We start from the raw sequence: 66,868 nt of genomic DNA, 5'->3' as shown, positions 1-66,868 counted from the left end.
GGTGCATCCTCAAGTGAAGTAACTCATGATTAAATGAAAATCCTTTAAAAATGGGGTTGGACTAGATCATCTCCAGAGGTCCTTCCAACATTAATTATTTTCTGATTCTATGGGATATACTTCTGAATCTTTCTACAAGGATGACATTTTAGGTATGACAGTAATATATAAAAAATGGATAGGGACAGTCTAATTCTGTTTTCTGTAATGTTCAGTACCTGATTAGGTAGCTCAATGCAATTCTTTGCCACGATAGTGCCAGAGGATTGTTGTCCTTCTCATGGAGGTCGTGCAAGGTACACCAGTGACATTTTCCCTCACTGGATGCACTGAGGTAGTTCTCAACAACTTGATAACAAATGCCCATTATATAGTAGATTACAAAAGGAATTAATGTTAGGATTGCTTGTCTTTTTGAAGGTTTCAAAGGTTTTAAAAGAAACAGCAGAACCCTGTCGTGAGGCAGATAAGGGAAGAGAATTCTTTTGTGCTGCCTCTTCATAAGTCCTCCAGAGACTTCCTAAGCATCTCACAGGAAAAAGTTGCACAAATTCAAATAATAATTCACAAATAACATTAGTGAATTGAACTCATAAAATTAAACCCATCTTCTACAGCTTTGAGACAAGTCTTACAACACAGGCCAAAACCTTAACTTCCATTAAGTAGTGCTTCTCTTTACAAACTTGCTGCAATAATAATTATACTGTAAATGTGCTCAGAACAAAACTGATACAGTGATAACACCCTGATACCCCAGAGACTTTGATTTTGATAAACAATAACTTCATCATCCTAGAGTTGTCACAAATTAAATTTGGACTATAGTAATACATTGTCTGCAGCACTGACATCTTAGTCCCTTTTATCCTATCCAAAACCAGGATAACAGCCTGGTTGAAGTGTGCTATCTAATGAACAGAGTGCATGACATCCTCTGGAGAATTTCTCATAAAGGTTCTCAAAAAGAACCAGGCTCCATTCCCACCTGACCTTCCCCAGCAGTTTTATACAACCTCCACTCAACTCTTCAAGCTTTTCTGGTGTCCCCAAGACAAATTCCTGCACAGCAGACCTTTTCTGGCTGTGTGGTATTTCTATTAGAGCATATGAAGTCTGTTCCCAAACATAAACTGCAATCTTCTTCCAAAAGTTAAATACAAAATCCTCCTTTCAAGGGAATGGGAGAGGATTAATTTATTCTACCTGCACATTAAAGAATGGGTTATTAAAATAAATCCTTTCTCAGGACAAAGCCTTAATTTTTCATTGGCCAAATGATTATGTCAGTACATTACTAGAGCAGTTACTTCCCCTGTGCTGGAAAGAATCAAAGACAGAAACATCAATTTGTATTAATAAGGATTTCTAAAATTACATTAAAAATGTGCAGATGCTCAAGCTACCCATCTCTTTGGAAGTCTCTCTCTTTTGTAAGTTACGAAAAGAACCACAATAGCCCCCAAACAAACAAACAACAAAACTGTGTAAGAGGTAAATATTACTCTATCCTTACAACAGATTTCTGAAACAGATGATTTAAGGAGAGAGAAAAATCAAATTATTCCATGAGAAGATTCAATGAAAGTTCACCTTGGGGTTTTTTTGTGTTGATTTACACAACTCACATGTCCCAGATAGGACTAGTAAATGATGACTAAGGAGATGATGATAAAGGTAGCATCAATGCTTATTCCAAATTCTTTTTCTCTCTCACTTCTGAGTCAGTCCTAGGGCTATTCAATCATCCCCCTGGGTAACCCAGAGTGGGAGGTTTGGTTCTCTCACTGCTAATGAGACCACAGCACTGGAGCAAACAGCTGTGAACCTCAAAACACTACACACGCCCATCTTCCTGCACAACCTCTCATAACACATCAGAAAAAAATGCTGTAGTTACTCAGTGACTGATGTTAGACAGTGCAAAAGCTCTGCCCAGAACCCAAACAATCTTAGAGCTTGCTGAGAGACACCAAGATCTCTAATAGCCTCCACAGTCACTGCCAACTTGCTTTCTACCAGGAGGTGTTTCTGTAACTCTGTTTTGTGAGTTGTGCTGAACAAAGGAATGAGATTACAGAGTGCACTGGGCATGGTGTGATCTTCAGATACTACTACACAAAGCATTTCACTTTTTTGCTTCTGAAGGCTTAGTGATGGTCCTGCCTGGCCCTCTTATCACACTGTGTAGGCAACAGCAAAGCCAAGAAAAATTCAGCTGCACATGCCTGATTCTGTGGTTAAGTACATTTCCTTTCCCAGAGTATTTCATCAACTTTTTAACAAAACCAAAAGGACAGCCTTGGATGTACCTACTCGTGCAGAAGCTCACAGGGAATGAAATCACCAATAAAGGTAACTACACAAGTGGGAAACCTGCAAAAAGGGGCCACAGCATTTTCAGTGCATCTAAGAAAGGGGAAGGATGAGCAGTAACTGAAGACTAAAAAGGTACCTATGTAGGCCTGACAAATATAAGCACTTCTCCATAGTTCCCTGTTCTACAATAGCTTTACTAGTGGGCAGTTCAGGGCATATGGCATCTTGCTCATTTCAGCACAGGTTCTGGCCTTATTTCCTCCCTCCAGGTAACAGTGACTCTGTGTGATAGAGAGAAAGGAAGGGAACAAGCAGGCATGCATGACAGTTCTGCCCCAGAACAATTTACCTAATACAGCTAAAAAAAGGCCTTACTATTCTTTGGGAAGAAGCTAAGGAGCTGGTTCCTATTCCAATGGAGGGTAGAGGAAAGCAGAGAACAGCCATAAAACCCACCACTATTTACCCTAGAGGCAGGGAAAACATGAACTCTTCATCCATGTTAGACTATTTTGACACTTTCCTTTTCTACTCCACAAAGCACTCCCCAAGACCAGTCCCTATCTCTGCCTGGTACCACAGGACCAGGAGGAAACAGACTGGAAAGATGAAAGGAAGGCAGGAGTAGCAATAACCAGGGTACAAACAGCATTTTCGTACAGCCACAAGTCAGAAAAAATTGTCTCAGGTTGGATTATGGCAGGTTGTCCTCAAAGATTGGCTCACCCTGTATCTGTCATCAGGTATCAACAGCCACACTTACCCTGCACACTAACACCTACAAGGCCTGTGCCACCCAAAAGTGATCATTTCTGGTGCTCACTGTGTGCAATGCATAGGAACTGTGACTTAAGGATGCCAGAGAAACCCCACTCTTTGTTCTCTCTCCTTACAACTTCATGGAGCTCGGTTTAACCTTGTGTTCGTTTCCCTAAGAGTTTAGCTTGATAACACTGGGGCATTCATCTTCCTCACACAACACAACTTCCAAGCCCAGATTATCAAAGTCAATATGGTGTCACACTGGCATTCATCACAGAGGATTTTAATTGGGTTGCATTTGTTTGTTTGAGGGTTTACTGGGGAGGAGGGTGAGGGTTAATTTAGGCAATGGTGTTCTCCACTAGTACCTAAACCTAATGCTGTTTTGTGTTTATGTGTTTACAAAATGTAGTATGAATTAGTTTTCTCAAGAAATGTGTTCTTGAGAACCCACCTGTGTTTTCTTTTTCTTCAGAGGCCTTGAAAGAGTAAAGTACAGAGCAATAAAAATTAAATTCTCTGCAGACTCCACACATCACTTGGATTTAAAGCATAAGTTACTTGGATTTAAAGTTATGCAGACTTTTTTTGCTTTGTATAATTTCCCTTGCATTGAAGTCATCTCATATGGCTCAGCTCAGTTACATTGATATTCTGCATATCAGAATTAAACTGTTCCACAGAAACTGAAGGCACACCTTTGCAAACACTAATAGATAAATTCATCCCAAGGACAACTCTGTTTAAATCAAGGGGAGTTACCTGCATAATGCATTTCATCCAGCGAAATTAATTTGACAGTGTTACTGTGAAAACATTGTTCTTGCTAGAGATTATGTGTTATAATACTCTTAATTTTTCATTGAATATTTGCTAAGGAGTTGATTTTGTACATAGTTTTTCAGGCTTGTTTGCAATTGCCAAGAACTATTTCCTGAAGAAAGAAAACATTTTTACTTAATATGTCGTATTGGATCAAATTATTTTAAGGTCAAGAGTAAACAATACAGCTCTTTGTGCAAGCATACTGCTGTGCTGCTACCAACCCTCAGGCAATGATGATTTGACATCTTCACTTCATATGGTGCCTGCATGATCTGTGCTGTACCTGCTCAGGACAGAGAATGAATTCTGGTATCCCTGAGGCACTATCCACAATCTGGCCCAAAATGAGCAATAAGTCTACAATAAGCTCTCAGAAGTGCCAGGCACCTACTTCTTGCTTACACATAAAATTGTTCCAGGATAACACTGTGATATTTCTTGAATAGCTCCTTTCAACATGTCGGTTTAGAATTTGCCACCCACAAACAGTGGTAGCATACCTGTAAGCACCAACTGAGATTTGTGCTGAACATCCTGGTTTTGAATGAGTGCTGGACACTGAGAACAGCTCAGGATTTAGCTTTTTATATGGTGTTCAGATATTGCAGAGTGAACAAGTTCATTTCCCATTATGAAACATCAAATAAATATTTTTACCCACGATATCTTTTCTTTGTGTTCTTCCATCACCCAGTTTGAAGGGGAAAAGGAAAAGGAGGCACAACATTTATTTGAATATTTGCTATCCATGGACCACTCCTTGTTGAACTCTCATTCAGAAGAGCTCTTCAACACTGGCAGATTTTTCCTTCTCTTAGTCTGATTCTTCTTTATTCCTCCAGTTTCATTTCTCCTAGTACTAACTTCTTAGATTCTTATAGACACTCATATGACTGTGTCTCAGCAAATGAACAACCACAGTTTTAAAAAGCAGTGAGCTGAATGCCAGACAGGGAGTTGTGCTCTGTGCAATCACACAAACTCAGAGTATCACCACAGCTGGAGGGACTGAACAAGCCCCCTCTGTTCAGGGTCTCCCCTATTATCTTCACCAAATCCACCCTGCCTTCAGCAAGACTTGCTTGCTGATTGCTTCTTATGAGCCAAATCTGTGTCTGCTAGATAATTTTCCCAAATTATAAGCAAACTTATACACTATTATATGACACTATGCAGTAAATGCTGTCTTACCTGCAGGAGGCCTGAGAGAACATGAGTCAAAGCAATAGTAACACCTGCCAACCCAAAAGAGCCCCACACAGAAAAAGAAGAAAATGCTTACAGAACAATCCTTCCCAAAGTATTTCCATTCTGGTTTCAAAATGGCACTCACATACTTCACTGTAGTTCACTGGACATTCCCTTATCTCTTGAACATTGTTTCCTGTGTGCTCTGTAGAAAACTTAAAGACATGCCTGTTTATTCTAAAGCTAATGCTTGAAATAACCAAACAGGGTAGGTTTTCATTTTTTAATCTTTTTTTAAAGCTCAAATTTAGCTGAAGCAATCCAGAACCGGTGTCAGGGTAGGCTACTGAACCTGTGTTTTGGACTATCTGTCTACAATAGGATACTTCTGAGCTAACTGGTGGTTAGTCTGTGTTGTAAAAGAGCAAACCAGCTTGTTTTCTTTGAGTTCTCTGTCCATTTTTCTGTTTTTCCCAAGTAGGTATCTTCTGTGATATTAACTTCTGTATTCTTTACTTCTAGCCTTGTATCCTGCTTCTCACCTAGGATGCCAGATTCATTGTCACACACTATTAGCTGTGGTCTGCAAGTCCTCCCAGTGTTTTATTATCTGTCAGATTACGGTGCTTATATCCAAGAGTATTTGTGTTCATTTTTCCAATAAAACACAGGATGACTTTATACCAAATATTTTCTAACATCTCAGCTATGTTTATTTTTTGGATGGAAATGTAGTCCCACAGCTGATTGTAGTTATTATTATGGTACAGAAGCACAAAAATGCCTCTGAGCAAGGTATTTATAAACATAAACTACAAATATTTACCTAGAAGGCTGGTCTGCTTACAGTGACGCTGTCGGTCGTCTTCTGATAGCCCATCTCTTACCCTTCTTCATATTTTGACATGATTTTTCTCTCTGGGGCTGTCCAAATGGGTTAGATAGATATTTCCAAAGATAAACATGTGGCAGGCATTACTTCTTCCTCAGTGGCTTGTCAAGAAACTACTGTTATACAGCTAAAAGAGTCTAGAAGATTTCTATAATCTAAACTCATAATAACCATCTTTGAATCTGAAACAGTTAGGAAACCAAACTGATCCCATAGATTTACCTTGCACATCAGGGTTTATGTCACATAAAACTCCCTTAGTTTCCATGCCTCTAAGCCATTCAATTTATATGTTTCACACACACACTGTAAGCTATCTTAAAATGTGGCAAGTTCATAATGTTGATACTCAGAAAAAAAAAAAAACCAGTCTGTCTAAAGATACACTGGCTGTCTTTGTTTATTCTCACACTATAAAAACAAAAAAAAATATTTAGCACAGGGAGTAAATTCAAAGCTTCTTTAAAGCAAAAGAGTCATCAAAACTAGAAGGAAACATTGAAAAATAATTGACTATAAGGGCAGAAAAATTTTTCTGAGAAGTTTTTGTAGCATAAAACAACTTCTGTAATGTGGAAAGTCCCTTGAAGCTACATCCTAGGCCATACATCTTTAAAATACATTTTTAAAGTATTTTCCCACAATAACTTTCTATTCAATCTTGTGAAAGTCCACGTACCTTGGTTATTTGCTCCTTTAGTAGAAGTGCTAAAAAATCTGATATTACCATCCATTTTCCCAGACTGACATAAAATGGGTCAGCGCTTAAAAAAAACCCAACAAAACCAAAGGTAAGAAATAAAAACAGAGTTGGGGTAACAGAAGTAAAAAATCTGTGAGAAAAAATTTTGGTAGAGACTCAAAAAAATACTCCAGTGATTTACAGACAGGTAAAAGAAAAGACAGCACTGAGAAATCAAACACTCTGAAATAATTTTTTTTTGTTATTTTGGTTTTATAGCTTATTTCTCTTTCTCTGTAGAATATTTTGTAATAAACACTTAAAGACTTTTAGCACAAATTGGCTATTTTAACTGTGTCAGAAAAGCTCAAGAAACATTTTGTGAGGCCCTATAAACACATACAACCTTTTTACTGCACACAACACAATGAAAGAGCCAAAAATAGCCAAAAGAAGATGGTGGAAGGGGAGTAGGGAAAGCTGGTAATCTATCATGTTGAAACAGTCCCTGCTATGGTATTCCCAAGACACCTGGAATTCTCAGAGTATGTAAAAAATTGAATCACTACAGCTTTAGAACTGTATCATATTCCTTTAGTTCAAGAAAAAAACCCTTTCATGTGTTTCATAAAACAGGTCTCAAAGAAATACCACAATTTCACAGCAACTATTTTTATAATATATGCTCATGTGTACACTGCCAAAAATCTAGTCTTTGTCATTAAAAAAAAAAAAAACAAAAAAACCCAAAAAAACCCAAACAAACAAAAAACAAACAAACAAACAAAAAAAACAAACAAACAAAAAAAAAGGCCTGGTATTGCTATTGTTTCTTCATTTCTTTTCTAAAAAGTGATAAAATGTTAACAGTATAAATTCTGCTATAGCAAGAACAGCTCATTTTTCCCATACCAAGCTCAAGCTAACATACTAAGTAAGTAATGTTCTTTCCCTCCCAATATCAGCATAAAATATTTGCACATCCTCTTTCTGCCCTTTAGCAAGTGTTACTTCCTATACTTTGTAAGTTAGGAAATATCACAGAAGATGAAACTTCATGCAACAATTATTTAGCAAGAGGCTCTGTCTGTTTTTGTCTTCTTCTAGTAAGATCCTCTTTAGAGTTTATGAAATTCTGTGTTAAAATACAGAGGTGTTATTTAAAACTGATTTTGATGCAAAACAAGAAAAAATTGTCGGCTTAACATTGCCAGTTCCTAGAGCAAAGTCAGTCTGTGAAGGCTGTAAACTGGTAAACAAAAATTAAGGTTTTTTTCCTTCAGACAAAGGTATACTGAGAAATATCAATGTCATTTCAGTTTAACATCCCAGCTTTATTTTCAGTTTACTGATGTTCATAAAGTTGGCCAACACTTATCAATGGAGACACATTCTGGAGAGGTGAAGTTTCTGAGGGACTTTACCCCTTCCACCAGCACACTGTCATTTTAGGTGGAAGAGACCAACCACCATGTAAAAATATAGATTCACAAAGAAGATTTTCTAAGAAAAGCCAATAACTTGCTCATTTTCCTTTCCTTCTTCTACTGTAAACAGGAACATAATTTAGAGACAGAAGATAGTAAACAAAACGAGGCCAACCTGCCCTCACAGTCTCTGACCTGAAAAATCCTTTGTGCTATTCCTTACTCTCAGAGTAATCCTTTCTCCAAATTTCCCACATTAGCCTGAAAAAAATATCTGAACTACCTCACTACTCTTCACAGATAGCTCACCTTCTTGAATCATAAGCCTGTCAGGTCAGACTTACGTACACTCCATTCTAGCTGGAAATAATACCCGTCACATACTACTGCAATATCCGTGCAGTGAGAGCACCAAATACCAGTCCTGAGGAAAACAAGCTCCAATCAAACCTTTGAACTCTGGGGAGTTTGGGGTGAGGTGGGGTGTTCAGTCTTCATTCACTTTTGTTTGTGTGAAGAACACAAGGAGGGTGAGAAAAGAGAAGTCTGAAAAGGAGGTGGGAAGAGCTTTTCTCTGCTGTTTCCACAGTGGCCTCTGCTCTACTTCAAGGGGTAACGGGAAGTTTAAAAAGTGTTTTTGAGACAGTCTGGTTTTTATACGTGTCTTTGCTCAGTATTAGAAAGATGACCAGGCTGAAAATGTACATATTTGTTGTACAACCATACAACCATGTGAACTCCCTGAACATCATGCATCTTTACTTATTTACCTATTTTAATGAGTGTTATACTTTCATTAACATTGAGATTAATTATGAGGGAAAATAGTTTGGTTTGCATGATCTAATTACGTGAAACCAGTTTTATAAAGTATATACATCAATTTTCAAAACCTCCCAAAATTGTTTATTGAACAAGTAAAAGCTCAAAAGGAAAAACAAAACCCCAAAATCCTGTCAAACAGATTATTTATCTTGAATCCAATAAATACCCACTTAAACTACTTTGCTACTGACACTATTTTTTATGCTATAATTATCAATAGTTTATATATTGGAAGCAAGTTTTGTTTAACAGCAACATTAGATACATATAATGCCTTTACTGTCTAATACATCATGAAAGATCATCAGCAGTGTTTTTCAGGACTGTCAGATGAAGACTATTAGGCTAAATACAGCTAAAACTGAAAAGAAATAAAACCACCTGACTGCTGCTTTCTTCTCTTGCCTCAGCTTGGCCTGCAAAGCAATGCTGCTCTCAGCTTTCCAAGCTGGTTTTACATTCTGGTGCCTGTATGATAATTACCAAGGCCCTGCAATGGTGTAGAGCTGCCAAATTAATAACTGACAGCCCAAATATAACCTCCTTTCTAGGTAAGTGAAATGCAAGCTGCACCAGTGAAGCCACAATTTCACTTATGTTGTCTCCGGTAGAAGTCTCTAAAGATGGACTTCCTGGAGACCAGCAGCCCACTGCTGGTCCCTGAAGTAAGAGATACTCTGGGAGATGAAAACAGCAGAGCTGATATCCTGGCCCTTGATCCCCAATCTCAGTTTAACATATTGAAACACTTTAGGTCAGTGCATGCCTTCTTACCTTTGGAATGAAAAGACTGGTCCTTTGGGGACAACCTAATTAATATCTCAGATTTCATTCTGTACATCAGAGGTACCAAGCTCCTTTTCACCAGCCTGGCTTTGTATCTGAATTCCCACAGGTGCTAGCACTTCCTTACTGAAAGCAGAGAAGTACAGAGACAGATAAATACCATCCATATTTTCATCTAAGAACTACACTAAAGATTCAGCAAAACTTTTTCAGTCAGATGCCTCAGGTATTTCTAAATTGATAAGCTGGTTTCTTAGCTCTTGTCATGATACATTGGATGATTTGAAGCTTGCACTGAACTAAAGCACACACGACACTGACTCCCAGGTCCCGCAGGACCATCAAACCCTGCCCTGGGGCAGTGGAGAGGTTGCAGAAGTGTGCAGACATTTGAAGTTCTGTCCAGTCCAAGTGCTGAGCACACATCTCTCACTCTCCCTGGCCCCTGGCTGCCTTCAGCCTGTCGATGGCTCCCATTTGACAAGATAGGACTTGAACACATTGTACAGAATGAAATGATCCATTATATAGCCCTCCCAATAACACTTTTGGGCAGTACATTCGATGGGATGCATTTGTATCTCAGTGTGTCTTGGCTTGTAGTTTAACCATGTATTTTAAGCTACCTATGGTATACACAGTTACTAGAATCTCCTCCTCTTACCTGCTGATGAAGCCTGAAGTTGGTTATTCTACATTTAAAAAGACAAAGCTGTTGCTTTATGGTTGCTTCTGAACGATTATTTGGAATAATTCAAACATTTTCATTTTTGGAAGACATACATTACTACTGCAGAGATCGATGTTGTCCTCCTCCTAAGAAAGGGACCAGCACTGACAGTGTCTATCTTTTTTCACCAGATGTTCCCTGACCACACCACTGTTCAGGAAAATGCATGCTTTGATTCATCAGCTCTGTGCAGCACAAGTGTTCTGGACAAGCAGTGCAACTGTGTGTGGGAGGGAAGTGGGAGGAGGAGAGCAGAGGAGATGAGCAGATCCTGAAGCAAGAAGTGGTGATCACTCAGAGCTCTGCATATGCAAGGAAGACAATGGTAATAATCTCAGTAGAGAAAACATGAACACTGGTACAACACAATGTGCTTTACTACATCCAACTCCATCTAGATGTTAGGTTGCTGTGCTCTACCCTCAGCTCTACAGGCATTTGGGAAGTCCCAAGGAGTGTTCACAAGGGGCAATAATACACAGGATTCTCAGTGTATCCGTAGGTATATACAGGAACACGTACATGAGTATGTAAGCATGTATGAAGCTGTAAAAAAGTCATCACTTTCAGATGAAAGGGTTATCAGGTTAAGAGGATCCTTTACCTGCTTTGTGCTCCATGTTACACAGAAACCTTTGAGCATCTACTTGTTTTAAGTAACTCATACTGCCCAGCTCAGCAAGACTAATGTTCAAATTTGCTGCTAAAACTAATGTTGATAGCATTTAAAGGGTCACTTGGAAGCTTTAAGCCCTAAGAATCAGAGAAAATACATATTTAGCAAGAGACATGGTACCTTAGATTTATAGCTTGACCTTGAATTATGGGAAAGTATTTTATAACATTCCAGATTTATGATTCTATTTCCTGGAGACCCTGACTGTAAAAATGAGGCTGGACTTAGAGAAGCAAGTTCACTTCTGGTTTTCTTAACAAGAAGGTGTCCTTGAGCTGTAGGAATCTTGTAACAATTCAACATGAACCAGACAAGCTTTCAAGTAATCTATGTGCTTCCCTAATTGTCTTATAGCTAAAGGCTTTAAATCCAAGATGAGGTATGTACTTCCTCATGTCCACAATTGCATAGAGACACTAAGCAAAAATTCTAGCTTTTATCATGAAGATTTATTGAAATTATGATATTATTTTTCTCCATATCCAAATTTTAAAAGTACCTTTTCTCTTTTTTTATTTGTAGCCTACAAAACCTTTGCATTGTAGCATATTGGAATTTTCAAAATTAAATCAAAAAATAGTCATTCCTAGCCACAAAAAGAAATTCAGAGGTAAATGCCTTAAAGCCTTATATCCTCACTCCTGCATAATGTGTAAAACAGACCACCTGTCCTGCAATCACTAAAATCTGCTAGAACAGGACTTCACTATAGAAAACTCAAATACAACTGTTATTCATTTGGCAGCTTAAACTGATAATGATTCACATGCTTATAATTAATTAATTTCCTCTGTTTAGAAGTCAAGGCAAAAACCTACCGATATGTTATTGCATTATTTTCTGTTACAGAGTTTTGAACTTCTCACTCATCTTATTTATAAAAATACAGGAAATGGGAGCACAAGATGAAGAAGCAGAGAAAGCAGCTCCTAAATTAGAAGTTTACAGTTACTTTCTCTTTCTTGGTTGCCAGGAGTAACTATCAAAAACTCAGATTTTATTTTTATTCTTCAAAGGGTTGCTAGGAACAGAATTTAAGTTATGAGAGGTTTCCTTTCTTTTTTAGGGCCACTGACTGACCATAAGAAAAATATATTGAGGCATTTAGATGTATTTGTTTGAAATACCTGATATTGAAATTCAAACAGTTCTTCAAGCAGAATTCCTAACAAGAAGGATTTGTGACAGGGAGTCTACAAGATTTACTTTGAAGAAAAAAATATGCGTTTAAGAGACCCTCGAACCTTCAAAAGAATACCTCCTTCAAAAGGCCCCACCTCACAGCTATAAGGGGATTTTCAGAAGTTAATGTATTTACATAAAGTGCAAAGACTTGCAAACTGTACAAGGCAATTACTGGAAACAGTGGTATAGTACCGAACAAAATGGTCCTGATTTTCCTTAGTTTTTTCAAAGAAATCCATTATTTCTTTCATCTACACTAAAACTATAGGCCAAATCCTATAGTTCTCATTGAAAAAAAAGTCATTTTACAGACCCCCTGCTGTCTTCTGTGCAAAGAAATTGAATACTCCAATGAGGTGAAGGACAGAAAGAAAAGGAGCTTGAAAATGCAGTCCATATGAAAGAAAAAGTGTATTTAAAATGCACCCAATAAACACTAAAGATTTATTACCGTGTATTTGAGCAGCTTTTGTTGACATTTATGTAAGTATTTGTATGTGTCTATACAGACACATATATGCACACGTGTACACACACACACTTCATTCCATATAAAGCTATCCACATTAAAAGCCTGCCCCTTTTTATTTTCAGTCATAATGCACTGAAACCAGTATACTCTTTGGAATCATCAGCTAATAGTTCCCTGAGATAGGACTTCACAGTGTCTTATTGCTGCATGTTTCAAATCAGCTTTGTGAACTTATTAAAACTGTATTTCAGGAAGAGAGGGGTATACAAGCTAAAAGATACACATAAGCAGCAGGTAATTCAAAGTGATTAATGCATTTATTTTCTTGGGCTTGCAATCAATCAATGCATTTATTTTGTTGGGCTTTTTTTTAATTTTAAAAACAATTTTTCTCCCCTTCTTGTTTATGCATAATTATTTTTGCCTTCTGAATCCCACCTTTATGTTTCTCCTTATCCCTGGAATCAGCCTGAAGATGTTTCGGAGAGAGGGGGAGAGACTTTAAAATTATTTTTGCAACAGAGTAGAACCGGTAGAGCTTTTCATCAGCATGTGTGCGCACATGCACACATGAGCACATGTACATACCAACCACTAAACTTCCACTGAAGATTCTTCCCTGGTCCACAACTGCCAGGGACTGTCTTGACTAAAAAAAATTTCACACTGCAAAACACAGTAGAATGACTGTCTGGTATTTTTGTATGGAAGCTCTCTAGATTTCATCAAAGGAATCTCTTCCCAAAACTGTAAACACAGTAGTATCACTCAGCCTACACACAATAATATATTTTAATCTGGCAATACTTTCTCATGTGGTAAGAACACCTAACAAGCAAGATAAAGCTACACAATATCTGAATCTATCTCCTTTAGTAATCAGGAATCTTTATTTAATTAAAAATCTGATTCATTTTTAAAACGATCTTAAAAAATTTAGAAATATTACTAAGCACAAATCAGCTCCCACTAAATCAATCACTGGCTAAATGCCTGAGACTGCTTAAAATCATGTTGCATATTTGAAGAGCAAAAGTATATAAAAGTTCTTTTTTCTACATTTCTTGCCCAGCATACAAAAGGTATGAAAAAATCAAAATCCACATAGCTGACCAAGAAGATTATAGACACAAGCATCTCCTAATTAGTCCCTGCATAATTAACAAGATAGCTCTGAAATTCTAGAACTCTGAAGTGACATTGCATTGAATTCTGAAATTTACTTTATAATTTCAATAGTGAAGAAAAAGGTTTCCATTTATGCCACTCTGGAGTGGCCCTAACTGCTTTTTTCCCATTCTTGTGGGAATCTGTGAAACACTCTTTTTGATATGAGGGTTTCCTCCAAACACAGAGCCTACTGCCACTCACCTGCTAATAAAACTCTGAACTTTAAAGAGTCTGTGTAATCACTGCAGTAAATGCAATGAAATCTTCAAGCCATCTCCCAATACTCAGACTTGCTCAAATTTTAAGTCTTCCACTCTACAGTTGCTATGCAGAGGGTGTGATTTAGTAACATAACTGAACACCATAGGCCTGAAAACCTTTAACTGAGCTCTTGGTGATTACATGGGAAGAAATACAGCCTCTAAGGCCTCTCCAATTTCCCACGTGGATATTAGAACACTAACTCTAGGAAGCAGTTAGAAGCTAGATGTGTGCAGCAGTTTTCCCTCTTTATATGCCTTGAACAAACCTTAGAAATGAAATTTTACTGCTTTTTCCCCACTGCTGCCTGCAACAGTTTAGACAACCTGAAAGACATCATGTGGTACAGGAAAGGACTGGGTCATCTCTGCATCCTCTCTAGATCAGGACACAGACAGCCCATAGACTGTGCAATAGAGGCCCTGTCATGCCATAGTACTCATAGTTCTTGACCCTGGAGGCTGAGGATGCCTCTTTGCTGTCCCATTAATCTGCTGCTTCAGACCTCAAGCAAACTGCTGGTAGATGTGGAATTAAAACATTTTCATCCTCAAATGCTGGCAGGAGTCAATGTGCTCAAATCACGTTCCTGCAGAGAACTCTGGATGTTTCCCTTGCAAAATAATTTTTCAGGTCAGTTTTCTAAAATAAGCAGATGCAAAGCTGCTATAGAGATTTGTAAGCCCAATAACAGCACAACACCTAACCACAGACATAAGCATATTTTCACACAAATCTTTGATGTGTTGGTAACAAGCTTATCAGATACTGTCTGGGGAAGGGGAAAGTTCCCATACCCAAGTCATCCCTTTATATATTTAACCTGCAAACTTCAAAACAGCAAAAATTTGTGTAGAGGAAGTCAAAGTTACTGTAAAGAGTCAGGTTTCTGAACCTCTTACCGTCAGCTCCCCTCCTACCCTTTAATTCACGCACCTATTGACACAACTTTCTATGCTGTAGAGCCTTGTTATTTCTTCAGTATCATCAATACTTGTAATAACAAGCATTTCACATACTGCAGAACTGCAAAAACAGAAATGAGAGAGGATCAGAAGAAAACATTGATATCAAAGAGATATGAGAGGAGGCAATTTATACTGGGAAATTTCAGGGAAGTGATAGCGCTGTACCTGTAATGCTTCAAAGCAGTCCCCAGTGTAATCACACATATTCCTGTTGTATTTTTTCTGGACTATATGGGACATGATATGCACATTATAAAATATATATCAACCTGTCGTTATTAGAGTCAGTTTACACAACATCCAAAAAGCCTGATACTGTAAGACAACAGTTATTCGATATGTGCAGGTGAGTGCTTCCCTACTTCCCCCTGTACCTCGCTGAAGCTCACAAGGAGATAGCCCTGTCTTTTCATCACCACTTCTATCCCTCTTCTTCCCATGTGGGATTCACTAAAAACACATCTGTAGGAGCCAGCAAAAGGTCTGGCAATGTTACACCTGCAGGTGGGTACAAAAGCCTGACTGAAGGTTGGACTCAACACGAGGCTCTGGACAGCCTGGACACTGAGAGGGAGCTGCTGGCAGCTGCAAAATGAGGGCACTGCTCTTCACACTGTCACAGGTTATTTTATAAAAGGAGAGTTGTTTTTGTTCTGAAGGCAAGGAGGAGTCAAGTGGCCAGAAAGAGGTAGTAAAAGAGTAATTTCTGAGATTCTCAGTACTTTGCATAAGGTGTCACCCCTGCCTAGAAAAGGGGGAGAAGTGAAATGAACAGATGAACTGCTGTAATATCCTGAATTCTAGGACACATATCTACAATCATCTCTGCTGTTAAGAGGAGGATCTCAGGTGGCTTGGAAGGGAAAGATCCAGTAGAGCACACTGACAGAATAAAAGCTATTACTTGTTAGGCCTTTACTGAAGAATTTCAATGGATTTAATTTAATTTCAAGAGGGTTTTGAGAGCCAATATTGTGTAGTCTTTTATCAAGGGTTATGTTACCATAAGCATGAAGCTTCTTTTTTTAATGTATCTTTTGAGGTTTTTCAAAGAAATGATTTTTTCTTTTGAGAGGCTTCTATTATAGCCTCTACCATACTCCATGAGAGAAGGTTTAATCCATGCTGCTTTGGCTGTTACCTATAGTGTCAAAAAAGAGCAACGCAAATATTCACAATATCCTTAGACAGAAATACAGAGAATTACTTTGTGCTTTCATGGTAGACTAATTCCAATTCTTTCTCTGAAAAAAAAAAGAAATCTTTCCAGGCATTTATTTCAAAGATAAAATAGGCAGCTGCTCAGAATAGCCAAATTGATAATAATTTGCTTTATTTTTGATTCCAGCACCTCCTGTCAGACCATATATTTAGTAGAGCAAACTTTTCATATTAACATTAACTGCATACAAATGAAGTTCCATTTCATTTTTTTTTAAGTCATCCACCTTGTTTGTGTGATGACTTTAGAAAAGCATAGATGGCAGTCGGGCTCCCTTTGTTAAATGCCGTGTGACACCAGAAACCTTGTGGCTCTCTGCAGGGCCCGAAAATACTCCCTGTGGGTAGACAAGGAACTTCCAAAATGTTCCTGCTGTACAATACTTTGTTCCTCTTTGTTCTCCCAGAAAAAGCTTGACCCCTAGAACTTCTGTGGAATAACCATAGAATTACAGAGCCAACATCCCCACACAGGAACTGTGAGGGAAGCCTATGAGGAGCTATCCCATGGTGGACCACGCCACAAGATCCACCATTAAAAGCACAATTCCTGCCAGAAATGCATCTTTTCAGTCTTTTACACTTCCAGGACAATGACACACATCATTTCTGAACTATCTGTGGATCACCACTCCTGTTGTCTTCCATCCCACACAAACGACAATTTGAAACAACTCCGGGCCAAAAGCACAGTTTGGAGCCAAGGTTCACCCTTCCTTTGGGAAGGTGTTATGAGGGCTCAGCTTCTGCAGCCGGCTCCCACCAGCTTCACCTTCCATCCCAATCCCGCTACCTCAAACCAGGCCCATAACACACCACTGGCTCCCTTCCCTCCCCTCTCCTCCTCCTCCCCACCAGGTCAGCCCCACAACAGGGCTCGGGCAGCACCAGACAAGGGGAGCTCTGTGGGACTCCACACCTGTCTGGGAGATGGATCATCTCCTGTGTTTCACCAGGAGCAGATCACTAACGTGGTGGCCTGCGGAGCCAGGAGCCAGCTCTCATCCACATGGCAGACCTTGTTCCCTGCATGTGCTGCTGCTCTGACAGCCACAAGCACTGCTGAGCTCTGACTCGCCCATGTTTCCCTTCACAAGTTCAGCCACAGTATTTGCACCTTAAAAATGACTACACATATAAGGTAACAGTTTAAAAATGACATGATTAGAAATACTGACCAGTTGATGACACATCATGCCATTGTCCAAAATATTCACCAGAATAACGTGATGCCAATTTTTGAGGTGGCAATCTATCAGGAAACCTATCAGGAAGGTCTGAGATACAGTTCCTTGCTGGATAAAGCAGAAAGATTCCCCAGGATAGAAGAAGGTGAGGTGCGTGGGCGCAGCTACCACCCTGCACACAGCACAGTGGACAGCCCACTCCTGCAGGGGCCTGGCGCCAGAACTCAGCACATATTCGACACACCATAATGGTGTTTAGTTTCACTAAGCTCTGAAGTTACTTGCAAGTGAAGTGTTTGAAAGAAAAGCAAAACTAATAGTGAATTTTGACCTTTTTTCCAAGCCCATAAGAGGCACAAATGCTCTACATTAAAACACACAGAGATCCTCGTCAGCAGAATTACCTTCTGCAAAGCAAAACTCAAGCCCCAATGAGTTACCAACAGAACAAAAAAAAAAAAAAAAAAAAAAAAAGGTGTTTACACTGCATGAAGGCTTGACAAGAAAAATCCTTCCCCCTCTAAGATGAGGAACTGCCTGACACAAGACTCACTACTCTCACAGCCACATGATGAGCAAGAGAAACAGAGAACAGAAATACCAGAGATGCGATGTAAAGCGGTGAACAGGCTAAAATTGGTTAATGTTCTAATTTATTTTATGAAGGGAGGGTGAATTCTATTTTTATTTTTTTAATTATAGCAAATATCCTAGAGGGCACTAGGAAGTGGTGGAAAAGAGATTTTTAAATCTCAACACAAAAACACATCCTTGTGTACACACACATGGTACTAACATAAGCACATGTACGCATTTCTCGTTTCAGAAACACTAATTCAAAAGCAGATATTACGAAATAAGGAGAAAAACACCCCCTTTACATTCATAGTTGTATCAGAATAATAGGAAATTTTACAAGGACTATTTTAGCTAAGGCAACATCTACTCTGGTCTTAAAGGACAGATTGCCAGTATGCATCATTTTTTCCACTCCAGGTTTTGTGTCTTACCTTTCCAAATAAAGCTTCCCTTCTTCCTATTAAAGTATTAATATTTTCACTACAAGAAAGGAAATTCTTATTCCTTTTTTCACTTTCAGTTTAAGCTGGTGTTCCTCAGGGGTGGAATGAAATACAATGAAATGACTGAGTAGAAAATTAAGATTTTGTCAAAGGTCAGAGAACTGGTTAAATGACAAAGCAGTGGCACATAAGTACAGTACAGAGCATTAGAGATTCAGCTCCTCTAGGCTGCAAAGTTGAACTATTGTCTTTGTGGTATATTTGTTGATCTTGACAAATCTAATTTGAGACAGCACTGAAATTTTCTGGTATATTACACTCAGTTTTCTTCAAGTGAATGTTGAACTGTGACACGGATGCGAGTTGTTGGCTAGCCTACACAGTTCAAAATATACTTACATGACTCCCCACTTCCCCTCCCTTCCGTGCCTGACTGCACAAACACACTGGTGAAGTTGCAAACTTCTTTTGGGAAAGGCAGCTATGCTAAAAATCATAGAGAGGATGTAATAAGTGAAGAGGCATGATTGTAGTGCAGAACAGTAGGAAAGAAAAGAGCAAATAGCTGCACTGGGAAAAGATAAAAGGAGAAAACTACTTGAAATGAAACACTGGGTGCTGGGTCTGGTTGCGATGGAGTTAATTGCTTCATTGCAGCCTGCACGTTTTCGGCTTGCGACTAAAATTGTGTTGATAGCACACCAATGTTTTAGATGTTGCTGAACAGGGCTTGCAGGTCAAGGTTTTCTCTGTTCCTCAGCTCTGTCCCCCACAAAAGCAGGCTGGGGCATGCAGGAGGCTGGGAGTGGTCAGAGCCAGGACAGCAAACCGGAGTGACCAAAGAGATACTGCAGATAATGTTATGCCAAACTCAGAAACATGAATGGAGATTTGGCCTTTCCACAGTAGCCTCTATTTGGAGGCTGACTAGGCATTGGTCTGCTTGTGGGAGGTGATAAGTGACTTTGCATCACTTTGTCTCCTTCTATCCTTTCCCCTCATTTTTAAAACTGTTTTGACCTTGACTCAGAAGTTTTCTCACTCTTGCTGTTTTGATTCTCTCCCCCACGCCACCACAGGGGAGTAAACGACCTGCTGGGTGGGGGCTTGCTGGCTGGCGTGAATACACCATATACTAAAACCAGGAAATAATCTCAATCATACTGATGGTCAAGTTATAAATTAACCTGGAAGTTAATCACAGAGACTACGCCTTTTTTTCCCTTTTTGTTTTGCACATTTTTTAAATTATTACTATTTACTCTGCCCAAATTTTCACATGCATATTAAAAAAAAAATAAATCCTAATTTTTCTCCTGGAAGTTGAAGAGCTTTTCAGAAAAAATAAGTACATACACAGCTCACACTGGCTTTCTCTGAATGCTAAACTCACTATAGTTGCAAACATAATTACTCATATTAAGACACAGGCCAAATTTAGGAAAAAATATGAGTTGGTTTAAAGTAGGTGTTCAATATAGGGTCGTCAGACTGCTATGGCAGCTGAAGCTGGAGCTGTGTTGCAGACTTGGCCAGCAGTCAATAAGCTCACCCAGACAGTATGGCAGCAAGCTGCCTCTAGCAATATTATAATATTTATTCATCTTTGCATACCTATTTGTTCCCATATTTTTCTGGCCTATGGGTGAAATTCAGGCTGCTGAGATGAACTGTGCTGATGACAACAGAGTGAGAATGTCAGTGTCAGAAAACACTGCAGCAAGAATCTTAGCTTGCAGACATAATTACAACTTCAGTACAAAGTTCATAACTTTTTCTTCTAATATAAGCAAACATAGTTGTTGAATTCAGAAGAAAAGGCCAGGATTTTCAGTTACGTGTGATGGGTTTCACTGCATACTTTTTAATTTGTGCAAAAAGACTTTTTGATATGAATGCTAACAGGAGCCCATTACTCTTCCTCAGCATGATAGGTCTTACTCTGTTTGAAGGTGCTCCATTTTCATCAGAAAAGCAGTCCCCATCGTGCTGCAGGAAGCCATGCAGGTGTGCACCCTGCTTTTCCTTACTTAGGCCTTTCTAGAGCAACAAAACAAAAGGTGCACAGAGACACAAAAGCACCCGCAGCAGCTGCCCTGCCTTACATGCTGCTATCATGGAATCAGTGTCGCTGCTTTGAAGCTGTATTCTGAACAAAGGTTGCTACTTAGAAGTCCTTGCAGCTCATTTGGAAAGGATTTGTTTTATAATTTAAAGAAGCAATTAAAAAAAAAAAAAGTGTGTGCTTTGGGAAATACAGCCACAGAGGTAATGGGAGACCTTCTACGAGACCTTCTACTTAAACACATTTCAGCAGAAACTCTGCCTGCTGCCCTCCTACATACCAGAGAGTCTGTGCACACTTAAACCACAATAAAAGGGTGTCACAGCACTGCCTTTACTGCACAGCAGTAGGTGGACTGACAAGTTAGTACACTCATGCTAGGTAAGACTCAATCTGAGTTACAGCAAGCAGATTTTTTTCCAAATAAAATAATCTGAATTACCTGGGGTGAACTTAGCCACCGTCCCTGACCTTCCCTCTGCAGAGATAAAACAGCAGCTGCACAGCCTCACCTAAACTAGAAATACCTGATTTAGAGTGTTTCTGCTGTACAAGCTGTGAGTGAGCAGGGAGAGCTCAGCAGGGTCTCTCATCCCTTGTAAGACTCTTCGTTTCCTTGCTGTACAGCTTTGCTTTGAGGGAGTGAGAATGACAGACCTGAGCCCATTTTTCCCATTCTGTCATTGGGGATAGTCAGAAAAGGCTCAGGAAATTCTGGAGACTGAGATAGGTAGGCCAAATGCTGAGAAGAAAAAGAGTGTTAAACAAAACTAAAAACACTTCTCTCTGCCTTCTCTCACTCTGCTAACACCTCTCCTTCCCCCATCACCAATCACCACATTGGTTTCTCTTCTCTAATTTAATGAGTCTGGAGCTGGCTTGGAAAGAAAGGCAGCAACTACGACACAAAGAAGTTTCTTATGAGCTTGTGTGATGAAGTAGGAGCCTGTTTGGTCAGTCATTGGCTTAACCTACTTTATTTTAATGAATTATCCATGAAGTGGGATTCACAGAGGTGCCATGTCAACATAGTCTGAGATCATCACCTAAATCATCGGACAAGTTTGAAATTAGTTCCAAGTGGCAGTACTTTGTGTGGAGTCTAACAAAACCTATATATAAGCACCAGCCAAATAAATTATCATCTTCTCCCCTGCAGAGGTGTACTAGGTGCCTGATGCCATGAGCTGTGCCAGCATGGCATGCCACCAAGCTGTATGTGAACCAATCACAAGGAAAATTATAAACTGGGATTTTTTTTTTTAATTCAGAGAAATATTGAATTGTGTGAACTGTGACATGCACAGCTCAAATGATCTACTGAAGGACTATATTAATTTTTTTCTCAATAGAAAAGTTTCATAGTCTGTTGAAGGGTGGATTTTTTTCCCATAAAAATTCATTATATAGAACTATTTTCTGTGAAATATTAATTAACAGATTGTAAATATAAAAATTCAGGCTGTTATTGAGGCTCACATAACATAATTATGGCATTGAGAACTGCTCTGAAAATTTAAAAGGTTTGACCCATGATGCTTTCAACCAAGTCCAAAGCTCTGAAACAGTTTAATTTCCTAGCAGTTTTGTAACATTCCTTGTAGCAATGAGATTTGCCTGACAAGACCCTTTGCCTGGAATATACTTTTGATGTCTGAGACAAGCCTGACATTTCCACTTCCTATTTAATTTTTAAGTAACTACTGCTTTAAAGTTTCCTGCCCCAAGTAAACCAAATCTCTTCATTTTTTACTTTCATTTTCCACTTCTGCTTTTCTTTGCCAGTAATATCACTTGTAGCTGAGTCGCAGTGGCACAACAGGCTTTCTAACCTTACAGTTTCCACATTTTCTGTAGAACTGATCCAGAAGAACTCAGAAGAACTTCGTCTTCTGAGTCTGAATAAAATAAACTTCAAGGCTATGCATTAAAATCTAAAAATAGTGCCATGTCTCTTCTCCTGCAGGTACAGCGAACCCCTGATTTCAGTGCTGGAGATGAGAAAGCATCTCACACAGTTTCTGGACGAAGAAAAAAAATCATTTACATCAGAAGGTGATCTCTGATTCTGGCAGAGCTCTATCTTGAATAAATTTATAGTAAATATACTTGACTAGTGCTATGACATACTTTTTTACAAAAGTAAATCTATTTTAATTATGTAACTTGACAGGTCCCTCTCCTATGCAATGGCAAGAGTACCTTTGAGAGTGGGATTTGTTTCTTCTAATAAGGATTGAGAATATGAACATGCTGCTTGTTCATGTAGCAGCTCACAAAACACTACCCTTCTGTAGGGAGTGGGATGTGCACCTACAGCCACCTCAGATGTTCATTTGACCATTGTGTGTGTTATGACTTAAACCTAGGCCACCATTCATACCTTCCAAGAGTCTGGATCTTATACCTAATCCCACAGCTTTCCACCCCAGCACTCATCTCCATCGTGGCAGATTACAAGGCAGAGTGTACCTCAACCACCACTGCTTTTTTTAATTTTAGTCATAATAAATTCTTTTCTATTGAAGATTTTTTTAAGTGAAAACCCTAACGTATAGTGTTAAGAAGTAACACCAAAGAGAATTCTACAAGCAGATCATGGTGTTCAACCAAAATTAATTGTTGACTGAGTCTGATTCTTCACATTGGGGGAAATTTCAATTAAAAGAAAAATCCAATAAACAATTTTTTTCTCCTCAGTTCCTCTGACAAGATCAACTATACTTCAGCAAGAAGAGATTAAAAAAGAAAAAAATCCCCATTAAAATACAGGTTAATTGAAATGTTCCTTTTTTTTTTTCCTCCAGTGTGTTAATTGGACACTTCAACATCTCTGTGACCCTGAAGAGGAGAGAACATTCAGCCTTGCTGCTGTGTTTTTCCAATTGCACTAACAGGCCTTTTTGCCCAGCAGCAATCCAGGCAGAGCCAGCTGGTTTGGTGCAATCTGGAAGCTTGTTGTAATAAGAGGCAGAACAAAAAACACAAGGAAGAGCCTGGCAGCTGCATAAAACTCCCTCCCAGCTCTGTTCTCCACAGAAGTTCAGCAGCCTCAGCAATCAGCATGACCAGCCAGTCTCAGGGAATCCAGCAGCTTTTGCAGGCAGAAAAACGTGCCAAGGACAAACTGGAGGAAGCCAAAAAAAGTAAGTAGCTGGCCTGGTTTTACTGTACTTCTCAAGTGCAAGCTCTTCAGAATTACAGTAGATCACAGAAAAACATTATTTCATCTGTATCCATGCATTAACGCTGTGCCTTGACTGCAACCAGGCATTTAACCAGACCTGAACATTCAGAGTTTGCTTAAAATTCTCTGTTTGTGTGTGTATGCACATGTGCCTTATTATGTTAAAAAGGTTTTCTTTTTTATATTTGTCCTGTCAGCCAGATTTATTCTTGTTTTATCTAAATGCCAATAATGTCATTACTGCCTTCCCTAGCTATTTAAACTAGAATTCTACATGCTTGTGGCTTCCAGCTCTGGAGGACCAGACTCCAAACACTATTTTTCTCCATAAGTCCTATTAAAATGTTCCTCTTTATTTGCAAAATCTAGTAACTTGTCTCCTAATCTCAGCTGGACTTCAAAAAATTATATGAAAACAAAAGAGAGACTTCAGCACCATGATAGTAATCAGTAAAATCACAAGCACTCTCAGTACTGTACTGGATCATTCATAGAAGTTTTATTACATGGTGCAAGTAATTATTCTCCTGAGTGTAAGCACCAACCACTTGAGTCACTGACCTGCATTAGCACTGAAACACTGATACTGTTTCAGGGAGTTACCCTGCTTTGGAAACCAGCAGCAGGAAACAAGACTATGCTGCAGAACTCAACTAAAATGCATGACGATGTCATGTGGAGCAAGAGTGTGATAAAGGAATATATTTTGTTTTCCAGGGAGAAATGGAAGCCAAACAGAAATAATTTCTGTAGTTTCCGTATCCCTTCTACACATGAATCAGAATTGCTGTGTGTTCATTAACTGTTAGTGTGACATCTCAATTTGTACAGCAGCACACAAAAAAACCATGTAGAAAGGCAAGTCCCCTTCCCTGAGCACCCAACCACTGCCTGTGCCTTGCAGAAGCAAGAGAGAAAAAAAAATTCTCTCATCTTCATAAAACAGAACTCTCCCAAATGCAAGCCTGAAAGCAAAGGATAACGAAGAAATTATTTAATCCTTACATAGTCAAAACAGGTGCGCTGGGAGGGGTGTGTTTTCCCTTCTTATGTAAGGCAGAGGAAACACACTGTACCCTAAAGCAAGAAAGCATATGACCTGGAAAGACACAGCTCCAGTGGAGGGAGGGGGAGTTTGGCCTGAACACAGACTGCCTTTAACTATGATAGCTTGAAGTTGATTACCCCTTACTTTTGGTTTGAGGTTTTTTTGTTGCTTTAATTTCATTTGGTTTTGTTTTTAAAACTGGATGAGTCAGTTTAGCTTTTTCTAAAACAGACAGTTAAAAAAGAGCCTTCAAACCTTAAGGAACTTCAAAAATGAAAATTATCATTATAACATAAAAGTAATGACTGAAGATGAATGTCTTGCAGAATACAGACACAGTTGCAGGTGCATTTACTCTACTCTGTAAAAGACACACTCCCTTGTTATCATCTCAGCCTTACTTGGAGTGCTTGTGATAATCACAGGGTTTCTTACAGATAAAGTATCTTCAAGATCCCTCTGAGTCAGAAACTTCAATTAAACCACTACCTACGCTTACCTCAACACTAATACAGTGGTAGGAGTTAATAACCAGCTACAGAAAAATAGCTATTTAAAATTTTTCTATCAGTAAAAATGTTTAGAGTGAAAATAATTCATCAGTATGACTTTCTTCTCTATTCCTTTTAAGGCCATACTTTTCTTGCATTTACAAAAATTATTAAGAAAAATAAAAGATTCAATAAACAAATTTAAATGTAAGAAAACAGATCAATAACTGTGAGGGAGGAACAGGCTGCCCAGAGAGCCTGTGGAGTCTCCAATCTCAGAGACGTTAAAAACCTGCTAGATATGGTCCTGGTCAAGCTGCCCTTTCTCCAAGCAGGGCTTTGGAGCATACCCTGTAGATTCCTTCCAGCCTCAGCAGCTCCATATGATCCCATGAAAAACTTCAGGAATTTCCAAAAGATTTTATTCCTGGTATAGCAGATCAAGGGCAAACAGTTTCAATAAATCCACCCTGCATTTTGTGCCAAACCAAGCATTATAGCTAAACTAGCAGAATAATTATACCTAGACAATCATTGCATTCAACATTACAAGAGGTTTGCAGTGAAGCTACAAAATAAAATTAAAAAGTCCTATGTTGTCATAATTTCAGTATTTTCATAACAATGTCACTACACCACCTTAGATACCTAACAATACCACCATAATTTAAATCCTATGGGACAAGGACAAAAGGGATTCTTTTAGAGGCAAATCTGGCTATGCCAAACTGGAATTACTTCAACAGTCTCTTCCTTGGAGTGATTCTGCAGTTAGATCAGATTGCAGAGTTTGTCTCTAAGAATAAAAGCTAAGATGAAAGGAAGTATATGAAATGCAACTGATATATCCAGCACAAGTGGTTAACCTGGGCACAGAGTTCGGTGAAACAAGGCAAGGACGTGCTGCTTCACCCCAGAAATTGCCAACCCAGATCCACCCTGTACCAGTTCAGATCAGCAGCTTCTGCTCAGGGCCTGGGCTCAGCAGGTCTGCGCTGCAAGTGAAAGCAATGAACCCGTCCAGGCAGTGCCAATGCAGTCCTGTCCCTGCTAAACTGTACCTGTGACCTCCTCTGTCACCACAAACAGGCACTGCACAACACCCCTGTACCAATGAGTCTGGCTGTCCTGTTTACACTGGAATGTCAGAAGAACGAATGGCAGGTTGCTCATGGGACACAACCAGGAAAAGGCATTTTCAAGGAAATGTGAATAGCAAAACTACCCTTCAGTGTTTACAGTTGATACATAACCAGATCAAAATGCAGTGTGAACACACGTAATGTTGTATATAAACAGATAATATGCCTGGTGTTTGCTGACATATGTGCAGTTGTTTGTAATTCAAACCCCACTTGAAATAACTGAAAAAACAGTAAATAAAATTATATTGATAAACATGAAACAAAGCAAAAATAAAGCTAAAGCTCCTCAATACATGCTTTTTCATACTTCTAGCTCAATACCCTTTATCCTGGCTTGCAATATCTTTACTGTATCATCAGCCCATATCCCTTATACCTGACAAATTACTAATAGTTGAATTAATTAGTTAGTAAATGCACACATGCAAGACTGCAACTATTAAATTGATTAAACACAAACCAATCCAGTCTGCACTTCTTTGGCCTTTAGAATGCGGCTCTGCTTTATCTATCATTTTTACTTAAAGCATAATTTGGATCCCAGAAATAACTGAGCATTGTCAGAGCCAAGACATCAATTCCCAAAAATCCTTTTGGTTAAAACAAGGGAAACAAATGTGTCATGAAGACTGGGTTTAGCAACATTTGTTTTCCTATAGATTTTTATGGCTTGGCTTGAATTTCTCGTGCCTAATAAAATGAAAACTGAGATGAAAGATTTCAGGAAATCAGATTAAAACCAAATGTTAATCAAAATAAGATATAATAAGCAGAACTATATCCATGGCACTCTCTTGGATAATATCCAAGACCTATTTTATCTACTGAAAAAAACCCTATATATACTGATCAGCTGCTTCTATTGTATTTTATTAAAAGTACAAAAGAGTCTTCACAAAAGGAGCATCCCCAAATCCCAATTTGCAGACAATTTAGCACTCTTGAAGACAACTGAAGCTGTTCTATTTTAAGAAAATATGATTAATTTTTCGCAACTTCTTCAAATGATTTGATTTCTATGCAGAAATTCAGCTAGAAGCCTAGATGATATGTTTGAAAACAAAAAAGCCAATTTTAGCATTGCAGTTTTTGGAAAGTAAGATAACTTAGTGTTTTGAACAAATTAGAATGCAACATTTTTGCCTCCTACTGTCTTTTTCTTGCAAGATCTAAAAAACCCCAATAATCTAAAATACACCAGTTCTTTTGGATCTAACCAGAGCCAGGTATTTCATTACCATCACAGAAACACCTAGAAAGAAGAGCACAGCCTTTCTCCATGCTGATAATACCTTCCCACGTTAGGTGAGAAAATCTAACACAGGGCTGGCTTTTACAGCAAGGTGAGATTTGGCCAATTTTACATGATGCCTAAAAATTTATAGGCTATCAGCTACCATAATCATGGACAAGAGTGTACAAGGAAACCAAGCTAGCACAGCTGCTTTGCTGCTCCCTGTCTTCAAGGATGGAAGGAGGTACAGAAGGACAGTAGCAAACCGAAGGGGCAGGGCCCCCACGGCACACCCTTTGCGGCAAAATCTCTTCAAACTTGGAGCTTTATGTACCTCACCTGTATGATCATAGAGGTTGGTTTGTCCATCTTCCTGTATTTCTTGTCCTCTTTTTGCATGATCTTGGCTGAATTTCAATGCTTTGCCACCCTTCAGTGGGTAAGGGTTGATTTCAGCTTGGCTGTGCTCTGCACAGGACCCAACGCAGCAGATCAGTAAGGCTTTGAAAAGGCAGTCCCATACTGCACAACTAAGGTAGCAGACAAGTGGTTAACAACAGACTGATTAATTAATTTTGGTTTGTCTCTAGTGGAACAGCAGGTTAAGCTCTAGTTTCTGCTTAACTTAATCAGGTGCAGCATATGCACTGTCGCATATGTTGGCAGTTGCCGATTCTGTCCACAACGTTGTTGAACTAGCAGTAATTTACTCACAGCTTTTCCACTTAATTAAATAGGAAGCAGCAGGTTCCTGCTGTGCCAATCCTAAAGGCATCATGGTAAAATGAAATGGCTGTTGCTCCACAGTGACACCCTATGTATTGTGCTTACTCCAGTGCACTGTCAAGAGCAGACATGTAGGTGTATATATATACTTTGGTTCACTACCTACATTGTCAGAGGCAAGTGAACTGCTGTTTTACAGTAAATCTCTTTCCATTTTGTGCATTTTAAAAGGATATATTTATCTATCTGGTGGCCAAATATGCAACATATTTACTACAGATGGCCCCCCAGATGGAATTTGAAATTAAAATCCCACTGATTTTGAAATAATTTAATTTGATATAGAGATCCAGTTCCTCAGCTGGTGAAATTGGCAGAGCTTCATCATAGTCACTTCCCCCCGAATGCCAGCTCCAGAGAATCACCCTCCGGCTCCACTGCTAGAGGAAAACTCTACAAAAGGCTGATCAGCTCCAAATTTGGAGAGGAGAATAAGGGAAACTTCAAAATATAGACCTAAACCTGGTTCCAAATTTTGTTGTCCAGACTGATGTCAGGCTCTTACACAAATCTGTCTGTTCACCCAACACTTCACACAGTGAGTGGCAGAAGATGGTGGAATCAGCCTTTATCCAACACATACAAATTCTGGGAAAATACCCACTAAGTTTTAAACTGTCTCTCTCCCCTTCATGCATAGGCACAGTGGCTCAACGGCAGAAGGACTCTGAGAAATGTCATTTACTACACAAGAGAGCCCTGCACTCATGAACTGAGAGTCAATAAAGCTATCTAGTTCCTCAGTAGTTTGCTCCTTCCTGTAAAAAGCCTGTATACAGCCACACACCCAAGGGTCCACAATAAGCATGGCCACAAAAGCAAACAGTCCAGGAATCAAGACTTGAAAAGGTAATTCACATTTCAGGTATCTCTCCACTTCTACTCACCCATCTGCAGGTGATGACTCTGGAAGAAGCCATCAACTGGGCAAGTAGTTTCCTGCTGGATCAGGCATTTTACCCAGGCTTTTGCTGAGTCTCAAATGTATTAAAACCAACAGCCTTCCTCTCGAGCTTCCTCATTGTGCCATGCTCAGTGGAAGCAGGTTGCTATATGCCACACCTGATAAGGTTTTAGAAGCCCAGCTCAGGTGTAACCAATTCAGTTTAATAGCCTAGAGAAAACAAATCAGAAATATTCATGGTCTTCTTCCTAGCCTAGGTGGAGAACATTCCTTAGGACTTCAGAAAAGGTACCTTTCACCTTCTATGCTTGAATTGGTTACAATAAGTAAATTAACTGATGTCTCACACATGAAATCAAGTTGCCTAGAATGCCCCTTTCATCCTTGTGATATCCTAATTTAAGCAACTAAGCAGTTTTTCAGACATCAAAGATATTTCTCCTGTTAAGAAAAGGGAGCAAGCTTATTCCCCCCCACTCCTAAAATTGTAGCCATACAGAAAGAGACTCCAAAAATCAGCATCAGCACAGGTGTTTCAAGTATAACATATCAACATTCAATGCAAGAGGTTTACAGTCCCATCAGTCAGAAAATGACTTTTTCCTCACAAAGTAGTGTAGCGGAGTCCATGCAACTTTACCAATTTCATACAAAACAGGCAGACAGAGAAGTCCATAGGGGCTTTTATGACATTTTCACCAGCCCCTTCATGTAAAACCTTAAACATCACATTCCCATCAAACCTTTTATCCTTTCCATAACATACTTGCTAGACCCAGGAACTACCTTATACCCAGTCCTGCAATGACTTATGTGCACTTGATTTGACAAATCCATAGTGTTTTACCTAAAACAAAGTAACTATTCTCAGCAAACAAAATTAAGTATGTAAACACACCTGGTCAGGAGGAAGGCTCTTGTTTCCACTACACCCTAAAATGTCACCTTAAAGATCACCTTCTTCTTTAAAATGAAAAGGAAAAAAAAAGTTTTTTTGAATCGCTTTCATATTTTCTGTGCACTGGTAGAGGATACCATTGACCTCCTCTTAATCACTCACCTCTGCATTGGACAAAGGTTAGGTAGGAAAAAGGTGGGGGAAGAAAAGGACAAAGCCTGAAGGTTGCAACTCAGATTGGTAATGGTTAAGACGTATCTTGCAGCATTCTGGAAATTTGCCAGCTCCAAGCAGAATCCAGTTGGTGTGGGATGAAGGGATGCTGGCAACCAATCGATACAGCAAATCTTACAGAATAACGTCTTTTCCCATCAGTGACAACTAAAATCTGTTATCTGGCTGCTACTATTGCTGATAAAGAAAAGATAGATATTTATTTAAACACCAAGCTGTGATTAAAAAAAATGCATTTGTGTTACGAGAAAATGTGTGGTTGCAAAAAGACTTCTGTTGTTAGCAAACCCACAAACTTTTCATTTGATGTGTGCTTCTGCACTGGAAGTTGGTCTCAGAAGATGGGTCCTTGCATGACTGGCTGTCAATCAAAAAGTACTCTACATAAATCACTTCGGCTGTTCTGACCACTCTTGTGTAAATAAAGCTGATGGACAAAGTTTTCAGCAAAGTCAACATTTTATTATGCCATCTAAAATCCCCTGTTTTAGAGAAATTCATCTTTTGGGATGCAGTGATAGCATGAAATAAATCGGTTTCTTCCCCCACTAGGAAAGGGGAAAAGGCTGAAGCAGGCCAAGGAAGAAGCCACAGCCGAGATAGACCACTACAGGTTACAGAGGGAGAAGGAATTTAGGAGCAAGCAAACAAATGTAAGTAAGAAACATGCAAATGTCCTCTTGTAGTGTCAATCTGCTCAATGGTAAACCAAATTGCTTCCAACAATATTACACAGATACTTCTGCAAATCAATGTGATCATACTTATTAAACACAGAGATATCACCCTATGGTGTGCATATGCCTAATTTTTACTTTTTCACAGGCTTTGAATGCATATGTAGAAGAAATTATGGACTCATCACTAAAATTGTCCAGATTCCATATTTGGTTCATGCTTGTACTTTGAAGACATATCTTCCTTAAGGAAAAATACCTTAGGGTGCTCTTTCTATAACTGCAGACAGACCTCATTCCTGTCCTGAAACTGGAGGTTTCAGTAAGGTGGATGTCAGTAAAAGCAAAGGTTTAAAATGTTTCTTTCTATTTCTGTTCCACTTCAGCTGTCTGATACAAGACCGCATCTTTTATCAACTCAAATCACCAAAATTTTAGAGTTTTTCCACTATGTTTCTATAGTAGAAGTGGTCTGGCTGATATTTTGATATCTGAATTAAAGCCATTTAATACATTTATGGCACCTTGCATTTTTGTCTAGTATTTTCATGAAAGTTCACAAACCATTCTCTTTTTACCTGGTGACCTTCCTCTTATGTATTTGCTCTTGTTTTTTCCCCCAGCTTCTACTGTGCAAAGGCAGGGAAAGTACTTGTGGAAACAAGTAGTTTGGCTTTTTTTGCCAACAAAAAAAGCCAAAGAGGTCGAATAAAAACTGCTTTACAAACCTGTCATAAACCATTTTCCAGCAGGGATCACAAGCCTTAGGAACATATATAGACACAAAGTCTCTAACATACACTGCCAGCACACACTGTCACACAAGCAGGCCAGGTAGAACCATCTCATATGTACAATTTCAGATGTTTACTGACACTGAAATAAAGTAAAAACACCTCTAAAATTTGTTCACCTTTTCAGTCGAGCCAGACTTCTTGTTTTAGGTCTTAAATAGCAAAAGAGTACAGATGCTTTGCTGTGAACTCAATTTTTTCATCACAAACAAAATTAAAGCTGCAGGGAAAGGCCACTATTTGTCGACTGAACATTTCACAGAAGCAGGACAGAAGACATATTGCTCCTCGAATGACAGCATGTTGTACAAGATCACAGTCCTCCTTCACGTTCCCTGACCCCATTATGTCGAACATTTATCTACCCAGACAAATGTCATCATTATTAACCTGTGTCTGGAAGGCACTCAGGAGATTCAACAAAGCCAGTGCAGGGGGAGATCTGATGCCCAGTTCAGTTTACTTGCTTGGGTATTTGGACACAGGTATTTTTAATTCTTTGTCACAGTCTCATTTAATGCTATTCCTTCTCTTACTTTGCGTTGCTCATATCCAAACTGGGGTAAGTTTCCTCATACTGTGAGATGTTCCACATCCATCCAGAATTAAAAACAGCAACAGAAAATAACAAGTAACTTGAGGTTAGAATGACAATATGGATGACACTTTCTCAAAACATGCAAAATTTTTAGCCTGTATCTCAAACCAAGTTTGCTGGTGTTCATGGTGTTTGTACTCAGGGTCTGAGATCAGTGAATTCTGGAGATGTGCAGCCTAGTTCTGAATTTTGTGGCTTCCAAGTCAATGTAATATTTTAGCAACTTTGGAATGACGCTGGCATAAAACCTCCATAGGCAAAATAAGGGACAGACCCTCAAGGTCAGCAGGAATCATAAACTAAGCAGAGCATTGTCTGCATTCTGAAAAGAAAAGGGTCTCCATATTCAGAAGCAGAAAAAAAAGGGGGGAAACACATAGAAGAGTAAGAATTTACTATCTCAAGTTACAATGTTAGCATGAGCTAAGAAGAGCCTCTGCAGACCTGTTCTCTCAAAATTATAATACTTTTCTTGAGGTTTTTCAAAAGTATTTAGTAGCTGGATAACATGCAACCATCTGGGATCTCTACAAAGTTATTTTTCCCAGTGGAAAAAATCAGCTTCATAAATCTGGCCTAAGCTGTACAGCCTTTCCCATATGTGACCCTTGCAACTTGTCTAAAAGCTAAAATAAAATGTCAGCTAAAAATAGTTACTACAGAAAACTATAATCTTTTCCCAGTACTTACTATAATGTCTACAACTTACATTTCTTCCAAACTGAAGTATTTTACATGTGAGTTACAGACCAATGTCTTACTACACTGTCAGGTACTGATAAATGGAACTGCGAGGGTGAGCTGAGCAAAAGATCTTAACTCAGTTGCTTTCCTTCTTTTAAGCACTAGGTTGGGCTGAAACCACATGGAAAATAAAGCTCATGACCTTGTTTCTGGTCATCCTCTAGGAATCCCACTAATGTATCACAGGTTAGCTTCACCTGCTAGTAAACCCCGGAGAACCATGGCAGGAACAAGAATATGTTACTTATTCCCTTCTTATTCTGCCAGCACGCAGAAAAGTCTCCTGCTTTCCCCCATGGAATTCTTTAGGTGAAAAACAATTTCTCTGCTGGTATCTGAAGGACTTTTCCATAAGGGAAAAATTCAAGGGATGTTGGGGCAGTGGGGGAGGAGGGAGCAAAGTCACAGATTTGGAACGTGTACATCTGTTTATAACATAACCTTGCTAAAATGTTCAGTGAGTCTAGAGTCAATTAAATTCTAAGCGAATGTCCTGATATTAACTGTGCCAGAAGCTGTCTGGTATTTCGCCAGATAAGAAAATGTAACATTAAAAGACCTTGTCTGAGGCCTGTTGAGGGTTATACATCACTAACTGCTGAAGACATTTCAAGTACTCTGAAACTGTAATTATGCATTGTCAGGAAGGCTTTCCCATGTTTTCCTCCCTAGCTGTGCTCATGTGCATTCTCAGTGAGGCCAATGAAGCACACGGGTGATAGAACTCAGTTGACTAGTCATTAAAATAGAAAACAAATTAAAAAGAGCGATATAAAAGACAAAACATTACGATGTTGTTCCCACACTGAGCTGGGAAACTTTCATTACATGGGGAGATTCCCATTGCTTGTGAGCATATGAAAGAGTTGCCTTTAATCCTGTTTTTGTGCATACAGTTCAGCCTAGATCATACCCTTACTGTTAGGAAGCACTGTGATGTGTTTGTGTTATGCTTATGCTAGATGATGAAAAATAGTACAGTAAACAGTCATATATTACCTTTTATTTTGCTCAGAAGCCTTCTGCTTTTCAGGTAACAGGCTCCCAAGGTAACCTCTCAGCTAAAATAGAAGAGCAAACAACAGAAACCATCCGAAACCTCACGAGCAGCTACCATAAGAACATGGAGAGCATGATGAAAAAGCTCTTGAGCACAATATGTGACATCAGCCCCGAAATTCACCCAAACTTCAGACATGCAGTTTAAGATGTGCTATGTTCATAAAAAGTGGCCTTCTTTCTTGATAAGCATAAATACTTCCTCATGTATTGTTTCTGCATGTGTGAGAAAAAAAAAAGCCAAAAGCACACAATTCACACGGGCTTTTGATGTGACAGGAATTCTACAGGGTTTTGCAAGCATTTGTTGTAATATTGTTTCCTGTTGGTAGCTAAGCCCCTGTCATTTAGACTGGGGCAGGTCGACAACAGTAGAATAAATGATTATTTGACACCACCAGCTTTTCAGTGGGAGTCTTTATTCCTTTTCCTTTATAAAATGTTCTGTACTGGGATGTTGTGTTTCATAAAGTCTGTTTATCCCAATCTTTACTGTACTTCAAGTCACATGAAATAGAATATCACAAAAACTTAAAAAAGAGCATTTCTGTTTTCCTTATGACACGTGGAGTGATCAGGTTATGGACCATAGAGGAACCCTTTAGATTTTGGTCAGAAAGGGTCAAAACATTTTCAATCTTTCTATGCTAATTTAAAGCAAAATACAGTTGACTTGTACAAAATTTTGCTAAAAGCCATACTCAAAATATTGTCCTGTTGCCTAACTACACCACAAATTTTATATAGCTTTGTTAAGTGTGAAAAATGAGGTATAATCATTATTTATGAAACTGCTTTGGAGCAACGGGCAGACTAGCACATCCATCATTATACAGTTACCCTGAAAGTACAGAAATCCATGGGCTCAAACTCTACACAAGTTATGCTAAATGGTACCTGAATCCACAGGTTGTTTACAGAAATCACATCAGTTATTCTGTTATTCTAAGTCACCTTGAGTAATACTTCTCTCTGCAATGGCACAGGTTTTCCCTGGAATAAATTCTATTGAAGTTACAAAAATATAATATGATCTGTGCTTTCAAAGTGAAGCCCATTCAGTCTGATGGGAGGCACTGATGAAGTGGGGATCTGACACACACCTGGTACCATGAGCCCCTTTAATGCCTCGTCTCCACTACAAAATTATACTGAACTAGAAAAAAAGCTTGAGAAATTGCAGCAACTGGCAAACAATAGCCATGATTTTCAGTCCACATAGACACAGAGAAATCATTTCAATTTCACAGCAGCTAGTCATAGGCAATCTCCTGTTCCAGCGAGGTTTACACAGCTGACATGCTGTCATGTGTAAAATGACTGTAAAGCTGTAGTCAACCTAATGTCAACAAACATGACTCCTCAAGGCTGTGCCTGGATGCTACATAATCCCCAAACCCTGATTGTTACAGTCTCCTGTGCTTGATTATATTCTCTGGGGACCCAAGGATGCCGAGGAGTAGGAAAGAGACTAGAAATCCTATTGACATCAGCTGGAAGGCTCATTTATTTAAGGGCACTTTGAATCAAGCTGTGATAGCCTTTGATTTGCTGAGGGGATGAAGGAACTCAAGTCCCAGGCTATGTGCAGGACCTAATGCAGGCACCCTCCTGCATAGCTTGGGGCACTCAGGGTTGCCTCATTGCCCAGGTAGTTGCCTCATTGACAGGTCATGGCTGCAGTCCCAGTGCGGAGCTCAGCTGTGAGATGCATTCTCTGTGAACCTAAGCATTCACCAAAGTGGACACTGACACCTGACAGGATCTCACTGCAGTGCTCAGGACTGCTTCACTTTCCCTCTGGGCTACCTCAGCACCCTTTTCTCTAGCTATAACTCCTAAACCTACAGAAATGTTGCAGATTCAGCTGCAGAACTAAAGCAATGTGGGTTCCATCATCAGCTGCATGGGATAAAAACACACACCCCTGTACAGCAAGAGCAGAATTGCCACATCCTGGTGGGCAGCAAACTAGAGTGGCAGCTTTTCAGGAGGCAGCAACCCAGGTTACATGAAATAACGCTTTGTCTTCCTCATTTCTCTGCTTCTTTTTATGGTATTCCCCCTTTCCCACGTTCTTTCCAAAATCTGTCTTCTGCCACCAACTTCTTTTCTTGCAAAGCTTCTGTCCTCCTTTCCAGGCTCTCTCTACACGTCTGGTCCTAACGGCCACACACACATCTCTTATTTTAGTATCTTCTTTAAAATACACTATCCCATGAATACCCCTTCCTTGACAAAAACACAAGCACATGGTGGGGGACAGCAGAAGCCACTAGTAGCAAGGATGAGCACCGTCTGGAGGGGATTGTGCAGCTGTGCCACTTCCCATGCAGCGACACTGCACTGCAGTCACAGCCACGACCTGCCCATAGCCCTGCTATCACCTGTGTACCTGAGATACACATGGAGTCAAGTATTCAAGCCTTCTGAACATGATTATGTTCTCCAGCTGCGGCTGGCTCATGGTTATCTCTCATGAAGGAGGAGTGAATTTGATATTATTAGGTCTTAGATCTTGAGAGAGATAAATCTGAGAGCTTTAAGCGCTCTGCGCATTTCCTCTCTTCTGCATTCATTCCTTCTTCTGGACAGGGAATGGGTGGTCATACCACCACTTTTAGCTGTACAGAGGTAAAGGTCAAATTAGACTTCGTATAACTTGGCAAGATACTAGGTTTTTCAAATGAAGAGTGTAAAGTATCAGCTACATCCATGGAATATTGAGGTGCCAAGAAAACGCATGCTGAATTTACAAGTGCACAAAATACCTTGTATGTGACAGTCATATACTCATGATAACAACAAATAATCATTCCATACAAAAGAAAAAGAAGAAGCAGATTTAATTTCTAAATGTTTTTAAATGCATAAAAGAAAGGTAAAAATGTTCAGCAGTCACCTACCAGGGATGAATACAAATGCGCTGCCATCTTCCAGGAACATCCTTGGACTCCAGGGATCCTCCAGCCTTCGCAGTGTCCTGACACTCTATTACCTAATATGCCCCAATGCAGTTGCCAAATAAAATGGCAACCTATCATATATCAAAACACAAACAGATTTTGAGAAATAGAAAGCCACATATAGGTAGCACTCATGCCTGTATAAATCCTTCTCTCATAATCGCCCCTGAAATCGTGGTCTTGGCAAACACCTGGAGAGCTCCTGTAAAAGCTTCCATCTCTCCAGCCACGTTTTTCCCTTGGAAATGGTGGTTACCTGACCATGACACCACTTCAGACACGGGGATTTTCCCCATGTCATTGGGAGCCAACTCTGTAAGGAGTAACTAAATGTACATAATGACAGTGATTAGCGCTTTCAGTATTTCAATTAGTAGTTTCTAATTATGAATAAATAATCAAGCAATAAAATAAGTGAAGCTGTTCCCATCAAAATCAACTGCAAAACTCCCACAGTGTGAAATATTAGGGTTGAAACAACAAACTTGAGAAGTTTCCTAGATCAGTCTAATTCTTCACTGACTTAAAGAGGGGCTTAACAAGGCTTTTGCTGTTTGGAAATGAAGACCTGTATTATACAATAAATTCAAAATCCACTGATTAAAGTGTCTCAAACAACAACTGGTGGAAAAGTTCAAACCAGTGGAAAGTACAAGAACTGTTCTATACAACTCATGACATGGACTATGCTGAATTTCTCTGGCTGTTCTCCCTCAGTGTTCTCTTTTGAATTATAACATATGAGGATGTAGTGATGTGGTTCCCATTCGTGGGTGATGAGGGAAGATCTCTGAACTCATGCCAGTAGGGCAGAATATCTTTCAAGTCTAAATAAAGTAAAATAAAACAGACACAAAGAATTAATACTACGTTCTATGTAGAAGGCTCTCTACCAACTTTCCCATTAATTTCTGAAGAGTTTGGAAGCTGAGGTTTGGGAAATCAGAACCAGATGTTAATCTATTACATGGATTATGATATTAACTGAAATTTTTCCATATTAAAATATATTTGGAAGTTCATACAATCTGTAAAACATAAGTTGTTCTTGTAAATGATCATATGTAGGATATAAGTGTATGCATGAAATTTTTATGGAACAAAATATTTCAGTCCTTGAATTAAAAGGTTTTGTAGCTCCAGGACTGTGAGCAATGTCTCCCTGTAAGTTGGGACAGGATGACCTGCTGGTTTAGAGCTCAGGAGCCACCACAGGGCAGGTGAAAACAGACTGCTATGTCATACAATTACAGGAGATGTTTACCTGCAGATCCATGCTTTCACACATAGCCTTGCCCAGAAGCATCCTTAACTACAGACAAAGCAGGAAAGACGTCTGTGTATAAGGATACACTGAGCAGCCCTGCAACAAGGGGCTGTGTCAAACTTGGGGTACAAATCTTCATGTATGCAATGCATATACTTCAAAGCAATTTCCTCCAGTTCATCATAGAAATAGGGGGACTGCCTGTTACACAATACACAAGTGTCATATATTCCTGCCAGCTTCCCAGTGGCCTGTCCTTCACAGATTTGATTATCTCGCATTTTATGGCAGCATAAGGCACTTCATACCCCGAGTCTTCTCTGAGGAATGTTAACGCTTGTTAGAAGTACATGACCCAACCAGTATTACTACAAAACACTTGGAAAATGTTACATTGGAGTACTATTAATAGACTCTATTGCACTTACAGGACATGACTGCATGTGGAAAATCTGATGACTTGCAAGCTTATTAATTTACTGAGATTCCTCATTGCTTTTATGAAAGATATGCCACAACTGAATTACCTGACTCTGGGTGATTCCTGAAAGTCCCTCTTGCCCCAGATATCTGATTTATTTCCAGGTACATGAAACTCCAATATGCTAACAAATTTCCATATCACTTTTGGAAATACAGGATTTTTGAGTAAAGCTGTGCTCCAAAAACAAGCTTTGCATAAAATATGCCAGAAAAATGACCTCAAAACTTGTTATTAAGTAGACTTTGCTTTAAGAAACACAGTATTTATAATTCAATTCACTTGTAACAAACCAAATAGCATAAATATTAATATAAAACAGATCATCAATGTCAATATAACCTAATTCGTAAAACTTCCTCTATATATGTCATGTAAATATTTATTTTATAATTCTGTGGCATTGATTTATTGTAGAAAAGAGAAAGCTAAAAATAGATATATAACATAAATGTAATCTAACCATGTATATGTCACTTCAGAAAATAAATCTAGCATTTTCTGTCAGTCTTCTTTCCTTTCAGACTTACTTGTGGGAAATGAGCAAACCCATTGCTGGCAGCAGGATGACTCATACCTGTGTTTAAAATTAAGTAAAGGTGAAGTGTGGTGGCAGCTCAGAGTGTAGAAGTGAGACCTACCAACAAAGACAGGTGGCCAGGGCACGGCAGGTGCTCAGAATTTCTCCTGCCATGAATTCTGATCCACGTCTCCTCTCTGAGGGTCGCTGCTCTCCACCTCACACTGCCACCACTGCTCTACCAGCACAGGAACATACACCCTTGACTCTCCAAAAACCTGCTTTATCAATCTGGCTCCCCAAACATCAGGAGGATACATTTTATCTCATGGTTTCCCAGCTGTTAGCAGTAGTGAAGAACATTTAATAAATGAAATAATTGTGCTTTATAACAGATTAACACTTCTTAACAACATATCTACTAATATCAGTTTCAAGGGGAAAAAAAAAGGTATTGTTTCCTATTGACACTTAACTGCTCTGTCTGCATATGCTATGGGAAATGTTTCTTATGGCACTGGCTGCCAAACCCGTTCAGAGTATTTTCCCTAATGGCTTTTCCATTCAGCTCTGGAGTAAGCAAATTAACATTCAACACTTAGCTCTTTTTTTTTAACCATTTTTCTTCCATATCCTTTGGAGTCACCCATAAAGTGACATTGAAACAATAATTTACTCCAAGATGAAAAGTCTGCAGAATCTTCACACATTTCTTAAATACTCCAGTTCCTACTAACTTACACAGTTTTAACTTTTTGATACTTATATATATGAGTACAAATATGTCCCACATGTATCCTCTGTATTAAAGAAGTTAAAGTAATTTTCATTACTCAGTCAGTTTCTGGTTTTGACTATAATTATTTACCTTCCCTGGAAAAATAAGCAAGAACTACTTTCCTACTTGTTCATGTCAAATTCAAGCCTGAATGGTTCATCACTTTCCACTTAATCACTGCTAAAACCAGCCAATATTCACCATAAAGGATTTTAGACCTGACCTAGGAGAATGTTCTCCAAAGCAATTACAAGTTTCCTGGAAATATTCCTTCCAAACTTCTGGTTATGTAGAACTGTTGTGAGAAAAACACCTAAGACTTGATTGACAGCCGCTGGAAATCACTGTAAGTCAGATGACACCAATGCAGTAGCAATCAACTCAGTTTTGTGAAAATCTCTGAACTCTACATCTACCTCTGGCATTTACTGTGCTGTGCTCTTCCACAATGTCCCAGCATGCCTGCTGCTCTGCTGATGCTATTGTTTCTATCTGAAACCAGACTCGGCAAGAAAAAGCTCCTTGTGATGGGGGGAGTTCCTGGACTAACAAGGCACAAGAATAAAATTATGTGCATGGTCAGAGTTTGTGCTAGGTCTGTGTGCAGTCACTTTGCCACCCAAAATAGCCCACTGTCAATGACATAGGCCGCAGGACACACCAGAGAACTAAACAGAATTTCAAAGTGCGAGTGTTTCAGGAAAATTGGTACATTCTGAGAGAATTTTCCGTGAAAAGTTTTTCCATTGGCTCAAGCTTTAAATTGTGACGCTTCCTTATTTTCAATGAGACTAACTTTAATAAAGAGAACTCATTCTGAAGCACACTGCAATACCCTCTGGACTACAGTCTGCATGAACAGAACAGCCATGTTCAGTGAAACGAAGATTTGTTGCAGCTTTGATCTGTATAGAAATTCAGTAATTCCACAGTATAGCATGGTGTTTTAAAATGATTCACTTGTTTGAGATGTGACTCGTTCAAGCACTAAGACCAATATTTATACTCTTTGGTGGTTAAGAAAGATGCCATAATCAGAAGAAAATATGTTCTACACAGAAGCATGTGGACTTGTCAGCAAACACTGAATGCAGTCATATATACTAATATGTTATTAATTGCTTTGTGGATGGTAAAATAAAGTCCCTGATGTGCTTCAGAGTGAAAATATCTTTCCTCTCCTTGAAATGGTGAGCAAGCTTCTATCCTACATACAAACATGGATGCCAACGTTCCTCAAAATCTTGCACAGCTTTTAAATTAAACTTGAGATTCATTTTCTAATACCAGCTGGAAAAAGGTAAGATTAGATGTGTACTAGTTAAGGCAGCATGCAATTAAAATTCAAAGCATTAACAAAAATGGCACTATGCAGTTTACAGTTGAGTTGCAGACATAAAGTTTAATGAGCCTCTTTGTTTTCTCACCCCCTTGTGACTGGTTCCAACTCTTTTAACTGTTCTTTTGCCTTGTAAACTTCAGGTCCATGAGAGGTGAAGATCCGTTTGAAGGGGCATGTAACCTAACAAGCACTTCTGAGTTTGCATGTCAGTGCCTTGCTTCCACTCAGCTGCTCTTGTGAGACTGGAGCCTTGCAGAGTACTAACAGCACACGAGTACAGAAGTCAGCCCATAAACTGGCACTGAAGTACTCACAAATGTTTGTGTAGACAAAACATTAGTAGTACATGCACAAGCATTTGCTGACCTTATAGGCCACTACTTGAGCTCAGACTTCAGCATGTCTATGAAAGAGCTGGGAATTGACAGAGCAACCTGAACAGAGACCTGTGAACGAGAGGAAGCACGCTCAAACAACATGGGTTTGTCAGAGGTCCAGTTCTTGACTTTAAGCCTCAGGCTGATGCCCTAAGAAAATTGCTAAAAGTGCAAGATCCTGCTCCTCTGCACTGAAGTGGCTTTCACCAACCACTGGGGTGCCCTATATTTTTTGTGCACTTGTTCTAATACAAATGAGGCAGAGAAGGCCTATTTCCAAAGATCACACTGCTGATGTGACTGAAAGAGTTCTCTCTCCATAATTCTAGATACTGAATTCACCTCCCTTCCATAGGATTCTTGCTCAAATTAAACATATTTACCAAGGGAGACCAGATGTAGCAATTGGTTTGTTGGTTAGTCTTTTTCTCATAGCCATAACTTTCATTATGAAAAAAAAAAAAAAATAAAATAAGACCTCCCCAGATTTTCCTGGCTTTTTACTTTCATCAGACCAATGTTTTCTTTCTCATGAAATGTAACCTGCTTTTCTTTACTTCTAATGTGTATCCTAATTTATTCCCACCAGTACCTCCTTAATTTCTGCTTACCTTATGCATCCAGCTTCCATTATCCTCTAATTACTTTTTCAAATCAGTATCTTCAATGCTTTCTCCTTCTCTAGCAGGAATTCATCATAGACACACATCACATTGCTTTTTTTCTTCCTCCACACTTCTAATAATTCTGCCAAAAGAGCAGGACAACCATAAAACAAATTGTGTTAAGAGGTTACTGACTATCATATTACTCAACAGCATCTCAATAATTTCTTTGTTTTCTAATAGCCCTATTCTTCTGCTGCCATGTTGTGCTACAAACTCCTGAAGAGAGAAACCATCCTCCCCTCCAACCTCAGCTCCAAGTCCCACCCTCACTGCAGTCCTGGTCTGTGACTGTGGTACCTGGGAGTATCAAGTACAAATTATTATTATTAAACAACAGAGTTTATATAGGGTTTAATACAACAGAATAACTGAGGACAGTGATCCCTGCCTTGAGCTGGTCTGCAACTCTGCTGCACGTGTGGGCATTGATGAACTCACGCAGAGTATCACTCACTCCCTATGGCACATGTGAACCTGACTGTCCTGAAGTGCCATGCAACAATTCTTTTACAGACTGCTTACATTGACATATCTGTACCAAAATTCTTACAACTCGAAAAAAAATTTGCTAAAATCAGCTTAGACCGCAAAGTGGGACAGGCATTGGCCTTTTTTAAATTGAGAAGCAGTAGGTAGTTCTAGTCCATCCCTCTTACACTTGGTGGAAAGCACAAATATTCTGTATGTTTATCCCTAAGGTGGAATCAAAAAAGCAAATTATTAAAAAAAATCCCATTTGCATTGCTTTACTGAAATACTTTAATTTAACAGGTCTGACCTGGATTAAAAATGATGAACTTTCAAACTTTCTTTCTGTAAATACTGGCTATCCATTTGTAGCATAATTGGAGCCAGTTCTTAACTTGTAGCTGGCTCCCCACCACCCACCATTAACAGCTTGTGCAAAGCTGAACCTAATTGTACAAGGAGAGGAAGAAACCATCAAAGTTATTTCTTTACCAATCTATCATCTTTCATGCCCATCTCTAAGCATGCCACTGCACTGCTGGTAGGCAGCCTAATCTGTCAGATATATAAAGAAGGGAAGGGTCTACCGTTTTGCCATTACTGCTGGCTAATCTTATTAAAATAACAATATCTGTACAATAATTAGATGTCAGAAATAATGGGTACTGCTCTAGTTCTGCCCTCTTCTTTCTTTATTTGACTCCATATTTCAAGAGAAAGTGATACGGTGGCCTCTAGTTCTGACCTTTATCAAGTATTCCTGAGATCTGCAGCTCAGCTTTTCTAATCTTACTTTGACTCCCCTCCAGTGACCCCCCGTTCCCCATTACAGACTTCCCCAATTACCTCAATATTCACAGTATTCCCTAAAGCACCGCTACATGGAACACTATTATCTCTTATCTATTTTATCTATTAACCTTAGGAACACCAGCAAGCTATTATGGGCAATCACTGTGCTTACAGAACAAGGACAGAAAAGGGGCTGTGCTTTAAAAGTGTACATGGAAAATGTTTGCCATTTTGGATACATTTTGTGTTTTCTTCTAAAGGAAAAAGAACTAGATATTTTAGAAGCAAAGGCAATGTATCTCAATTAAGCCTCTTGGCTCTTTTGCATTCAGTGAAGTGCTCATATATTTTTTAAAGATGTTTCTACTTGCTTCCCACACATTTTCTACTGCTCACTCTTCAGAAAAAGCCCATCAAAAGGCAAGAGCCACCTGGGAATGGAGGTGTCCTGGATCTCTAAATCTTGCCCCGCACCCTGTTTTCCAGGTTTACTGCCAGGCTATTAGGTTGGTGACACCGTGCATCTGCCTGGGGATGGGAAACAAGCTCCTGAAGAGCAGACTGCCTCAGGAGAAATAGGCAGTTCAGGAGAGAAGGAGCAGTCAACAGAGGAGAGACAATAATAGCGTGAGACAGCTAGAGGAGAGATCTGCAGGAGCAAAGCTCATCCCTGTTCACATACCATCAGCAGAACCAGCAAATTATTTACCTGTTTTCCAGTCAAAAGGTTTGGAACTTTTGGAAATCTGAAATTTAGAAATATCATCCACAAAGACAGCTGAAATCAACTTTTCCCCACTCCCTGGTGGTCTGTTAGGTTTTTCTTTAAGTTGCGGATTTGGCCATGTGATCATATTGTGTATATATTCCTGATTATGAATAAAAGGGGGAAAAAATTGTCTGCTTCACAAACTCAAAACATAACATTTTGATCTGGTTTTGGTTGCTGCTGTTGTTTTTTTTAAGAAAAGGAAAACCCGCCATAATCTTCCTGTTTTCCAAAAAGCTCAGAATGCTTTTGAAAGCTATTCCTCAATCTGAGGGGAAGAGCAGGGGAAGAGGTGTACAAATGCTCTGAGCACAGGGGCAAGGAGAAAACCTTCAGACTCCACTGTACTTTTGGGGTGATATTTTGGAGGTACAGATCTATATGACAAAGTAGTCAAGGTGATTTAGAGGTACTGAGTTTTTCTGGTGGGGAAAAAAATCCAAGTATTTGGTGCTTTCTGTGTAAAGATGTTGTTTAATCACCACATAATTAAATTTTATTTTAAAATAGATAGTGCAGAATGCTATTCTCGACTAGGACTCAGTGATAATTCCATCTCTAATCAGCAGATGGCACCATGAATTCGTCAAACAGGATGCAGACCAGAAAGAAGTATAAATTTATATTCAAAAAAAAGAGGGGTAAAAAGAAAAGGAAAAAAGCATACACCCAACTTGACACACATAAATCAAGAATTAAATTCAGAGGGTGTAACTTTCCCCTCATGCCACCCTTCCAAAAATAAAACTGACTGTGTGACACCCTTATACACAAAGAGCAGCTACACCTAAAATGCCCTCAGCCTTGCCCTGTCACTGACCTACATTGTCTCATGGCCTCCTGTGAGACTGAAAAAAAAAAAAAAAACAACACCAAAACCCAACCAAAACTGAAAAGACTTAAAAAAAGAAAAAATAATAAAACCCCCCCAACTTTCCTTCTGTCCTCCCCTTGCTCTGAACAATGGCACCTCTGGAGGAGAAGGCCTCCCCCTGGGAGCAATCCCCCAGGAAACTCCAAGGAGAAGCTGCAGGCAGAGTTGCAGATGCAGCTCGAGCTGGCATTTGGAAAGCCTCACCTGTGTCTTCTGTTCTACTGCAGCATGAAGAAGGGGTGTGGAGTCCACCCAGCTAACCACAGGCTGAGTGCAGACAAGTGGAGAGGAGTTTACTTTTTTCCTACACCCAAACAGCAGAATTTCCACTTGGAATTCAAAGGCTGGTAGATGCAGCCTCACTCTCCCTCACCAGTGCCCTCTGTCCCTGTTGGAGCACCGCGTGAGCCCGCAGCTCCACAGCAGAGCCAGGAACTCCTGTCCAAAGGAGCAGTTTGGTGTGTCTGGGTTTCTGCTCTTCCCTTGGTCCAGCCGCGCTCATCCCAACCCACGCTGGTACAATAACTATCTTGACAGGCACGGAGCTGGCACCCATCTGGCACCTCTTCTCACCCACCAGGCTCCCACAGGGCTTCACTGGTGGGCTCCAAGTGCCACGAGAAGGTGTGTTCCTGTGCACACGCCAAGTGATGTGCAAGATGTGCTCACCCTCAGCAAGAATCTGCTGCCTTAAATATGGGCTCTCCATGCTCTTACATATGAACAGTGAGTGTGAAAATCCTGCCTGTCCATCTGTTCCTTAGAGGTTTCTTTCTTTTGCTGCGTGTTAGAATTTCTCCCAAAATCTTCTTCAGTGGCACAAATCACATCAGTGACATTTATAGGTTAAGCAAAGAGTATGTTGCTGACATCATCTAAGCAGAGTAACAGGCACAGTTAGGTTGTCTGTGGTTAGCTTTAATGCTATGGACTTCAAGTTCCATTTATCTTGTTCTCTAAGAGTGGTAATTAAAATCTGCAGTAACAGAAGTATTGCTCTGAGAAGCAATAGCTCTCATGTGAAGCACAGAAATTTTGCCAACAGAAGAGAGCATTCAATCAACAGTTTCAACCATGGCACAGAAGTGAAAACTTAGACGTTTAAGATTTAGAGAGGAAAGCAGCACAACAGTAAAAAGATGAGCTTACCTTGCATTGCATGGAGTCATCTTGTCTCAGGCCCAAGGAGGAGATGCTGTAAATTTTTGCCACCTCAGACTCTGCACGTCTGGTTGTTGCAAAGTGATTTTTCTTCCTGGCCATTTCTTACTATTTTCCCAGCCTGCCTAGCAGACACAACTCAGGAATTACCAATACCTCAGCGGTGACACAATTGATTAAGCATGAGCAATACCAGCTTGGGTTTTGCATTCAGTCAGAGCTCTGTAATGGCAGCACAAGGGGCCTCGCTTGTTGAGCAAGAAGGGCTTTATGTCACTCGTCCCTAGAGCAAGGCACAAGTGAGCCTGACGGAGAAGGCAGCAAACATAATGTCAGAAGCCATATTCGAAGGGAAAAGACAGAACAATGGAGATTAAATGACAGGACAGAATCAAGGAATTAAATCATCCCTGAGGCTCAGATATTCCAGGCTTCCCCACGACACCTGCTAGAGGCACAGGGGAAGACCTGGAGCAAATCCCTGCTGAGGTCTTGCCGTCTGTACCAACACTGATGGAAAACCTGCAAAATCGCTTGTGGCTCTTCTAAAAATCATGGGCCATACAACCTTGTGTTCAGCTGCACGCTCACTTTTCAGCTGGTTTCCAGTCTGAAAACTGGACTGGAAAACAACAGTAAGATTGCTTCAAATACAACTCTTTTTTTGCTCTTTCTCTCTCTTCAGAAGCATAATTCCTGCCGAGCCTCCTGCTGTACTAGTGTAGTTCGCTTCCAAGTGGTTTTTATAAGAAAGGAAAATAATTGTTTGCTATAAATCGAAGGAGGTTATGTAGGCTACTTATGCACTTCTGTCTTGGTACTAGCACCATTCTCCAGAGGGACAGGAGGGACCCTGAACCCACACCTGCCCTTTCAACAGCGTGACCAAACCACCCTGGCAGGGTACTCTGCACCTGAGCATCTTTTCCTCTGGATGTTCTTCCAGTTTAAATAGACCAGTAAAAGATTTTTTAGCTGGGAAGATGGTAATGAGAGATTTAGGACTGTAATCTGAGAGACAGAACCTCAGCTCCAGCCCTAGTGCCAGGGAAGAGCTAAGTTTTCAACAGACAATGAAAAAGCTGTGGGGAAAAGGGAAAATGAAAGGGACTGGCTCTGTCTGTAGCAGCCTGATAGACACCCCATCCTCCCAGGCCAACATGAAAACACTTTTGCTTCATACATGAAGACAAACCCCTGGTCTGAGTCAGATGGAAAATTTAAACTTTGATATTGTCTTTCCCAGATTTGTGCAGGGAACAGTTTATATACCTGTGCAAGAGTGAACAGCAACATTTCAAAGTCCTGGTAAATAAGCTCAAGATCCAAGTACAGCAACTTACTCCTTCACTATATTGAATAAGAAACACTTACTTCTGGGGAGCAATGCTTCAGCCTGGCTGTAGATTTGTGAAGTTCCTTGTTCCTTTTGATGCAGTAATACATGGGGATGATGGACACTGCTCACTTTATAGCTCTGTATGCCTCTTCCTGTTGGTGTGCAGCCACCACCACCCTGCCTTTGCGCATCATCCGTCAGGTTGGTACAAGATCAAAAATCCTGTATCTGCTCTCAGCTGTCAGAGACATTGCAATTTTAATCTTTAATTTTTACGTAGCTTTTCCATCTCTTGCCTGTAAAGTGGGAGTGACAATAGTAATTACTTAACACCAGAAAATTGACGGTATTCGTAGGCAGATTCTCTGTGCTCTGTTTTCCAAAGAGCTTCAGATGTTAATCCATTCAGGCATGAACCCGTTCCCCTCTTTCTCCTTGCTATTTATTTAGATTCAAAACATCAGGGCAGGAAAGTCTGCAAACAATCAGCACAGTCCTGTTGCCAGTGTCCAATTGCCAAGCCTCTGAGCTTGCAAGGAAGTTCCTCCATACTGATGCTCTTGATGTTTACAGGGCTGTGCCCCTGTAGCAGCTTGGGTTTTATGTGATATCAAGGACTGGGGGAATCTTAATTAAAACCTGGGGTCTCTAATCCCCAACAGTATGAGACATAATCCTCAACTGGTGCCAAAGTGTCTGTAGGCCATTCTCAATGTCTACATTCAACCAGCCTCTTCTGCCTGCTTTTAACAATTACAAAACAGGAGCCATCACCTGCTTGGTAGTCAGTCTGAAATACAGGAGCTGTGGCTGTTGCTCTGCTCTGCTCAAACAAAAGAAGGGACTTGATGTTACACAATTCAATAGCAAGGAGAAAGTGTGCAGCAGCACCATTAACAAATTTACACCATGCATTCACACTTCTTCTCAATATGGGACTGTTTCCCATTTACTTTTTCCTGACCAGGTTTTCTATGCAATTTTCTCCCAGTTTCAAGTTGGATACAATCTTTGTAAAACTATCTGCTTAAAAGGAGAGAATCAATCTCTTGGCAAGGCTTTGGAAAGTTAACATCGTTTGCATCATGGTGTATTAGTAGGATATCATGGGGGATTTTGTTTAGCCAGAAAGGCAATGTTTAGGCTAGTGACCAAAACACATCTTTGAGATACCCAGTGTGCACATACCTCTGCACGGTCTGCTGCTTCCCATGGGGGATCCTTGAGGCTGGCACACCCCTGCTGCCACCCCTGTACCTCAGCAGAAGGGGACATGCCTTTAGCACCAGCCTATGGTTTCCACAACCGCTGATATTTCCAGTTTTCCTGTAGCTGCAGCTGGTTGTTGTTTAGACAGTTTCTACAATATGAGAGAGTAGCAATGACTGATCTCAAGCCTGAAGCAGTATTTTCACTGCAAGCACTGTTGTTCAGCCCTTAGAAGCAGAGGTAAGTAATTCAGGGAGAATTTTATCTGACAAATGTAAGTGTGGTATGTGTGAATTTTCATTAATATTTCACAGGAAGAAAACAAAGCCAAATTAATGAGATATGTATTGCAATTTAGCCACTATCTCTGTTGATAAGCAACCTCACCAAACCCACAACTCTCTTCAGTTAACTCAGTTTAAAATTATCAAGGATATTTCTTTGTGAACAGCTTTTTGCTCACCAGACCTGTTCTCAAGAGCTTACTTACATATTTTGGTTTATAGCAAAAGTACCAAAAAGTTTTCTTTTAAGTTCTCTGTCTCACATTCCCTACTCTGAAACAGACAATCCCTCCAGGGCCCTTCTCAGACCATGCTCCCCTTCACTGCTGCAGCTGCCCTTGCTTTACTGGACCTCCCCTTGCAGGGTTGCACATGGCATAGGAGAAAGGAAGTCAGCTGGCAGCAAATACAGTGATAACTGCAACCCACCAGCCACAGAAGATGATGGAAACAAATCCCACCAGCCTCAACAGGCTTCTATCTGCTAGTAATAGAAAAACAATCATCAGAGGGTACCTGGCCTGTGGAGAAGCCAGAGGTCTGAAGTAAAGTTGTAGGAGCTCTCCCACAGGTTAGTACCAACTTGAGAGGCCCAGACAGCTTCCAACTATGCAACCACTAAGCTGTGGACAATCTGCCTAAATTCTGCGTTTCATTGCAAAGAAGCACCTAACTCCTCAAATGTAATATTGAGCTAATGTAAACATTAATCTAGAAAACATATAGCTGTAAAACAGCAATTTGAACTCAGATTTCAGAGGCAAGTAGAAAGTATTATACTAACAAAGTGCACTTTATGACATAGTCCACACCTAGTTTTAGACACCTCAGAGACCCTTAATGGTTTGGGGCTTTTTTCTTAGTTGGGGGTTGTTTTCTGGGTTTGGTAATATTTCATTTACAGGAAGGTTGAATACTGTATGCCAATATATGCACTTGCACCATATTTCTTTAAATATGTACCAGGAAATGCCATACTCATGAACTGCTCTGTAATGTAATCCTTCAGACTGGAGCAATTCATAAGATCCCAAGAATAAAAAAAGCTTTTTCAGCAGGTATAGTTAATCAGGAAGTGAGTACATGCCACATTAGAATCCCTGCAGGGTTTCTAGTTCTCAACCAGAGCATGGCCAGATTGTTGTTTTGCTGGGAAAGCTGTCACAGGACAGACATCCTCATCAGAGCTCCATTTCCAGATTCTCTGGGGTTTGGAGCAGAAGCTTTGCCATCTCCGTTCTGAGACCTTCATTGGTTGTAAACCAGCATGGACTTGAAGGAAAATTCTCAGCCCTACAGTCCAAAAAGTTCACAGTGTAAGAAGCAATTCACACTAAGGATAAACTGTGAAATGCATTCTTAAAAGTGTTTTATTATCATTTTTTCTTCGAGTCTGGTGCGGGAGGTGGATATATTTCTTTGACACAAAGCCCTTTGTCCCACTATCAGTGTAAGAGCTCCAGGGACAAAACTGCAAATTGGTTTCCAAGTCTATTTTAGGAATGATTTAACAATCAGAAGAGGAAACGTGATATTCAAATCAAATGGCTAAATTTTTCAGTATTAAAGGTGCTGGGGTGAGCTCTGCTCTAATAGCACAGAATGAAGAACAAAATGCAAATATTCTAGCGCAGAGCAGCTGTGCATGGGCCAGTGCCCTCTGAAGTCATGCATTTCTACCTGCTGACTTTGGTAGGGGATAGGGGATAAGGCTGTAGGGGAGCCCCTGGGGGACAGAAAATCTGGGGGCTGGGGCTTGTATCCCTCTCCTGGCACAGCATAGCAGTCGATGCTGAGGAGCTCTCTCGCTGCAGCATGCAACCCACAGTACACCACAATAAAGCCCAACAGCCTCCAGCAAATCATCCACCAGGGAACACTTATACTCTCCCATGAACACCCCAAGAAGCAGTAGTTTGAGGGACACAACAGCTTCTCACTGCTGGAGCAGACCCAATTAGAACAGGATAACGAATTACATCAGGCTGGCACATAAGGCAATAACCCTCCCAGCACAAAGTTACATGCCTCTCTGGAGCCTGGCAGGTGTCAGCAGGATGTGGCCTGTACAGACATTCTCATTTCAAACTCTTTCCAAAAACTCCACTGAAAAGAGAATACAAATATACACGAAAGTAAACCTAGGTTTGTTTACAATTAGCAGAGAAAGGTTTCTTAGTGTTCATATTAAGCTTTTTTTTGATTGGTATGGTTACTTAGTGCTCACTTGCAAAAGCAGAAGGCTTTTATAGCATTTTGCCAGAGAAATAAAACAAATATTATCAGGTGATAACAGCATAACTCAACTGCCCCAAAGAGAATGGAGCAACACTAATTTACATAGGCAAAGGACCCAGCCTCCAGCATCCTCTGTGTATTCATATTAAATGGACACACTGCAACCTTTTGTCTGGTATAAAAAGTTCTGAAAAAATCGTTGCAGGTTCAAAACCAGCTTTGCCTTTGTACTGGCTTTTCCTGTAGAGCACATTGTACGCATTTTCGTGGCCTGATTCACAAAACAAGGCACCCAACCATACACTGCACAGCAGGTATGAAATCCAGCTACTGTGCTGCTTTAAGCGTATCTGCATATACCATTGCTCAAAAATTTAATTCTTGGTATTATTGGCACTGGGGTCAAGTTGGTGCTCTGAAACATGTCCACTTATGGGAAATGGATACTACTCATCTAAGGGTTTGTCAACATAGGGGAGATTTACTGAAGCAATTATACTGCTGTAACTGAGCAGTGACCCACTGCAGTCACACTGATGCAACTCCCTAGTACTGAAGTACTTATTTGCAGTTCATGTTAAATTGCTTTGAATGCAATTATATTACACTGACATAATCATAAGAGCAAATATCCCTTTGCAGACAACTTTAAGGAGCGAAAGGCTTTTCTGCACTGGAAAAAATTACACAGTAACAACCTATGTATCATCAGATTTTTTTTCTTTCCCCGATTATCCATGTCTCTGTTAACAGTCTACATGTCAGGCAGCTTGGGCTAACAAACTGGGCATGGGTTTAAGACACTGAGCATCTCATCTCTGGTTTTCACATGTTGAGTGACAGCAGGTAAGTCACCTGTGCTTTTTGCCTTTGGGTTTGTTAGTAGCACCAATATTTTTTCTGGCAAGTCAATAGAGGAAAAAAATGCCAATTTAGTAGTCACTATCTAATTTTGCCAATTCAAATACTTTTTCTTAACACTAATTAAAATAAACCAAGACATCTATTGTTCCAGCGTTCCATGTCACAACATTCCCCACACAAATATGCCTCCTCTGTTCAGTGCATCTGGTGCTGACAGTTACAAATGATTTGCACATTTAGAAACTATTTGAGCTCAAAACTGAGGTCCTCTGTGTGAATCTGATGTAACTCTCCAGAGACAGGTGAGGAAGAGCAAAGACACATTTGAATACTGTTCCTCTTAAGTCACAGAGGAAGAAGTTCTTTGTTTCACTACATGTTTTACCTGTAGTGCTGCAGAGATGCACGTGGTGACTGCCCAGATCTCCAAAACCAGGTCTTACTACACTATCTTGCCCTGCTAGATGAATGGGATTCTCAGTAAGTCCACCATCTGAATTAGATGACCATAAACTCTATTTGCTGATAGGTCAGTGTTGGTCTAGTCTCAAAAACCACTCAAAAAGCCTCACCACAACCCAGGAGTGGTGCTGTGTCACTGCTCCAGAGCATGATGGGCCACTGCAGAAACAGCAGCACCTCCCAGCCAGGCACTGGGTCACAGGAGCCCATAGACCTCTGGAAACTCCAACACAGCATCTCCCTGATTCCTTTGTCAGCCTCTGCCACGGCTCCCTATTCCCAGTAAAGGCTTTATGTGGTCTCCATAGGCACCAGTCTATGCTATAACTAGGGGGCTTTCAAAATTAAGGGATCAATAATGTCACATATTTGAGGGCTAGATGCCTGGACTGTCAAAATGACTTCAGGCTTCCTTTGGGGTAGCTAAGTCAGAGCATCCTTTTCTGAGATTGATTTTCTTTGTTTGCTTAACTGACAGGTGGGAGCTAGGGGCAATCTTCCTTCTTATTTTCAGGTGCCTGCCAGCACACAGGGATGTGGGCACAGCTGCCAGATACTCCAGCAGCTTCCCAGTCACAGTGAGAAGCAGCGAAGCCAGCACCCCTGCCTCTCCACAGCATCATGAGGCATGCCAGGTAGGGAGTTTCACAGTGGGGACTGGTCAGCCTGACATCAGAACTGGGGGAACCACACCATGCTGCAAAATGCCCTGTCAAGAGCTCGGCTGCCCTGTGCCCCTCACATTGTGTCTGGACCCTGCGCAATGCCCTAACTTGAGTATACACTGCACCCTGCCCATGTTTCACAGGGGTCCTGGCATGCATGAAGCATTTCAGATACAAAGAGTCACAAGCAACATGAAGGCTAAACAGGTAACAGCTTGACACGCATGACAGAAAGACAGTACCCCCTTCAAACCCAACCTGCAAATAAGTGAAAAAAGCCAGTGCTCCCAAGGCAACAGTCTGAGACGATTCAGATTAAAAGCCAGTGATGTGCCATTATACTCCTGAGCACACCTTGGGATATACATTTTCCCCCTTGTATTGTTGAATAGCAAAGTGTAAATCGTGTGAAAAGGTATGTGTGTCCTTCTCCATCCAGCTGCTACAGGACACAGTTAGCAGGCTAGAAGAGATGATGTATCCTGTGAAAGGCCTGTGAGAAAAAAACATGGTGAATGTGCCAGCACATCCCAATAGGAAGAATGGAGCAAGGCAAGAACATGATGGCACACAGTCCTTAAGGTCAGTGAGGAACATGAAAATATCAACCTCTTTTTTTTTTTCCTCATAACATGGAAAATGTCCATCCATACTGTTCTTCACAAAGCAGCAAAATGAAAAAAACTGGGAACATCTCACACAGGAACAGTTTTGGATAAATAAACACAAAGGTGGGAATACATAAAGATAACACCTGCATGCTACCCATCTAACAGTCTTGCACACCAAAATGTCTACATGAAGTCCTAGACTCACTGAGATTCGGAATCAGTTTCACCCATTGAGAATAGGTAGGAACTTACATTTAAGAGAAAAGGGTTTTCAAGTCACCAGTGAGGGTAACACCTGGAAACTTTCTGCATTATCACATATTTGCTTTTTAACACAAAAGTATCCTGAAATGCTTAAGTTAGCATCTCTGAAATATTCACAGCTTAGTAAAGTGAAGCTGTCATATGCTGCAGATATTTGCTTTACACAATCAAATGATCAGTTCATGATCTTGCATGTACTAAAATGTGCACACATTTATCTGATATATTTTAACAGAAGAAAACCAATTTCATCTATGTGGACAATGCTCTCAGGCACATGGTGTGATTCTTGGGGCAGGAGTTGTATTTCGATGATCCTTGTTGGTCCCTTCCAACTCACGATATGCTGATTCTATGATTCTATTAGCTGAATGAAACATTTTAAAAACAGTATTCATTATTCTCAAAGCATCTAAATGTAGGAGTCATGTAAGTGTTGCATCACAATCTAAAGACCAAGGTAACCATATGACTTCCTACTTCTGAATGTTTAGTTTAGCAAATATAAACAATCTCAAACATTTAACTCTCTGAAGGCATGGAAAATAGTTTGAGACATTAAGTTGTACAATGGAAAAAGACAAAGAGATTGCACAAGCAAAGAGATGACAAAGACATGTTAGATCAGCATGACATGGCTACCTCACTTCTGCAGTACTTTAAAGTATTAGATCTTCAAGAGATGCTGATTATTTACCTTCAGAGAAAAAACAAGCCCATCTGAAGGTGCCAGACAACCAGCCTGCCCTTGTGATAGAGGTCTCAGGTTTCACTTCCACTGCACCAAGAGACATTCCGCTTCACCTCAGCAAACCCCTAAAAAATCTTGTAAAAACTACGATGGAAGGTGCATTATTCCAGGACAAATGGACATCACGACACTGGGAGTCAAATAAATATCTGGAAAAGAGTCATCAACCACAGCGTGAAGACTAGTTTCCTTCAGGATTTTTCTTCAGCTTGTTTTCTGTTTGGTGCTTCCTTAATTTTCAATCTCTTGCTTGGAAACCCAGCACTGAGTGGGGAGCAGTGTGGGTCATCCTGGGCAGCATCTCGAGCTCCACCGCTACGAGCGGCTGCTCCAGGCAACAAGAAAAGGAAGAGATGAAGGGCATTGTGCACTTTTTAGGCGTAGGTTGTCAGCGAAGTTGCTACGGATGACACTTTTTTGGTACGGGCACTCGTTTCTAGGAAACACTTTGGTAAACAACTTTGAAGTCAAAATGAAAAATTACAGCCTGAGTGCTTTTTTCGCTTTTATCCACCGTACCTTCATGACTGTACTAGTCCATTTAAATGGCAAAGCAGTGCTGAATGCAAACAGCCTCCTTCTGCAGGCTGTCTCCACAGTTCAATTACCAGTGCTTTAACAGTGCTAATTAGCATTCCTCAGAGCTAGATCTCTTTGAGTGACAGGTAACCATGGAGAGTCACAATCCTGTAGGTGATCAGCAAGAGTCTGACTTTTCTTTTTAATTAAAAATTAGAAATGCCTTAAACAAAAATAATAATTCACTGATTTATGCTATTATCCCAGGGTTGCCAAGCTGATGAGAATAACATTAGTGTTGCAAAAATGAAACAATTTTTAAATGAATAGACTAGGGCGACAGAAAGGAGAGCAGGTTTATTATCTGTAACAAGAGAATGTACTCGTAATGATGGTACAAAATAGTAGACACTTCTCCAGAGAGTTGGCATGGAGACCAAAAATAGGACACTCTCCTGAATGTTAGATGGGATTGCCACAATTTATTTTAGATTTTAACATGATAGATAGTATTTATCTATCTATCTATCTATCTATCTAAGCCTGTTGCACAAATAGGAATTTCATAGGGATATCGTTTCAGTAAAATTTAACCATGAGGTATACTGAGAGATAATATTGCATCTGGCCCAAGTGAGAGCCAAGACTGGGAATTGAATCAGCCGGATAATCAATTAGTGCAAATTGTTTTCAAACGTAACTATGCCATTTCCCGCCAGCTAATGATCCAGTTCTCTTTCCAGAAAAGGACTCCAGCAGCAAAAAATCCAGAGTTGTACTTCTGAAAACTGCAGTGGGTCTAAATCAGCAGGGTTGACCCAACCTAATCTGAAGGTTATTCATCAACAAATAATAAGGAAAATTTTTAAGGTGAACTTGCCAAAAATAGGAGGATGGATATATGCATATTTGTAATTACAAAATATTTTCGAAGACCAAGTCATCTCAACTCAGCAAACTCTTTAATTGGAGATGCTAATGAAAATAATTGCATGTAGACAATAAAAGGAAACAGATGATTGAGCAAAAATTATTCTAATAGCCAACAATCATAACGCAGAATTCTAACCATTGCTCACAGGCAAAATCATGGCTGTTAATTGTGAAGCATCTATTCAACATGGGTTTTTTGAACCTTCCCCGTATGATTTCTTTCCTATATGCAAAACACTCCCCAAAACTCCATGGTTAAATCAATACGGTTCTCTTTGATATAGAGATATTTACATCTTTAAAGTAAATGAGAGTAAAATTTAACTGTATATGGGAAGAAAGAAACTAAAGATAACTGCATCCCTATCAAAATTTCTGTTGGACTGCCTAGTACTATTTCAAATTAAAATTAGAATGTCAACCAAAAAGTTAATTTCTACAAGTACAGGGAGCAACTTTCCTAAAAACACAAGTAGCTTTCCAAGATAGCTTTCCAACCTACCAATTATAAATGTATAGTAGGCACTAGTAAAATAAATACCCAATTTTCAGCTCATTTATTTAATATTTTAAACTTACAAATGAATAACAAAAATGTCTATCTATAGCTGTCAAGACATGTAAACAGCCAGGACTAATGACAGTTTTACCAAAGTTGATAATACAGTCAAATAAAGAAAAAAAAAAAAAAAGATGAAACAGGTCTCTGAGTGTAATGTTATCTTTTAAGTTTTTTGTGTATTTACAATAATATTGTTCACTGACGGAATTTTAACTCCACTGAAAGCTCTGAACTTTTTCTTTTGTAAGGACAAGTTTTAAAAGCAAACAAATCCGAGAACTGGCTTTGTGCCGTCAAGAGACTTAAGCAGTACCCAACCCTGCAGGCTCTTACCCAAAGAGCAGATCTCAGCAGACCCGGCAGCACAGACCTGACTCAGCCTCAGCCAATCCCAATGACTCCCAGTAAATTCAGTTTGACTCCTTACTAGTTATCCACACACACGTGAACATCTCCAAATATTTTAGGTCCTGTAATCTTCTTCTTACTCTGATATTGCAAGGATATAATAAATCAAGTTTTATAACAAAGCCTAACTTCAGTCTGCTTATGTATCCATGTAGAACAGTTCATTCGAATGCTGCAAACTTCAGTCACCAGCATTGACAGAAAATTCTTAATAAAAGGCAACTAATTGGTGGAAAATAACTCTCAGAATAAAGGCAGCCTGCTCTGGAGACCACGTTCATCAGTTGTTTTTAAAAGCTGTTCTGCTTTCCTTGCAATGCAAGGGGAGCGAGACAGCTTATGCAGGAACAAGGGAGGAAAATAAACCCACCACTCTGTCTGGCCACAAGTGCTTTTATCCTTGCTCTTGGAAAGTAACTCTCTCTTATCTGCGAAACTATCACCTACTTAAACGGAAAGTAGATTTGGGCAACTTCAAAAATCACAAAGATTCCTGTCAGTAAGTTCCGAACTTAAAGAGGTAACAGAAATAATCATCATCTCAAACGCTAAAGAATTTTAAAAAAAATTAATGCGTTTGGTTCAGGGTTTAATTAAAAACATTGAAAATTAAACCTTCTGTAATATTTCTATTTTGTTTAACCATTTATATGCCGCTTGCTTCACTTGTCTAAATAATCACATCCTGGCAAGTTTAGGGTTTCAAAGATTAATTATCCTACCCAAAGAAGATTCATTTGCCTCAAGAACACTTTCCCTTCATGTTGGTAAATTCATAAACTATCAACATGCTTATTTCCTACTAGTTGGCTATAAGCCAGTCTCTGCAGCACCAAATACCATTTGAAATATGAAACAAGCTCTCTGCTAGCTCTTAGCTGAGGGATGAAGTTCACTGACAAAGGAAGCTGCTTAATTCCCCCCCAAAATGGCTATCAGAAATTCTTAGCTACACCTCTCAATATCACAGCCTCCATGCCTTGCCCCGTGGCTGTGAAGTTGGAAGGGCTGCTAGCTGGAATCTCTTGGTTTCTTTTGCAAGATCTTTAACAAAATCTCCATTGCTCTCATCCTTCCCCCCAAAAAATCAATGCAAGCAATCAGACTGCCTTCAGTAGAATTTGTGCCAAGACTTAAATGTGCTTCTGTTACTGATTCTGTGATTGATTCTGGTGGATATTTTGGTATTTGTAAATATTTATAAAACTTCAGAATTTTTTTATAAGCTATTATTTCTCCTTTTCCCTGACAGAAACCCTCTGGCTATGAAAATTGACTGGCATTTTTCTGAAACCATACTCTGCTTCTCGTCTTTCAACTCTTGCCTCAGATATCTTACAAACAAAAAGAACCTCAACCCAGTCCAGTCTTCCCATTAATCGACTAGGTAGGTATCATAGGGCAATATCAACAATATTTTCTTTTTTTTTTTAAGGGGTCCGTAACTGTTCACCAACCTTTGACTGTGGAAATACCTCCCCAAAGCAGGAGCCTTTACAGGTGATGATTCAACACACTGTCTCTGTCCCTGCTGTGATAACCTCATCGTGCTTTCATGATTTCTTTACACTTTGAAATGTTTACAATTTGATACAATCCAATTTCTGAATAACATTACTGGGAGTACATAAATCTGCTGTTTAGAAGTCCCTCTGGATGGGGGAATAATTCTATAGCTGAAAATACTTCCTTCAAGATAAGAAACAAAACATACTGAAAATATTAAATTATTAAAGTAAAAAAATTGCTTTCCTGAAAAATAGAATGCAATTCTATAATTAGTGGGTTTTTGCTACAAAGTCAACCTTGACCTGAGCTCTGTCCCCCTCCTCGGGGTTAAGGCTTACACTGGGAGCTGGGCCCTGCTGCAAGCCCTCAAAAGTCCCTGAGCCACAGAGCAGGGGTGTCATCTTCTCCTAATCTAAATTACACTCAACTGTATTTCTGTCAGCTTTGGAAGAGCCCTCAGGAGTGTTCTGCAGCCTGAGATCAGAAGCAGGTACACTGCCAGTGGTCAACAATGAATCCACCTTGCTCCTGACTAGCACAGCCTGAGAGGTCAAAAGTTGAGTGTGGCAGTCACTGCTATTTTTTTTCCCTATTATATTTTTTTGTTGGGTCTGTTTTGGGATCATTTTATAAAGGTGGCACACACAGGAGTGTTGTTGTTTTCAGGTGGTTAAACTTTGCTTAAATACACATGACACGAGGAAAGAGAAGATGTCAGACATTCAAGAAAATAACTCTAGCATCTCTCTTTTCAAGAGGCTGTTGGAAAAGCTGCTGGCAGCTGCAGAAGCCCTGCCTAGACTTGGTGTCAAAATGGAAAATTTCAGTGCCGTCCAACATAGATGCTGCATTTTGTCTTTCCCAGGAACAGAATAGGAATTGGACACCAATGAAAGTGTACTCTACTTTTTCCTTTGGCACAAAGAGGCTGAAACACATCTGAAAGCCTAGAAAGAAAAAGAGTAGGATACATCTTATTTCAAATAAGAGGAATTAATTGCAAAGTAAGCAAATATCACAAGTTCACATATTGAGTTGAAAATTTACATACAGAGGTAGCTGTGCATGTTACAAAAATTCCAAATTCATAAGGGATAAATTTAAGTTTCAGCAATGTTAAAAAGCTGTTTGCTAGTTATTTCATCAGGTCATAAGTGATTTTTATATTCAGACAGAATGTATTTCTTTTAGGTACAGCAAACTGAGTATCTTGCAATGAAAGGCTGCATTGTTTTGTTCAAACTAAGGAGAAATAGTTGATGAGTGAATAAGAGCATGATCTAAAGCCTATTGAAATCAATGGAAAGATTCTCATTGACTTCTCCAGGCTTTGGATCAAGCCTCAAAAGAGCAGCTATTTCTCTCTGATACAGCGAGGAATCAATTCCCTCTCCCAGCGGTACTCTAAATAATTCAATATTTTGTCTCAGATCATTTCCTAAGAAAAATGATGAGGATGTTGTTTAAGTGGGCGATACCCTGAAGTGACAGAGTTTACAATGCACTCAGCCATGTAAAATGTGCTCTGTGCTGCACGCCTGCACAAAGGCAGGGCAGACTCGGAGCAGCCCTCAGACGCCCAGGAGTGCTCCCCGCCCACCGGCTGACGGGCAACACACAGTCGTGCTTCCCCTCTCGCTGCCCAGAAAGAGCTGTAGGAATTTTGCTCAACCTTGGAGGAATGCCTGCTCTGTGACAGTTATTTAAAGAAGCAACATTATTTTTCTCTTTGCGGTAAAATCACCCTCTCTTTGTGCAATTTGTTTTGATGTCCACAGAAAGGCAAAAATTGCCATGCTGATCATGTTATTATTTACCAAAAAAAAAAAAAACAATAAGTCGAAGCTCTCACCATTCTCCAATGCTTTTGCCTTATAGAGCAAAACACTATATGGAAGTGATAATCTTCTTTTCAAGCTCTTTTGTTCCACAAGAAAAATTAATCTGTGCAAAGCAAACCAGCATTAGATTAAGGAACTCTGCCCCAAACCACAGCAAAACCTTGCTAATTTTTACTTCCCTGCCATAGTCAGGTGGCCTTCTGCACACTATTCACTTTCTTTTGTAAATTGGAGAAGGCTGTTACAAGTTGTTTACGGACAGCTCGGGATGAGCCGCAGCATCCCTGCTGGCTCCCAGGCAGGCTCCCAGGCAGGAGCAGAGCCTTGCTCTCAGTCATGCTTCCCTTCAGCCGGTGGCAGAGCAGCACTGGGATGTGTTCTCCCCATTTGCACAGAAGGACAGCAATTTGCAATACACCGTTTTAAGGGGGGGGGTGTGGAAATCCCACTTCTCCACTCCCACCAGGCAGCTACCTAGCAACAGCTGACAAATGGGCAGGATGAAATTGGTACTGAGGTACAACTAGAGTGATTATCCTCCTTCCCAATCACTTCTGATTGAGTTACACCTGTGGGAAGCAACTTGCCAGCAGCCCCTTTGATGACTGCAGACATGGTAGCTCTGGCACATTTGCTCTCTTCGTTTCCAACACAAAGCATAGCCCAGTCTTCCATCATCGTTTGTGGAGAAATACTTATCAGCATGTGTCCAAGTATGTTCCTGTTTCGCTCCCAACCTCCTTGCTGTATATGTACATGTGCACTCACAACTTGCTCACTGTGCATTTCAACTGCTTACAGCACTGGGCACTACCTCAGGTGCACTGTGGTGCCAGTCCTACAGGCTTGTCCTGACTCCTATGCAAAGCCTAGAAATCCTCATGCAGAGAGAAACCCACTGCCAAGGCCAGCTTCCCCTGCCAGCTCTTCCATAAAAGCAGGAAAAGACACAGGCTCTTCCCCTCATCAGTGCTGCTCAGTGACAGGTTTTGGAGATCAGCTGGGTATTTGTGCCAAAGCCCACCCAGCTGCTGCTCACCACTGGCACAGCTGGGACAGCCATAGGGCGTGGCTGACTGCCCAAAAACACTCATGAAATCCTCCTCACGGGTGGTAGAAAACATACGTGCTCTCCTCTCAGACACCAGGAAGCATGTGGTCTTGGCAAGGCCAGAGAAGGGGATCCTCAGCACCCTTCCTCTGCCATTTGCCTAACAATGCCACATACAGCTCAGCTTCTCATCCACCCTCCAAGTATTTCTGCTCCAGCTTCAGAAGACTATATTTGCTAAATTGAGCTGTTACTCAAAAAGAGAGACTCAGAATATTTCTGACACATCCTTCAACTTTGTCAGAAAGTGCCCTTTTGGTTTCTTATGGCATCGAGACATTTAAGAATGATGAATTCCAAAGACATGATAATAATCAGACACTGAAAAACAAACTCTGTCTACACTTCTAGTCAGAGAATAAACTTCTCTGTAGATAGATGAATGCATTCTAGCAATTTTGATTTTGCTTTTATACTAGGGTCACCACATCACCTACTTCTCAAGAAAAGGCTTTAATATAGTGCAGCAATAAGCCATTAGTTTTATATAATCTCATTTAAACAGCATTCCTAAACCTTTCAAAGCAGAGTCTTCCTCCCAAATCAATTTCTTCATTCAACAATTTGTTACAATACTGATGGGATTTGGCAAAATACCATAGTTAGAACTCATTATACAAAAAATATGAACTATCTCTATGATTTGCTGTGTATACCTACAAAGATGAGTTAATATCAACATCATTCAGCCATTTGAATTGCCATAAAAATGCTTTGTGAGCAAACTGTAAGACTAAAAACAACAATTTGAATTCCTTGTTTTAACTGACATTTTGAGTTGGGTTTTAAAGAGAGCATAAACACCTTTTTGCAGGCTTTTTATGAGGAAATGGGAATAAATATTATAGTTAGAAGCTTTCTTCAAGTTCAAAACATTTAATCTGTTTTATATATGAAGCATTTCACCTTTTTGCATGGAAATTTAGGCACCACACACATAAGACACGTTTCTTCCTCCCTTACCACATAAGAGAACCAAACTGAGTATTCACCCCCTTTCATTGTGCCTTAGACCCCACAGCTTGACTGTTGCACTGAAAAGACCACAATACTCACCGGTGTGCATCACTACAGCCTCATCAACAAGGGGCAGAGTAATGTCTACGTGTACCTCTGCCCTGCACCTCCAACCATTTCAAAGAATAAGACGAGAGTTTCACAGTCCCACAAGCAAAAGGGAAAGACAGCACAAGAGTTTAAGGGTTATAGTCATCTAACCACAAAAAGAAATTAGCTGCTAAAACACCACTTCCTTTTCTAATGAGCAATTTTACACAGCAATGTATAAAACAAATTTGAGAGCTGCTATTTATTGCAAGGAAATTTAAAATGCTCAGAGCACACAGAAAGCACATTTATTGGGGAAGACACTGCATCCAGTTCTCAAATGTATTAGCCCCTAACTCAGTCAAGGGAGAAATGTTCAGCTTTTTCTTGAACCAACCCTAGTTCATGTTATTAAACACTCCCCCCGCTGTTGATAAAAACCAGCAGCGCAGGAGACCCCACACTAGCTGTCTTGCCTCTTTTCCACCCCAAGCATAGCTCTGCCTTTGGGAGGCTCCCAGCCGGATCCCACACTGCCAGGAGCATGTGTACACCGGCTCTGCTGCCAGACACACAAAACCTCATTGTAGCCCCTTTGATTCTGTACTTTCTGTCCCTGCCTAGATAACTTTTCAGAAGCTGACAGAGCCTTTACAATTTAATTGGTGTTGACACCTTTTGAAGCAATGCCTTGAGGCACTGAGGGTCATTGTCTACTTTATCCTGCTTTTCTGCCGCTGCCTCCATTTGGCTACCTTGCAGCCTGTGGTGCTCTGGTGGCCCCTGCACTCTTCATTCATGTTTGTACTTGTACTGGGTCCCGTTACAAGGACCCTTGTTAAACGCCCAGCAGGCAGCACTGAATAGAGATTTTGACTATCTGGGATTTGAAGGCCTCTAGCAATAAGGGAGAAAGGCCTGTAAACACAAAAGTATCCCAGTAGCAGTGGGGTGTTAACGTAATCACGCATTTATGCCACAGGACCTCAGGACCAAGCTCCTTACTGTCGATTCACTGGCTATTAAGCCTTGGTAATTAGGTGGTTTCCCGTGACTTTTCTTTCCTGGGATTCACCAACTATCATTTTCCATATGTCCCTTTTTCCCAGAGCAGCTATACACCCTCACACATTCAATAAGCCAGGCAGATGGTACCACATTACCAGGCTCCAAGCAGCCAAAGCCAATTCAAAACAAGTAAAAAGATTTGGCGTGGCATTCCCAAAGCTGCCCAGGAAACCTGGATCCAAAAATCACAGAGGTCACACAGCCTCATGAGAGCAAACACATCTCTCCAGGTTCAGCCCTGCAGTGCCTTGTAACAAGCGAGACACTTCTGGGCAGTCACATCCCCACAGAAGGCGAGCAGGAGAGAGCACTTTGAGAACCATCTTTCACTTCATAAACAACTTTTAATATGGATTTCTCTGATGTTTTCCAGGTTTAAATAATTAAGGCTCTCAAATTTCCTACTGAAAATGCAAAGGACTCACTCACTTCATTTGGTCCTAAGCGCCAGTCAGCTTGGGGCCACATCTCAGTAAAACCCAGCCTGTAATAAGACAGTGAATAAATGAGAGCATAACCAACTAAAATGGAAAATAACATTTCAGTTAGGTAAATCCAAGATATTAAAGCGTGGCCAGAATGACCTCAGTGGCAATTTCCTATTTGAAAAATTCCCTGCCCTCCCAAAAAAACAGTCTTGCTAGTGAAACGTAGTGGCTGAGTTTTGCATTTTCCAGCACTCTCTGTGCCACATTTCAGAGTCTGCTTTTCCACAGTCATTCTGAATTCCAGCAGTTCACCTACAGAGCTCTGACAAAGGAGACTGGTAATTCCACTATGATGCTGCCAACTCCTCCCACATTCAGTATCTCTTGGTCCTTTGCCATCTGGGGGACACTTGTCCCTGTATCCATGATCCTATTGACCCCTTGCTTCTACTGTGGAAAAAAGCAATCAAAACCAGGCCTCTGTGCATGCCTGCATCCCATGGAAACAGGGATACAACTCCAGATCTTTACTCCTTGTTGCCTCTCTCCCCTGCAGTCATGCCTGCAAGCCTCTTGTTCACAGCCAACTGCAGCCATTCTCCTTCCCTCTGTCCCCAGCCTTCCTGAAAGGCGGTTGCACCTCTGGGCTCTGCATCTGAACCAGTGCCATAATGATACATGTCCATTACCACTATTAACCTGCAATCATGAGCTACCAAGGTTCAGAATAAAAACAACTTTCCACACACTGACAAAGCTGCACTCAACTGTGACAAAGGACATACCTTTCTTATGCTTTACGAAACCCCTTTGCATCTTTCCATATGCCTCTCTGCCATGGACACAGGGTTTTCTGGAAGTACATCAACGTCCAACAAACAGGGGGGAAAAAAATGTGTAGGCACAGTGTAAGAAAGCAGCAGTTCTGGAGAGGCCAGGCCAGCCTGGTGATGAAAACACATGCTAGAGAGTTCCACAGAAACCACCCCCAATGACAGATATGCTGTTTCAATGAGCTAAATGTAAATAATGCCAAGAACAGCTTCCAGCTGCAACACGCTTCAGGCAGCTCTGCTAGGAGAAATTTCCTTTGGCTGACAGAGGCAGAGGTCACCTGCAAAGCACAAGTGTCCCACAAACAGCATCCGTGGTAACAGTTTGCTGCGCTGGCAGCAAAGAAAGTCACGGGATGAGAGTTGATTAAGTCCGCCTTGGCATCTGCTTCCTTGAAGACTAAAGTCAATCCAAAGGTCACTACAGCTGAGCTAAGAGCACGTGTTTGTGCAGAACTTTGCTTTTCTTCTATTTTCATCATCTCATCCGGAGTCTGCAGGTTGGGATGCCAGCTAGGAAATAAAAAGTAAAGAAGCTCCTCTAGACTGGTCACTCTCTATGGTGTAGAGTTCAGCTCAAGCTGTTCCTTGCAACAATTAAACCAAAAACATAACTCTTTCCTCACGGAGGCAAAGGCTTAACAGAGTCCATTGCATGGTACAGGATATTATCCTTGTATATGAACAACTACCATATCTGCTCAGATGAGAGGCTGACCTTCCTTTTTCTGTAAATGGCCTTTGTGCACTTTTATTTATTAATTTTATTTATGCCTTTACAGTGAAGCTTTCCTTTCATTATGTGCCCAGCTTCTTTCCAAGTCCATGCAAACTTTTGATACCCACCACCAGATACCCATCCATTCCATAATCATGATGCTCATTTATAATATTTGCTGTTTTCCTAACAAATAATACAAAACAGCACAAAGTTCAGGAACTGTTCTCTCAGCTAGAACAATTTTCTCATCTTGCACACTTGTCTTATTACCAGAAG

At 40.1% G+C, this 66,868-nt stretch overlaps 1 protein-coding gene across 1 annotated transcript; it reads left to right on the top strand.

Annotated features, from left to right (window-relative positions):
• The first annotated feature begins 23,678 nt into the window (after positions 1-23,678).
• ATP6V1G3 (ATPase H+ transporting V1 subunit G3) lies at positions 23,679-34,859 on the top strand. The gene is made up of 3 exons (XM_008926842.2): positions 23,679-23,809; positions 31,143-31,243; positions 34,437-34,859. Exons 1-3 carry the CDS (start codon positions 23,728-23,730, stop codon positions 34,608-34,610), a joined length of 357 nt encoding a protein of 118 aa, XP_008925090.1. The 5' UTR covers positions 23,679-23,727; the 3' UTR covers positions 34,611-34,859.
• Positions 34,860-66,868: the final 32,009 nt, after the last annotated feature.

The sequence above is a fragment of the Manacus vitellinus genome, unplaced genomic scaffold (genome assembly GCF_001715985.3).
Source record: "Manacus vitellinus isolate BGI_N305 unplaced genomic scaffold, ASM171598v3 scaffold_44_pilon, whole genome shotgun sequence".
Classification (NCBI taxonomy): domain Eukaryota; kingdom Metazoa; phylum Chordata; class Aves; order Passeriformes; family Pipridae; genus Manacus; species Manacus vitellinus.
The sequence above is the reverse complement of the archived record's forward strand: the minus strand, read 5'-3'. Positions and strand labels throughout refer to the sequence as shown.

Bases quoted from the DNA above. Each gene is read 5' to 3' on its own strand.
- ATP6V1G3 (XM_008926842.2), top strand. From the start codon at position 23,728: ATGACCAGCCAGTCTCAGGGAATCCAGCAGCTTTTGCAGGCAGAAAAA. The intron at 23,810-31,142 runs GTAAGTAGCTGG...TTCCCCCACTAG, and splicing joins ACTGGAGGAAGCCAAAAAAA to GAAAGGGGAAAAGGCTGAAG. The intron at 31,244-34,436 runs GTAAGTAAGAAA...TCTGCTTTTCAG, and splicing joins TTAGGAGCAAGCAAACAAAT to GTAACAGGCTCCCAAGGTAA.